The sequence below is a fragment of the Barbus barbus genome (genome assembly GCF_936440315.1).
Source record: "Barbus barbus genome assembly, chromosome: 12".
In the NCBI taxonomy this organism is placed as follows: domain Eukaryota; kingdom Metazoa; phylum Chordata; class Actinopteri; order Cypriniformes; family Cyprinidae; genus Barbus; species Barbus barbus.
In genome coordinates this window covers 23155728-23227816 of record NC_136740.1, presented here as the reverse complement: position 1 = coordinate 23227816, position 72089 = coordinate 23155728, and the positions used below count along the sequence as shown (strand labels likewise).

The 72089-nt window shown below is 37.0% G+C and overlaps 3 protein-coding genes across 9 annotated transcripts; 1 reads left to right on the top strand and 2 right to left on the bottom strand.

Moving 5' to 3' along the window:
* The first annotated feature begins 18933 nt into the window (after positions 1–18933).
* LOC306877900 (protein eva-1 homolog B-like) lies at positions 18934–34959 on the top strand. 3 transcript variants are annotated; one of them, XM_079429930.1, is made up of 5 exons: positions 18934–19051; positions 19615–19891; positions 30948–31053; positions 32715–32807; positions 32913–34959. In XM_079429930.1, exons 4-5 carry the CDS (start codon positions 32741–32743, stop codon positions 33344–33346), a joined length of 501 nt encoding a protein of 166 aa, XP_079286056.1. In that variant the 5' UTR covers positions 18934–19051; positions 19615–19891; positions 30948–31053; positions 32715–32740; the 3' UTR covers positions 33347–34959. The 3 variants fall into 3 exon arrangements, with proteins under 3 accessions (XP_079286056.1, XP_079286057.1, XP_079286055.1); XM_079429931.1 differs by having other exon boundaries at positions 18990–19891; XM_079429929.1 differs by lacking the exons at positions 18934–19051; positions 19615–19891 and having other exon boundaries at positions 29520–31053.
* On the bottom strand, positions 34870–49088 carry LOC306877899 (SH3 domain-containing kinase-binding protein 1-like). Of its 2 annotated transcripts, XM_079429927.1 has the most exons (17): positions 48807–48987; positions 47736–47893; positions 47594–47651; positions 46828–46940; positions 46440–46530; positions 45723–45784; positions 45277–45322; positions 44832–44926; positions 44192–44290; positions 43697–43748; positions 39270–39332; positions 38905–39028; positions 38032–38224; positions 37608–37676; positions 36751–36932; positions 36605–36668; positions 34870–35945 (listed from the first exon to the last, which is right to left on the bottom strand). In XM_079429927.1, exons 1-17 carry the CDS (start codon positions 48808–48810, stop codon positions 35913–35915), a joined length of 1506 nt encoding a protein of 501 aa, XP_079286053.1. In that variant the 5' UTR covers positions 48811–48987; the 3' UTR covers positions 34870–35912. The 2 variants fall into 2 exon arrangements, with proteins under 2 accessions (XP_079286053.1, XP_079286054.1); XM_079429928.1 differs by lacking the exon at positions 37608–37676 and having other exon boundaries at positions 34872–35945; positions 48807–49088.
* A 184-nt stretch (positions 49089–49272) lies between these two features.
* On the bottom strand, positions 49273–69470 carry LOC306878101 (thyroid hormone receptor-associated protein 3-like). Of its 4 annotated transcripts, none has more exons than XM_079430221.1 (11): positions 69076–69432; positions 63505–63666; positions 59222–60055; positions 56801–57514; positions 56472–56641; positions 56122–56233; positions 55869–55953; positions 54961–55148; positions 52762–52924; positions 51278–51415; positions 49273–51156 (listed from the first exon to the last, which is right to left on the bottom strand). In XM_079430221.1, exons 2-11 carry the CDS (start codon positions 63636–63638, stop codon positions 50938–50940), a joined length of 2757 nt encoding a protein of 918 aa, XP_079286347.1. In that variant the 5' UTR covers positions 63639–63666; positions 69076–69432; the 3' UTR covers positions 49273–50937. The 4 variants fall into 4 exon arrangements, with proteins under 4 accessions (XP_079286347.1, XP_079286349.1, XP_079286348.1 ...); XM_079430222.1 differs by having other exon boundaries at positions 49279–51156; positions 51278–51412; positions 69076–69470; XM_079430223.1 differs by lacking the exons at positions 63505–63666; positions 69076–69432 and adding an exon at positions 61325–61443.
* Positions 69471–72089: the final 2619 nt, after the last annotated feature.

Here is a 72089-nt window from a genome sequence, read left to right as displayed (position 1 = left end):
GTATCAAGTGAAACATGATTTGCTGTCTTTTTGCTCTTTCATCTGTTGTGCAGGTTTCCAAGGAAGTCTTTTTGTTTTGGGACAGATTGATGAGCACCAATTAATAGAAGAATGCTGAAACATTAGCTAAAATATAAACAAGCTCAGATATCTATTGATGCATTTGAAGTCAAGTCTTGCTGTGTGGCCATTAACGTCCTGGTAAGCCTAAGAATTTCCAGTCTTCTGCTTTTCCACGTACTTGCTTCCTGTTCTGCCCGGTCTCTCCCAAGAGAAGAGGGGGGCATTGTTTAAGTTTCCTCTGTATCTAAAGCGAGCTTTGGTGTGGGTGGCTGAGTAAGTCTCCCCCGACAAGCTATAATCAGAGAGCTAAACTTCAGAGAACCTCATAATCTTCAATAAGCCCATCTTCATAGGACAGGATAAGAGTTCAGATGTTGGCAAATCAGACGTTGACAAAGCAGTGTGTGTGTGTGTGTGTGTTTTCTCTGAAAGAGTTACTCATCACTGCTTCCAGTACTTGCACTGCTCTGACTTATCAAACAATCCTTACAGTCTTTGAGTAAAACTTCCTGTTTTGAAGCACGATGTGGTGAATATTGTTCTCGTTTTAACGAAGTTGTTGCTATTTGAATATTTGTTGCCTCTCGTGTACTTCGTGAAGTGTGACTCCCACTTTCCTGGAATCCTTTTTGCCCAGGAGAGCGAAAGAGAAAGCGTGTTTGGTAATGTGTATACACACACCAGCCTAGAGAGGAATTGCAGTTTATAAAGCTTTGTGGTAAACTGCTATTTTTACTAAGCTTTTCCTCTCCGGCCTCTCAGTGAAGGATACTGCCACATGCTCATCATGAGCTTATGTGGGAAATGCTAAATAGTGATGGGAGCTGTCTGGGTTTGGCCAAACCACGTAGAGTGACAAACTGCCTCGCAGGGTGCAATTGTTCCTCTCCCAGCCTCACCGCCATGAAACCAGGGTGGAGTACTGATGGCTGCTTTTGTCATAGTGTATGAGCAGAGATGCCAGTGTGACCTGCTTTTTGCCAACCACCGAGGAGGAAAATTTAGAATCCATTCCGGTGGTCTGGCACACAGAACTGATGTCTGGTGAGCCTGGAGAAACAAGTCCCTGCAGAATCATATAAAATACATTGCATATGGGTGGTTGCCAATGGGTTATATGGTTGCTAAGGTGCTTAACATGTTGCTGGGGTGTTTCTATTTAGTTGCTAAGGTGTTTTAAAAGTGAAGAAGTGTTCTGTCTAGTTGCCAAGGAGTTATGTGGTTGCTAAGTTGCTTGCTTAAAATGTTGCTAAGGTGCTCTTTGTGGTTTGTTGGGTTGTTAAAGTTTTTTGAAAGGGACTTAGTGTGTCATTAGGGTGTTCTGAGTGGTTGCCAAGGAGTAATGTGGTCGCTGTGGTGCTATGGGTGGTTGGCAGGGTGAATCTATGTGGTTAAGAAAGATTCTTGGAATGTAGCTTAACATTGTTGTTTTGTGTGGTCACCAGGGTATTGCTAGTGGTTTTTCTGGGTCGTCGCTAAGGTGTTTTTTTTTTTTTTTGCATGTTTTTATTGTGCACCAAACAAAAATTGTAAGTCTGATTATGAAAACAACAGCAATGAGATTTATGGTGTCACATTTCTAGCACAACTATGAGCAACAGTAATGATGCTTATCGAAGCATGTGAAAGGAAATTTGAAATATGTACATAAAGTGTGTGTATTTATATATGGGGGAGTTGGGAAAAGTGAAAGAAAGGAAAAGCACTCCTCTGCTCTTCTGTTGTTGAGTGCAGGCCAAGTTTGTTCCCCAAAGGTTGTATCTATACACTCAATAGCAGCATATTTGTGTAACGTGAGAGTGTGTGGGAGAAGATGGAACTCTTTTCTGGATGAGATATATGAAACACCATAAACCATCTGCTGAAAGGGCTTGGATTGGATTTTACAGTGTAATATTATGGGCTGTAAAAAATAACTCTGAGAAGTTAACAATACATTACAGAAGTGACGGGTGGATGTTAATACCATATTCTGCTCTCTAATTCACTCTTACGTTAAACTATAATCCTTCTCTCATCGCAAAAACAAACAAAGTTCAGTGAAATCTCTGTCTTTGGGGAATCAGGCAATCGTTCTGAAATCCTGTGAAATCAATAGAAATAAAATCCAGTTTCTATGACGAAACGGCAGTAGCCAGAACCCAATCGGATTTCACAAATGTCCCTTGAGCACCTAGAGAGCTTCAAAGTGTGCCGTCATAATCACATTTTCTCTGGGGTCATCCTTTGTCATGAGTCATTGGGAGCATGTTTGGGTGATGATGTTTTGGACCCTGGGACCTTTTTATTTTTTGAAGGTTTTCAGTTGACCCCTTAACTTTTGTGTCTGTGTTCATCTGTAAAATTGAAAAGGGGGGGAAAAAAAAAATGCATAAGGGGAGTGTGATAAGCTTTTAGGCAAAGATGAATGAAGGATAGAAGTAATGCGTCTTATTATATTTAAGGATATGTGCTATCAACTGAAATTGGGTATTCATCTTTACTTGGTATATAAATTCAACAAATGCTCGTCAGTGACACAACAAGCTGTCAAGCATGTCAAGGCATAAATTGAATTTCACAAAATATAATTTCTCATAATTGTTTTCATGTACAAACCAATTTCAAAATTTTACTGTGCTGAACAAATGAACAATTTTCAACATTTTGTAAAATTAATTGAATTGTAATAGTGTTAGCTAAAGTTTTTCACCAGAATAAACGATACAATTTGGGGAAAATGCTTAATTTAATAATTCATGTCAGTTCTTTAGCCAAATGTTTTTTTTTTTTTTTTTTTTTTTTTTTTTTTTTTTTTAAACATGTAGGTTGTGTATAAATTAGTTATTTTATACTGCTATGATTTAATAAAAAAAATAATTTTACATGCCTTGTAGAAAATGTACTTTATGCAACATTTAGCATAGAAAAGCTTAACCTATAGCAATCACGAGCTGTTTATAAATACTGTACATGGTCATATGACAAATTATATGCATTTTGCTAGATTAGCACTGACACATACCCCAGTCTGCCCTAATTATACCTGTTCTTCTGGAATGAATCTTTTTTGCCTTTAAAATAATGTAAAGGGTTGTTGTTGTTGAGGAAATGTAACTGTAAATCAGTTTAATTTAGACTTCTGTTTTTGTTTTGCCAGATTTCTGACTGTGGCAGGCGCTTTTGCCCATAAGATGAAAATTTTGGAGATACCAACTTTGAAGAAAAAGGTATGTTTGTTTTGTACGGTCGGTGTATTTATCACATGCAAACATAATATTCCTATTGAACCATTATGGTTATTGCAATTCTGACTGAAAGTGTGTGCTAATATCCTCTGTAAATGGTGTTTTATTTTCAAAATGCCAGAAGTATGCATTCATTTGTAAAAGATCCCCTAAATTTCCTGTCGTAATGCACGTATTTGAAATATGTGATCGCAGCTGTATATCTGTAGGGTTTTATTGAAGCTTTGCAGACGGTTCAGATTAAGAAGTCTGAAATAACAAGGATGGAGAAATTGTTTCAGAAGTCCATAAAATTAACCCGATGGCATCTTTTTCTGTGTTAATTCCGTTCAGCTACTTGGACTCCGCAGAACCGCATAGCACTTTCAAAATATTTAGTTTGGATTAAAAAGCCAGAGAATGCAAGACAGTGGAAAGTTCAACTATCACAAGTATGAATATGTGATTTATATTAAGCTGGACTGAAAACGCAAACAATTTGTCATTGCACGATGAAGAAATTTGCTGAAGAGAGATCCAATGAGACTTTTGGGAGAAGTAATGGAAACACATGACCTCTCTAAAAGGGAGGCACCAAACTCTTTGCATTAGCCAGAGTCACAAATATTTTACCTTCTCCTCCGTTGGAATGTTTTTGTCACTTGGCGCCGGCACTGGACTTGTATTGCTCAGCCTGGGCTTTGGTGCTGAAAACCTTTGCCGTAAAATGAACTGTAAAGTATGAAAGTAGTGCTTCGGTTATATATTAGCTAGCTTCCCCACATGCCTTCTTCTGCTTCTCTGCATTGCCACCAGCTCAATATACTGCAGCATATGGGTATTTTAGCAGCAAGAGGAGCATTTCAATATCCTGAAACCAGTGGATTCAGATCATATTAGACCTGTAGGACCCATAAATTGTCTACAATAAGACCAGGAACATCCATTAAGTAAACTTTCAGTTCTTATTTTAAATTGACTGTAAAATGTATTATGTAGGACATGGCACTGATGGATAAAAAACGGTGTCATCAATGCATCTAAAGTGGATTGAGGAAGTTTAGTTGTTTGTTTCATCTGAACCAATGCATCTTTTGAACTGATTTCATGCATGTTGCTCAGTTTGTGTATGCTGATGTCTGCTGCGTGGGTTTCCCCTTAGATGTTTACAACTGTTTCTGAGTCAGTAGAGCCCAAACAGGTTGAGGTTTTTTATTTATTTTTTTTTTTTTTCCTCTTTAGCATCAGGTGTGTTTAAGCTTTAACTCATAAATGGTCCACACACCCATCTGGAGGTCTGGATGAACAAATCTCCCAGCACCAGTACTACACTTTGCTTTTTAAGGGTGCATATCATGCTTCTTTTGTTTTTAATCTCTCCAACAGAAAACACTTACTGAAACACTTTGTTTGTAATTCTATTCCCAACCAGACCAATCATTTAGAAATTAGTAATGGGCACATTGCACCCTCATAAGAATTGGAATGCCCATTTATCAAATTCCACACGTCTTCCTGCCTACTTGTGTTTGTTTAGTAAATATTTTAGATGATACGATTATGCTTTCAGCTTCCAAATCAAACGGTAGTACTCCTTTGTACTATTTCTGCAGAGTTCCACATATTTTGTCCACAAAATGCGATTAAAAATCCACAGATTCCATTTGGGCCAACTGATGGGTTTTAAATGTGTAATAGAGCTAGCTTCATGGAAAACATTGTCATGGTGATTGAATGGTTGCTATGTGTAGCATGTGAGATGACCCATCTGCTTCATTCCACAGTGTGTAAAGGGAGAAAAAGCTGCTATCCATCATGGACCTGTGTGATCCCTCTAACCTCTGAACCACAGCTGTGTGTCTGGAATGAGCTGTGAATGAAGACTTGTCTGTCACAACCTTTTCGAGAATTTCAGGTTTGGAATCATAAAAGTAGTATGGAGTTGAAATGTCTTATTAACATCTCTAGTTCATGACCATAAAAAGCAAACACTGGTGACAGAAAAACCAAGGAGGAGCTCATGGTTGATAAATGGTATGTTGAAGGGATTTTTTTTCCCTGTAAGATATTAATGTAAACAGACTGACACAGTAAATGCAAATTACAAGCCAAGAAGATAAGTTAACGTGGCAGCTGAATTCCACCGACCGTATTTTTGCATTCCACTGTCACTGAGTGTTGCTTTACTTTAAACATTACAGCTTCACTATGACCATATACAACTTGTCTTTGAAGCGTGTTTGGAAGGCTTCTGTGAATATCACTTTGTTTGTGATGAAAGGGCCCTTTGGAATATATACACACTCTTAAAAATATATAAAAAAAAATGTAACTGACTCCTTATGTTTGAAAAAGTATCATATGCTCATCAAAGCATCATTTATTTGACCAAAAATACAGTAAAATGAGAAATATTATTACAATTTAAAATGACTACTTTTATATTGTAATATATTTTAAAATGAAATTTATTCTTGTGATGGGAAAGATTTTTTTTATTTTATTATTATTATATTTTATAGCAGCCATTTCTGCAGTCTTCAGTGTCACATGATCCTTCAGAAATCATTCTAATATGCTGATTTGGCTCCTAAGAAAAAAATCTTATTATAGTCGGGGAGCCAAAGTCTCAAAAGCTCAATAAAATGGGTTGAACCTGACATGGTCTGCCATACTTTTTATTTGTGTTTTTTCTGTTAACTTTGACCCTAAGAACCAGTAATTGGAGGGTCTGCTCTGCTGGAAGTATTGCGAAAAAAAATTGTGGCCATTTTAGTGTATGCACCCTTTATTTTTTATTAGAAAAATGTGAAAAATGATTTTTTTTCCTCAAATCCTCAGTGGGTTTGGTAGGCTGTCAATAAATGCATTCCAGGTACACAGAACACATGTTCTGACAACATCCACTGAAAAAATAACTCTTAAAACATATTTCTACATGATTTTGCATTAATTTAATGCAAAAAAATTAGGCGTTTTCTCACTTTTTTCCAATATTTTCATCTTTACTTTTTTACAGATGTTCAAGGATTGAACTTGCGCTTGAAGACAGGGACACGTAAGCAGGCCGCGTGTGTGTGTGTGTGTGTATGCGTCTCCTCAGGTGGTGAGGATGAAGGTCTGTCCCCAGAGCAGTATCTGCAGTGGACCACCCTCCTGATTATCCCACCTCACAGGGACCTGCACCTAGTTAATTAAGTTAAGTTAAATTATTTTGTTCTGTTAAAGTTGTAATAGTTGTCATCTGAGGCAATAAAATAATGAAAGTCATTTTGCTGTATTAGATTTCTTGTGTGACACATTTCCATTGGGAGAACAGGGTTATGTTGAAATTAAAAAGATGCTTAGGCCATGATGCTTAATAATGTATATATTAAAAACCATGTTAAATATCCAGCATGTCTTTTCAGAATTTTGAGAGTAGCCTAAAATTCTATTGAGGTTCTGAGCCTGCTGATCAACTATTAGTGAAATCATCACAGATCCATTGATTTTGGTTGGATTTTTATGATTTTTTCTGTGGAATGAGTATACTGTTTGGTGAAAAGAATGACATATTGACTGATGTCATAACTTGGGGGAATAGTTGATTGCCAGTGAAGTAAAGATGAAAATATTGGAAAAAAGTGAGAAAACGCCTAATTATTTTGCATTAAATTAATGCAAAATCATGTAGAAATGTGTTTTAAGAGTTATTTTTTCAGTGGATGCTGTCAGAACATGTGTTCGGTGTACCTGGAATGCATTTATTGACAGCCTACCAAACCCACTGAGGATTTGAGGAGAGAATTTTTTTTTCACATTTTTCTAATAAAAAATAAAGGGTGCATACACTAAAATGGCCACTTTTTTTTTCGCAATATTTCCGGCAGAGCAGACCCTCCAATTATTGGTTCTTAGGGTCAAAATTAACAAAACACACAAATAAAAAGTATGACAGACCATGTCAGGTTCAACCCATTTTTGAGACTTTGGCTCCCCGACTATTAACATTCAGAATCAGAATGAGCTTTATTGGCCAAGTACGTTTACGCATACGAGGAATTTGTTTTCGTGACAAACTCCACAGTGCAACAGAGAGACCGCAACAGGACAGGACACAGATAATAAAAAATAATACAAATATCCAAATAGGCAATGTACAAAACAGCAAAAACACAATATATAATAGACAATTATGTGTACAGGTCTGATGTGCAAATTTGAAATGGAAAAAATTAAATAAAGTAAGCAAGTGTGGTGAAAATAATTGTACTGATTAATGTTTTTGTGGACATCCATTCAGGATTCTTTGATGAATAGAAAATTCAGAAGAACAGCATTTATTTAAAAAAGATGTCTTATTGTAACGTTTTCTTTTAGTAAAAGTCTTAATGCATCCTTGCTGAATAAAAGTATTAAATTCTTTAAAAAAAAGACATTAAGCAGTGACATTTGATATTAGTTGATATCTGAAGGCTGAAATTGCAATTTCTTAATCTTACAAAGTGATTGTCGCTTCAGAAGACCTACAGAATACCAGTCTTTTTTTTTTTTTTTTTTTTTTTTTTTTTTAATGGATTCATTTCACGTTAACTTTTTTTGACCTTTTTTGAAGCTTGAAAGTTCTGTTGACTTTGATCGTATGAACAAAAACAGTTCTTTAAAATATCTTTTGTATTCTACAAAAGAATGCCATACAAGTTTGGAATGATGTTAAGGTGAGTAAATGATGAGAGAATCTTAATTTTGTAATGAACTATCCCTCTAATCTCTGTTTTCGTTGCTTGAAACATGTTAAAAACGAGCATTTCAGCCTAAAACAAGCTCTGGGAAAGTCAGCTGTGCGTGTTTGTTCTTGCTGAGTAGCTGTTTCGGATGGAGGGGGAACAATTAGTCGTTTAATATTACAGTGTTTAAGATGTCCTCACCTGTGAGAAAGCTATGTGAAAGGAGATACTGGGTTTGACTGATGTATACTTCATAGACCGCTGTACAGGCAAGTGGCAGCCTTTCAAAAGAAACACAAAACGTCTAGGTGTGTTCAGATAATCACAGACTACATATGCAAATCACGGTGGTTAAAATGCATGTGTCATTCAGGAACCTCATTTAAAATGATAGTGTAGCAGCACAAAAAGATTAATCATTGTAAAAGCAACCTGACACACTGTTTGTTAGCCATTGTAGTTTGGTATTGTGACATTTCAGAGTGAGAAAGAATATAGGGTGAGGCTAGGATATGAATCCATTTAGAAATTATAAAAAGGGTCTCTGTATGACAGGAATATGGAGAGGAAGGGTTGAAAAGAAGGTAAAGTAAAGCAGATTACTGCATTTTGATCAAATTAATTTAAATGTAAACATTTTATTTCTTTGGAATTTTGTGCACAAAGGAATCATCCACAATGAGATCTGAAACTACTAGGGGGGGACAGACCGTTTCCATTGCAGCTCATTTGATGGTTTTCTTTTGATGTAGAATAGATAAGGATAATGAAACATGCCTTTGTGAGACAATACCTTCGGTTTTAATTATAGAGAGACTCCCGGGAGAACTTCACCATGAGATACACTAATTAACTGGCAGTGGCTAATGGTTGTAGGTTTGCTGTGTGGTTACAGCAGTCCCAGAGTGCTGTGGTTCGGCTCAGATTGTTTGTTTTAATGACTGGTGAGTCAGTTGTATAGGAACTGGGGGACATGGCATTGGGTTTGACCGTATCATGACGCATGTTCCCGTTGTGTGTAGCATGAAGTTATTGTGTGGATATGTTCGGATGCACATGTTTCTGTATGAACCATAGCTTCCATTTTGTCTTGAAATGAAGATGAATATGAAATATAAAAAGTTGGATATAAAGGCCTTTTCTATATGGAAGCCTTTTCGGCTATAGAATAAAAAAAAGGTAATTGACTATTTATCTATTTATGAGTTTGCATCTTGCAATTCTGACCCTTTTTTTCTGACCAAAGGCAATTGGGATAATTTTTTCTTGCACTTGTTTATATGTCGAAATTCTGACTTTTCAGAATTCGAGTTCTCACAGTTCTGAGACTCGTAATTTCTATATGGAAAAATGTCAGAATTGTGCAATGTAAACTACAGTGGAATATCCCATCAGGGTGTTTTGTGTCAGAGGTTGGGTTTGTTGGGCCCTCGGGCAGTGCGAGCAGCATTAATCTAATGCTAACCTGCAGTAAAACTGCCAGCCTGGCTCCTCTCAACTTGCCCCATCAGCGCACCCCTGTAATATCCCTAAAGAACATCGTTCACACACTGACTGTCCTCTGCCTGCCCTCGATTACCCATAAATCTGCAGCACTGCTTCTCTTTTATAGTGCTGCTCGAGACTAAAAATGCCACATGCTCAGGATTTAGCTTAAAACACCTTCTGTTCTTTCTTTTTGAAGCTTTGTAATTTCCTGCGTTTGCTTAATCGAGCAATGAATCTTTGTCACTTGCCACAAAATAAGTGACTTCCTGATTGCACAGGCTGTATATTTTATGTCTTGCTGCAGGTCAATGTTAATTATAACACAAGCTGTTCAAAGCACTTACAATGTAAGTGAAATTAAACCATTTCTGGAGGTTTTAAAAGCAGAAATGTGAAACTTTTTACATTAATTCTTCTGTTCTTTTAATGTTTACAAATTGGCCCCATTCACTTCCATTGCCATAAAAAAAAAAGTTACAATCAACCTTATGCAAGAATTGCCGTCAGTTAAGCTTAACTTGTAATGAACCAGGAAAACTACTTTAATTTGATGTGGGGTGTATTTTCATGCTCCAAGAATGTCTTATGTCATGAGAAATGAGAATTAATAAAAGAGAATAGAATCTGCCAGGTATATAGTTACATTCTACATCTGCAAGAATGCTCTTTGGGTGACCGGAGTCAAGACAGTAAGTCTATCATCTTGTGTATATACAGCGCAATATAGCACAAAGGAGAGGATTGTGTGCAGTGAGGATGTCTGTGAGGACAGGCATCCTTTGGGAGGACAGAGGATCATAATGCCATTGAAGAACCTTTTTGTTTAAATGGTTCCATAAAGAACCTTTCTCAAAAGGTTCTTTGTGGCGAAAGGAGGTTCTTCAGATTATAAAAAGGTAAGAAAGAGATGATTCTTTAAAGAACCTTTTACTGAATGGTTCTTTGTGGAACCAAAAATGGTTCTTCTATGGCATCACTCTGAAGAACCTTTTTAAGCACCTTTATTTTTAAGAGTGTATTGGCCTTCTCAAGCTAAATATAAATGAAATGCTTTGATTTGCAAGTGACAGCCATTATACTGACCTTCAACCTACTTTTTTTTTTTTTTCCCCCTGAGATTTTCACCCACAGGTAGCACTGTTTCCTGAGAATGTGCCTCATAATACAACCTATTATGCTACAATAAAACTGCAACAAAACTATGAATTGTAATGAGTTTCTGCAGAATGGCTGCCCTGATAAAGCCAGAAGCTGATAAACAGGAACATTAGTCTAGAAGTGCAGCAATTGTTCCTTTGGGGTGACTGTTAACACAGCTGAAAATCACTTCCTTTGGTAGCATTTGGGTTTTTTCTGCAAGAACCAGAAATAACCAGTGATTTCAAAGTGACTTGGACTGGTTTCTTGTTTGCAGACTAACTTGTTTACTCTTTAACCAAATTACAGCCCAGAACGCCACAAGGCGTCCACAAACGGTGTTTCCCTCTGACCTCAGACTTAGTGACTCCCAGCTGTGGCATTTTTGGAAGGTTCATTTTGGGTCCTGTACCTCTCTAACAGTGCCGTATCACAGACAGGTCAACTCTCAGAGAATGAGGATCTGTCTCCAGTCTTGCTCAACAATGAAATCTGCCCTGAGGCCTGCTAGTGGGCGCTATATATAAACATCTTGTTTGTTGTTAGTGGGGTTTCATTAATCTTGTGTATATATGGCCTTCTGGTGAAGATATTTAGGCACATTATGTTCATTTGTCTTTGAGTTTCTCCACATGTTTCAGATTGAGGACCTTTTTATTGGATTTCACCCACTTATTATATGCTGTTTGCATGGCTGAAACTATTCATTTTGCCCTAAGCTTTTAAATGCAAGGTTTGGTTAGACTGGGTCACTAATGCAAAGGCTGTGAGAGATTCAAGAGGAATGCTTGAACATTCCTAAAAAGTAATTTATTAATGACTGATAGTGCTGTTCATTTGCATGTGCTGTTTCTTCAAAGAATCATGCAAATTATGATGTGCAGAAACAAATGACTGTTTCAATTTAAAATATTTTTAGAAAGTAAAAATGTAACCCCTATAAATTCAACCCTCTAGCCTATTTATTTTATTAAATTAATAAAACGGTTTACTTTTGCAACTGGCATCCTAAAGCCAGAAGGTTTAGAATATATTCTAGTATACGGTATATTTAATTGTTTTTCATTTTGTACTTGGATTTCTTTTTGTCACGATGCAAGATAAATCAAACAGTTTTATATTTTTAAGATGGCTTCTCTTTTACTAAAGATCTTTTGAGGCATAGATGTGTCTAAAATATCACGAGAAGTTGTTAGACATAAAGACAGCTTTGTTAGCAGTTCCTCAAGTCACCGGCCTCCGGCTTCTCACAAGATCTTCAGAGAAAGTTGGTCTAGCTGAGGATGGAGTCACATGGCTAGCTGCCGGAGGCTACGTAACTATTAGCCCTCTGTCTCTTGAGACTAGCAAAGTTAATATTGTGTCAACATTTATTACCAGCAGAAGTTACACAATACAGAAGCATGGTTGTCTCCGATGTACCCTTTCGCATCTCATATAACAAAAAAGAAATGTTTTAGCAAGCTAATTCATACAAAGCAAGTATTTCTAAAACTTAGTGTGAGACATTAGGTGTGAATGTGAATATTAATGATTAATTTCAAAAGACTGCAGTCTGTCAGTACACCCTCAACTGCCTTTCCTTCACTGCTGGCATAATTACTGGTTTAGCCTTGTGAGTTTGTGACACCAAAGCCCCATTAAGAGTGGATAATGGCAGCTCCAGCATTCCTACAGCTGGAGCCTCAAGGCTGACTGGAGAACTCCACACAACCTCCCATTGACAATGCATTTGTAGTGTCTGTGTGTTTTGTGAAATGGATCTGTCAGGTCATGTTTTATCTCATTGCCAAAATTTTGCCTTAAAAACATCTTGGAACAGTTTAATTTGCATTTAAGCTGCCTTATCTAGATTACAAATTATGTAATTTGTGTGTATGTTGTTTGTGGTAAAGGATCATTTGTGAGTTGGTGTTACTTATTATTTTATCAGTTCTGTCTTTGGCAATCAACATTTGAAAATGTTAAGCGGCTTAAAAACTAGTTGGTTAGGTTAATATCACTATTAATATTGCTCATTTGAACAAATGAGTCTTCTTTTGACTAAATTTGAAAAAAAAAAAAAAATTCTACTTTTTCTTCATTTGTATACTACAATTGCACTGTCCTTGGAGCGTACCTGACTTACATTTCACTGCTGGTTATACTCTGTATAATTGTGTATGTGACGAATAAAAATCTTGAATAAATTCAAATTCTCTAGTATCAAATAAAAGAAATCCTTCATACTTTTCATAGTATCTCCACAATCAGAAGGAAGGAAATGAAGGAGGGTTGTGAAAGTACGTGAGATCTTTCAGAAGCTGTGGGAGTGGGGGGGGGGGGGGGGGGGGTTGTGAAGGACTTGGCAGCTGGGGTGTTGAACTGTTTATGTAATCCAGCCAGCCATCACCCCCTCCCAGGCTTTTAGTCCTGCTCGCTCTGGTTTAAACCCTTCATCCCCCTCCTTTAACACGAGGAAGAACACAGAGGCCTTGTACTGGTCCAGGCTTGGGGTTCCGGGCCCGGTGCCGACCATGGAGGGACCACGTCAGTGTCCCCCGAGCCATTTCCTGCCCTAACCCTCCCATCTAATACCAAACAGACCTCATTCTGCTTGTGTTCCTCGACAGGATTGAGCCAATGGGTGTGCCAGAACCCTCCATGCTCTTTGCACTTATCAAAAACATCAGAAAAAAAGAGAAGGTCAGCATGGAATGTTAAACGGTCTCCATAGTTTCAGTCTCGCTGTAGCAGCATTGAATCTTTCACCTCATAGTCGTCGACAGAAATGAGTTGGTTCACTTTTGCTATAGACAACATCTGCTTATGAATGGGTCTGGCAGTTTCTCACAGGGACCATGGTGGGAAGAACGTATGTGTTTTTGTTTGTTTCATCCTTATATAAGAGGGTGGAGACTTTACCTGCAGGGAAATATGATTAGTCCTTAGGAATTAATGAGGTTAATTAGTAGGTAAGAAGTTCCTGGAATTCTCAGTCAAAATTCTATATTGTTTGGCTGAAAATGAAATAACATTTTTATATTTTACATTCAGTGGCTCTAAAAATATAATGTGATGTAACCTCCAAGCAAAACGTATTTTTGAATTCAGAAAAGTGTACACTTTTTGAAAACATCTTAATTGTTTTCAAAAAGTTTTAATATATATTTATTTTAATTTTTTTTAAAGTATTTTTATTAATTACATGGAAATTCTAATTATTTTAATGCATTAAATTAAAATATACTCCCAAAAGGTTTGGTCAAGTCATTCTATGAGTCTGTAGATTGTCATTTTCTATTTTTATTTTTTTTATTTTTTTTTTGATTCAACACAGCCATGTTGAACTCTCTCCAGGAATCCTTGGCATTCATCGCAGCACATGGTAATTTTTATGCAACAGAATTGGGCAATTTTCTATCATACACACTTGCATCTGAAATAGCGTACTTATTCTTCGCAGCTGCAATTATTTCAGTCAATTATCAGATTAGCGGTTGGCTGGAAAACTAGTAACTTCTCTACAGGAAACTGCTCTCAATTAAAGACCTACTGTAAAAGGAGACAGTGTAGTGGCAGAGTTCACTGGTGTTTGGGACACCCTCACAGCTAACAAAATTTAGTCTTATATTATTACATCATATACATTATATTGGGTAAAATTGGTTAAATTATTATTTTTTTTAAAGAAAATAATACTTTTAATTACTTTTAAATTGATCAAAAGTGGCAGTAAACACATTTATAATACATAAAACAATGTTTTGAATAATTGCTATCATTTTGAACTTCCTATTCATCAAAGAATCCTGAAAAATATTTTTTTCCACAAAAATATTAAGCAGCACAAGTGTTTTTCAACATTGATAATAATAAGAAATTATTTTAATTACAGAATGGGCATATTGGAATAATTTCAGAAGGATCATGTGACACTAAAGATAGGAGAAATGGCTGCTGAAAAAATTGTTTTGCCATTTATAGGAATAAATTACACAAATGCATTCTAAAATATATTAAAATAGAAATTTTAAATTGTAATAACATTTCATAATATTACTGCTTTTATTTTAGTTTTGATCCAATAAATACTGCCTTGATGAGCGTAAGAAATGTCTTTCAAAAACAAAATCTTACCCCAATCTTTTGAACAGTGGTGTATTTGGATGCTATTTATACATACATGAAGATAAACCGTACATAGATCTAGATATACAGAGAGATCAAAAATCTTATTTTGCAATAAAAATGAGTCTAAAATTACAGATATATAAAAGTTATTTTAAACAATCTTTACCACTTGTGTAGTTTTCCATTCCACATCTCAAGTGGGTTTAACTGAAGTATGACTTTCTTTTCATGCACATTCATCTGCTAACACACCTGGTGAGCTTTATCACCTCATTTCACCTCGGTTATGGTCTCGGCAGACAAGCACAATCTTGCCTGTGATATGCTCCTGTCTCCACCACCCATTAGAGCAGATTTCTCACATGAACACATTTGTGCATCTTCTGACAAATATGCTGTTAAGTGCACATCGCCCCACTCGTTCGCTAAGCTTTGGATGTTCTTGTAATTCACTCCTTTGTGTAATAAAGGAGCACTGGGTTTATGTAGGACGGGTCCAATCTAGACAGCCTTTGCCTCGCACTGGTCTATCTCCGGTTTTACTCCCCCATGCTCCCTACTGGCTTTGAAGAGTTGCTGCACCGGAGTGTAAATCAGCCCATGGGACAGGTGGATATCTGCCAGCTGTGTGATCCAGGCAGGATGTCTTGGGGGACAGAGAGCTCTGGTAAAGACCACTTGATCTTCTCTAAAAGTGGGAGGAGAGATGAAAATGATTGAATTGGATAAACATCATTTATGTTGTCTATTACATCAACAGATATGATGCAAATGTGTCTGGCAGATAACAATAACTATATTTATGAAGTTTTCTGAAGAAAATGGGAGTGGTGCTTATAGACAGTGGTGTAGTGAATGAGTCTGACAGTCTCATGTCTGATTTCAAGACCATGTTTTCTATAACCAGTCAAGACCAGGTTTTTGAGTCTGAGTCGAGTCGAGGCCGAGTCCAAACACTCCTGAAAATATGGTCATTGATGTTTTTGTTTGTGCAAGATGTCTCTAGTCACCAAAGCTGCATTTGAACCAAAACAGGAAAAACTGTAATAATGTGAGATTTTTTTTAAATTGTTTTATTATATTCTAAAATTTTATTTATTCCAGTGATGGTAAATCTAGGATTTTTGTTTTTAGTTATTGTCACTTTAGAAATCATATATGCTGATTTTTGAAACTGTATTTTTTTCAAGAATCTTTGAATAGAAAGTAAAAAAAAAAAAACAGGATTTAAAAAAAAAAAAAAAAAATATATATATATATATATATATATATATATATATATATATATATATATATATATATAAAAACATGCTATCTTGGATGACATTTTCTTATTTAGTAGTTATTTGTTAGTTTGAGGGACATGGTCATTGCTCCCATTGACCATTGCTCGCGGAGTTACGTTTTGATAGGGAACGCTCCGGTTACTCCCGTAACCTCGGTTCCCTGAGATAAGAGAACGAGCGTTGCGTAACTGGCCGTGCTGTAGCTGCATGCGAATCGATGGCTGTCGCTGCAGTCGTTGATTCTGATGAAATGGCGCTCTGGGCTGACTTATATGGCAAGTGCCCCCCCCCCCCGAAGAGAGCCTGAAGCTCCCCCTCCATCTCAGTCTGCGTGGCCCAGCGTGGCCTCAGAGCTGATCTGCGTTCTCACGCGTGCTGTGGAGGAACTAGAACCTCTCGGTTGCCGGCTTAGAAAGCCATCCCAGGCGTGTCGAGCTGGGTTCTAAAAACCATAGAACGAGGTTGCCTGCATTCAGAGGCATGGTGCAGGACAACGAATCTCACATTCTCTGAGCCGAAGTGCGCACACTGCTTGCAAAGGTTGCCGTTGAAATGGTCCCCTTAGCAGACAGCGAGTCAGTCTTTTACAGTCGCTACTTCCTCGTTCCCAAAAAAGACTGTGAGACCGATTCTCTATCTCAGACTTCTGAATCGAGCCCTCATGCGATGGCTGTTCAGAATGTTAACATTTGAAGCAGATCCTCGCGCAAATTCGGCCTGAGGACTGGCTCTTGTCTGTGGATCTGAAAGATGCTTACTTTCACATCCAAATAGAATCGCGTTCGAGGGAATGGCCTATCAGTATACAGTCCTTCCGTTTGGACTGTCCCTGGCCCCCCGCACTTTTACAAAGTGCATAGACGCAGCTCTTTCCCCTCTGAGGCAGATGGGAATCCGCATATTTAACTACCTCGACAACTGGCTGATGCTAGCCAACTCAGAATGGCAATTGATCGCTCACAGGTCGTTGTTGCTCAACCACCTAGAGCGCTTGGGGTTGAAAATCAACCCATCCAAGAGTTTTCTGTTTCCCAGACAACGAGCGCCCTTTCTGGGAACAATAATAGATTCTGTGCAAATACGGGCTTGGGTTAAGCCGGAACACTCCCTGACTATCCAGCGAGAGGTGGCATCTTTCAAGCTGGGCACCTCGCATCCCCCTCAAAGTTTTTCAGAGGATGCTCGGCCTCATGGCCGCTGCTGCCTCAGTCATTCCTCTGGGCCTGCTGCATATGCGGCCCCTCCAATATTGGCTAAAAGCCCAAGTTCTGTCCCGCGCCTGGGCCGCGCTCATGTCAAGGTAACCCACCGCTGCCTCAAAGCTGTGGCCCCTTGGACAACTTCTCGCCTGTTTCAGTCAGGCGTTCAGCTGGGGACGACCTCCAGGAGGAAGCTCAGGCTGGGGTGCTCTGCACGACGGCAATCTGGCGTACGGCTCCTGGACGACCCGCGAGCGACGCCTGCATATCAACTGCCTTGAAATGATGGCTGTTTGTCTGGCCCTGAAGACCTTCCTGCCAGCCTTATAGGGACATCATGTCCTAGTATGGTCGGACAACACAACGATGGTAGCTTACATCACCTTCATGTCTGGCCGCTCGACGGGAGTCTGATCGACTTCCAACAACAGTCACTAATACCATTTTAGAGGCTAGATCTCCCTCCACACGGCGCATCTATGTCCTTAAGTGGTCAGTCTTCAGCGACTGGTGTTCAGCACGTAATCAGGATCCGATTTCATGTGACGTGCTTATTTTTCTACAAGAGCTGCTGGACAAGGGGCACACCCCTTCCACGCGCAAGGTCTATATGGTGAATTACTCTCCCGAGGCTGGCCGGGCTATTGGCAGAAATAAGTTGGTTAAGTTCCTTAGAGGCGCTCTGTGGTTGAATCCTCCACGCCCTAAGACGGTACCAACCTGGGACTTATTTATAGTCCTCTGGGCCCTCCCTTTGAGCCGCTTCAAACAGCTGGCTTAAGGGTCATGATGCTCAAAACCGCTCTACTTTTGGCCCTAGCGTCTGTCAAGCGAGTGGGTGACTTGCAAGCCCTGTCTGTCAGTGCTTCCTGTCTTGAGTTCGGACCCAACGACTGTAAGGTCGATCTTCAGCCACGCAGCGGCTATGTACCGAAGGTGCTCACAATCTCCCTTCTACCCCTCCCCTCAACGGACGTGAGCAGGGGCCTAACTAGCTATGCCCAGTCCGGGCAATGCGAGTGTAATTTGAGCGTTCTAAGTCATTTAGACAGTCAGAGCGGAATCCAAAGCACACAAAGAGCTGTTCTAAGGGGCTGCCAATCACAAAGCAAAGGCTATCTCATTGGATAGTAGAGGCTATCGCCCTAGCATATGCCTTAGCGGGCGTACAGTGCCCTATAGGTGTGAGGGCCCACTCCACAAGAGGAATGGAATCCTCCTGGGACTGGTCCAGTGGAATCTCTATTGGGGAGATTTGTGTGGCTGCCGGCTGGTCGTCGCAGGTCGACCTTTTTATTAGATTCTACAGTTTGGAGGCATGGGTGCTATCTGCTTCAGGTGGGTAAGGCTTATGACAAGCAGACCCCAGATCCCTCTCAGGTCTCTTTATAGCTCGAACTCACGAGGCCCACTCTGAGCGTGCCTAAGCTGAGCTCGCGGAGCAGGCTTAGTTCTGCTTCTGCTTATAGCACGGCGTTACTGGATGCGTTCCCCATAAGCAGTCGTCAAAATGATGATGCAACGGGAGTTACCTTTTGATAGGGAATGCTCCGGTTATTCCCGTAACCTCGGTTCCCTGAGATAAGAGAACGAGCGTTGCGTAACTGGCCATGCTGTAGCTGCATGCGAATCGATGGCTGTCGCTTCAGTCGTTGATTCTGATGAAATGGCGCTCTGGGCCGACTTGTATAGCAAGTCGCCTATGGCGGGCTCAAGCGCCATTGGTTTGTGCAGTACACAATCGTTAACCAATCTGGCTTCAGTAACAGAGTAAACAGGAGTTTCTCCATAAGCAGTCGTCAAAATGACGATGCAACGCTCGTTTCCTTATCTCAGGGAACCGAGGTTACGTGAGTAACCGGAGCATTTTGTGTACTAGTACATAAAAACTAGACATTTAGTAAAACAAAGTAACACACTAAGTTTAGATTTTGCTGAGTCGTGTTAGGTTAAGTGACAGGCATAGCACCAAATAAGTGTTGGAAAATAACTAAAAATAAAATAAAAGTGAGGGTATCTATTTTAGTGTAGTTAGCTATACTTTTTGATAGCTGCTTGAAGTGTAGCTAACCACTTTTTCCAAACAGTAGATTCAGTGTAGTTCTGTATTGTGAACTGCTTTCAATTATGATTAGCATGTAGCTTGGCAAGCTACAGTTTCAGAGTATTTTCCCCAAACTGAGGTAAACACTCCCTGTTCAGTCAGTGAGTCTCTCAAAGGCTCTTTCATTCTCCTGTTCTTCCATGTTTTATTCAGTGTGGAAAATCTTAGTTAATTGGTCTGGAGTTGGCTTTTCATGGCTGTTTCCTTAACAACGGGGGAAAGACCCCTTCTCCCTCCCTTTTTTTTTCTTTCCAAAACCCTGCCCATTTAAGGCTGTACCACTTTTTTTCCCCCTTTTCCTCCCTCTAGCTCTCTCACTCTCTTTCCATGTCTCTCTCTGTTCTGAGGACTGTGACAGCTCTTCCTGCTGCTTGTAGCGAACGGCTGAAAGGGAGTGAACACGCGGCTGCTTGTAATACAAACTCAAGCCGAGTCACATACGCTGCTGAGCAGTCATTGGGCGGGACTGTGAAAACTCTTCTCAGTTTGGGCTGCAACGTATTGATGCCGTCAGTTCTGGACTAAACTGCCCAAGAAGTCTGATGAAGTGTGTGATGCTGTAGAACAGTTTTGAGATTTCTATGAGGTAAGTTTCTGACATTTCAGCATGCCAGATTTAGTGATAGCTATTACTTGATATAACTTTAGTAAACCTGTTGCACTGTATGAACATTAATAAGATAGTCTCTTTTTTTCTGAAAACATGTCTTGAGTTTATTTTTGTATTATCAACATTCTTATTTTGAGCATAAACCTCACATTGTCAGACTGTGTAAAACCAGAAAAAATATTAAAAAAATATTACATCCTAATAACTTAAGCAATTTAGCTTTTTGTAGTGAATAATTTTTTATGCTTTGATATTTTGTATGTATGTGTTATATATATATATATATATATATATATATATATATATACATACATATACGTGTGTGTGTGTGTATATATGTAAACAGTATATGTATATGGGTGTATATTTATGTATTTATTTTTGACTTATACAACTAAAATGCATTTTGTTTAATTTTTTTACATGAATGTGATGCTGAGTGTTGTAAGTATAGCAGTGTTGTAAGTATAGCGCTCTGGCACATGTCACATTTCTATGAATTTGTTGACTCATTCTCATGAATTATGTCCTGTAAGGTTAAGATTTATGACTACACCAATCAGAGATATCATCTGTGCAGATGGAAGTTATTTTAGATAATTTTGCACTGCATGAAGCATGTGCGTGTGTGTGTGTATAAATGCTTTTCTGCATGAGAGTTTGATCCAAGTTATGGACCGAAGCATCCCTAATATAACTGAGTTGTGTTAGGGCCAGAGCTGCAGCTGTAAATTGGTTAATGTTTTATACTTCTAAAAATAAACACCCAGGCTAATAGTGAGCTTATCTGCGGGAAGGTCAATAATAATGTAATGTGATCAGGTGGCAGAGGTGAGGGCTTCATGCATGGCTGTTGTTTCGTCAATTAAACGGGTTTCCTGTACAAGAGCCAAGTGAGTAGTTAAAAGCCCCTGTGTTTGCATGCCACACCTTTTTGCCTTTTTAGTTATTAAAAATAAACCATTTAAATTTACCTTTGACATGAAAATCTATTCAAATTCTCGCACCTCTGAGCAGCTGATTGTTAAAGCCTTTGTTTGTTTTGGCATGCAGTGTTAGTTTTGATTTATATCCCGATGGAGAGATGTGCAAAACTCGCAGCTGCTTTTTGTTTAGAGATGGCTGACTTGTGTTCAAATCCGTTCAACCCTGCTCTGAGCATCTGCTTTCTTCCACAGACGCTCTCTACTGTTGATCAGTGAGTCACCTTATCTTCTTTAGTGCTGGTAGATAATAATGTATAGTCTGTCGATTTAGGGAAGGTCAGAGGTCAGTCTCTAATCTAAATGCATTTGTAAATCCTGCTGCATCCACATTTTTGTGATGAAACGACTACAGCAACCCACATATTCACAAAATAATAGTGCTGACTAAGTAATCATCCTATGGCTTTTTATATTATGTTAATATTATTTACACTGCATAAATCTTTTTTGAAATTTTTTCAAATTTTTGTGCAATGAGCAGCTCGAAAGTAATACAATAGTTTTTTGTGAGACCAAAATGTATCAGACCAAACAAACAAAAATGTATCACTTACCACATTTATTATTATTATTATATTCACTTATGAAATTCCCTTCCACTCTTAAATGAAATATGGCATCATTAGATGTGTTGAGATTTGATGTCAATGACATTTGGTCACAAGTATCAGTGGCATCAAGCGACACTGTGTACTTTTACTCTCTGAATTTGACTCGGAGGTTCTGATAATGACTACATTTTGATATATATGTTTAACTCTGCACCCTCTCATTAGCTCTCAAATGTATCACCTCTCAAATGACTGCTTTGATAAGGCATAGCGAAGCCCTTCCCTGTCTTCAAAGTTTGTTTGATTCAGAGGAATATTTACACTGACACTCCTTTTGCTCTGAAGATTTGCAAAGTTTAATGACTGTCAGTCTGTGCTTTTAAACACCTCCCCAACATTAATTTCAGCTTTTGGCATAAGATACTTTTTCCCAAAAACGATATTTAAAAGTTGAAATAAGTTTACAAAGTGCTTTACAGAAAACATAAGTAAATAAAAAAAAAAAAACATTAATTTCTGAAAAAAGAGAGAGAAAAGTATGTAATAGAACTTAATAATAAAAATAAAAAAAAATAAGAAAAGTATCAGAAACCTGATCAGTGATTGGTTACTCCTAAATTCCTTAGCCAATCACAGCTGTTTTTGATCTGTTTGCTCTCACAAACCTGAGTATTTGTGCCATGTTAATACTTTAATAAAGCTCTGTGGCCAGTATGGGGTTAACAATGCCCACCCATCCATGGGAAAGATGGACCACATGCTTTGTGTCGTACAGTAATCAGAGGATCTGCATAATGGATCCAACATGTTTCTTGGGATCTGCAAAGGCCTCCAGGCTCAGATCGATCTGCAGATGAGCTCATTGTGCTATTTGTGGAGCTTTAGAGCTGGGATCACCTGAGGGTTAGTTGTCCTATCACCCACAAGCTCTCTGTGCTTTTTACACTGAACCCAAACAAGCAGGAACAAAACAGCAGATGCACGTGATTAATTAAATCCAAATAACTCTCGCTCCCATTTTGATAATTCATAATAATCATAATTTTCATCCTTAGGGTTTTAAAACTAAAACAAGTCTTATTTGCTTTTATTTTGGGGTTTTCGTAATGAGTAGAGATCGTGTTGTGTTCTCATCCATTTCCACATTCCCAAATGTGAGTGTTTTGGCCCTGTTGACCCTAGAGGTGGATTGGAGTCAAAGATCAGGGTACATGAAACATGCATTATTAAAAGAAGTGTTTTTCTACTCTGCATTTGCATAGAAAACTATTGAGGCACTTTGGCTCCATTTGAGACACACATCTGGTCCACATTAACACCATAGACCACAGCCTTCAGCCACACAACCCCCACTGACACCCCAGGCTGGCAAATACAGCCTCTGTTATATTGGGATCATTGAATGGTACCAAACACCCAACATAAGAAGAAAGGCTTTTAACTTTTAGCAGCATTATTGAAGTTTTGAATTGCGTCCCAATTCATTTACTGACACTATGCACCGAATGTATGTACAGGACTTTGTTGATGATAGGGAAGTACTTTGAAGTATGTATACAGTTTGTCTGTGTTGTAATGCCACTGCCATGACATAAAATTGCATCTTGTTTAAATATTGGCATTAAGCTGACTTCATTAGCCTACTTAACCTTCATTATTACTTCACTTTTCAGTCCATTTGTTTAAAAACCATCCATTTTTTTCAAATGAAAAGAGAACTTCACAAACTGTATGCTGCTGGACATGTGATTTCAGAGCATGTCTGCACATGAGGGGACCCACTAAAATAATATAATTCATTTAATTGTTTATTTAATTTATTTATATTAGTATATGGCTGGTCATGTAATCTCAACTTGTAAGATCCCATAAGGTGACCTGCGTCATATGAAAATAAATAAATATAATATATATATATATATATATATATATATATATATATATATATATATATATATATATATATATATAATTAAATATTTTGACAGTTTAAAAAAATATTTTTAATATACTTTAAAATGTAACTTGACAGCTGAATTTTCACGTGATCCTTCAGAAATCAACAGTGTTGGGGAAAATTAAGATGTAATTTTTAATGTAAAAGGCACTACAATATTGTGTTACTCCCTAAAAAAGGGAACTCATTTTGTTAGTTACTTTTTATGGAAAGTAGTGCGTTACGTTACTTTTGAGTTACTTTTTAAATCTGGTCAGGGCTTGCTTGCTTGTTTTTAATATAAAAAAGTTAGTAAAAGCCGTTTTCACAAGTCAAGTCAATATTATTTGTATAGCGCTTTTAACAATGCAAATTGTGTCAAAGCAGCTTTACAACGGCTTGATATAAAGCTGGGTGGCTTTATATCAGCTATACAGTATTTAGACGGGGAAATAGTTTGTCGAAATAGTGTCATTCTCCTTTGGCCAGGCAAAATCAGCAGTTTAAATCTAGGCTAAAGAATAATCAGATTGTGCAAAGGACTCATCTGTTTCCTGTGGTCTTGTCCCGATGGCCGTCTTGGAGACAGGGTCTTCACTGGGGATCAGTCTCTGGGGCTCATAGGTGTCCTGGCTGTAGAGGTCATCTCTAGGTGCTGATCCACCATCTGATCTGGATACAGTCTGGATCCGGGTGGCTACGGTGACCTCGGAATAAGAAAGAAACAGACTAATATTAGCGTAGATGCTAATTCTTCTAACAATGTAACAAGTACATCAGGTGTTTTGGGAAGTGTTCCCATTTCCGGTTGACCTAATTAATGCAGCCTTCCTTTAACGGGTTTGAATTATAGAAATGCGATAGTGTATTATGTGTAAGCCAGGTTAAAGAGATGGGTCTTTAATCTAGATTTAAACTGACAGAGTGTGTCTGCTTCCCGAACAGTGTTGGGTAGATTGTTCCAGAGTTTGGGCGCTAATAAGGAAAACGATCTCCTGCCCGCAGTTGATTTTGATATTCTAGGTATTATCAAATGGCCAGAGTTTTGAGATCGCAGCAGACGTGAAGGACTATAATGCGATAAGAGCTCACTCAAATACTGAGGTGCCAAACTATTCAGGGCTTTATAGGTAATTAGCAAGATCTTAAAATGTATACAATGTTTAATAGGGAGCTAGTGCAGTGTTGACAGAACCGGGCTAATATTGTCATACTTCCTGGTTCTAATAAGAACTCTAGCTGCTGCATTTTGAACCAGCTGGAGTTTGTTTATTAAACGTGCAGAGCAACCACCCAATAAAGCATTACATTAATCTAGCCTCGAGCTCATGAATGCTTGAATTAATGTTTCTGCATTTGACATTGAGAGTATAGGTTGTAATTTAGATATATTTTTAAGATGGAAAAATGCAGTTTTACAAATGCTAGAAACATGTTTTTCGAAGGAAAGATTGCTGTCAAAAAGTACGCCTAGGTTCCTAACTGATGACAAATAATTTACAGAGCAGCCATCAAGTATTAGACAGTGATCTAGGTTATTACATGCAAAAGTTTCTGGTCCAATAATTAACACCTCTGTTTTTTCAGAATTTAGCAGTAAGAAATTGCTAGTCATCCAGTTTTTGATATCAACTATACATTCCATTTAGTTTTGCAAATTGGTAAATTTCATCAGGTCATCAGCATAACAGTGAAGGCTAACACCATGTTTCCTAATGATATCTCCCAAGGGTAACAAGCAAAGCGTGAAAAGTAAGGGGTCAAGTACTGAGCCTTGAGGTACTCCACTGCACTTGTGACTGGTATGATACCTCTTCATTTACTGCCACAAATTGATGGCGGTCAGATAAGTACGATTTGAACCATGCCAGTGCACTTCCTCTAATGCCAACATAATTTTCTAGTCTATTTAAAAGAATGTTGTGGTCGATAGTGTCAAACGCGTGCTAAGATCCAGTAGCACTAATAGAGAGATACAACCATGATCAGATGATAAAAGCAGGTCGTTTGTAACTCTAATGAGAGCAGTCTCAGTACTATGATATGGTCTAAAACCTGACTGGAAATCCTCACATATATCATTTTTCTCTAAGAAGGAACAAAGTTGTGGTGATACTACCTTTTCTAATATCTTTGACAGAAAAGGGAGATTCGAGATTGGTCTTTAATTAATTCTTTGGGGTCAAGTTGTGGTTTTTTTAATGAGAGGCTTAATAACAGCCATTTTGAAAGTTTTTGGGACATATCCTAATGACAATGAGTTAATAATATTCAGAAGAGGATCTATTACTTCTGGAGCACATCTTTTAGGAGCTTAGATGGAACAGGGTCTAAAATACATGTTGTTGGTTTAGATGATTTAACAAGTTTATACAATTCTTCATTTCCAATAGAAGAGAATGAGTGGAATTGTTCCTCAGGGGATCTATAGTGCACTATCTGATGCGATACTGTGGCTGACAGCTGCATGGTTACAATGGTAATGTCTGCACCTGCTGATGTTATATTTTTTGTTAATTTAGCCACTGTATTAAATAAATACTTGGGGTTGTTTGTTTTCTTCTAAAAGAGACAGCAGTTTTTCTTCTAAGCAGATCTAGCAGTTTTTAATGCTTTTCTGTAGGATAGGGTACTTTACTGCCAAGCAATACTAAATACCTCTAATTTATGCAGCTGCGCTCGATTTTCCGGGCTGCTCTCTTTAGGGCCCGAGTGTGCTCATTATACCACGGTGTTGAACTCTTTTCCTTAATCTTCCTTAAGTGTAAAGGAGCAACCATATCTAAAGTGCTAGAAAAGTCAATCGTTTGTTACATCAAGTTGTTCTGAGCTACTGGATATGCTGAGGAATTGAGATAAGTCAGGAAGATTATTTATAAAGTAGTCTTTTGTGGTAGAAGTGATGGTTCTACCATATTTGTAACAAGGAGTTGGCTTTACAGCTTTAGCTAAATGGAATATACACGAAACTAGATAATGATCTGAGATCATCGCTCTGCAGCAATATTTCAACGCCACTGACATCAATTCCATATGACCGTATTAAATCTAGAGTATGATTTCGACAATGAGTAGGTCCTGAAACATGTTGTTTAACACCAATGGAGTTTAGAATGTGACGCACAACAAAAGTGATGTAAATTCACTTCTGTACAGTAGATGAAGCTCAAACAAATTGCATGAAGAATATTACACAGGAGAAGAAAGTTCAACACTTCAGCAACAACAAAAATTAAACCCAAATGTGTTATTTTTGCTTAGCATTGTTGAATTGGATCATTGAATGTCAGTAGCAAAGACATTGGTTAATAAAATGGGGTTAAATACATAGAATATTATACAAACCTTTTACCAAATCTTTTGAGTTTACATTTATTCATTTTGAGGAGTACCGAATCTGTTTTTGTGCAGGTGAGATGAGTAAATACATGTTCATATTTAGTCTTTATATTTACAGTAAGCATCATGTTCACACAGCATGCACACAATGCCTCTGAACTTGTTCTCGATTTCTCTCAACTTGGCAACATGAGAGCTGTCAGTCAAGACATGGGAAACAAAGTTACTTATTTGAAAAAGTTACTTAAGTTACTAGTTACTTATAATACTACTAGTTACTTATTAACTTGTAATGTGTTACCCTAAAACTGTCATTCAATATGCTGATTTGGCGCTCAAGAATAGTTTTCTTATTATCGATGTTGAAACAGTTATGCTGCTTAATATTTTTGTGGAAATACTTTTTTCAGGATTCTTTGAATAGAAAGTTCAAAAGAACATAATTTATTTGATGTATAGATCTTTTGTAACATTATAAATATCACTACTTTAACTTTTGATCAATGCATCCTTGTTAAATAGAAATAATTTCTTACATGAATAAATCTTACTGACACCCAAACATTTGAGCAGTAGTATAAATTTAGGCTATTTATATGAGTATCTTAAGTGTGCATAATGTTTAAAATATATTTATTAGAAAAATAACATTCCTTAATGGTGAAAAGACCTTTAAAGAGTGAGGTTTCTGCAGAGATTTGTGCATTTGAGGAAATTTTGTGTGGTGTTTGTTTAGTATCGTCTTTCTCGGCTGGCATGCGTCTTTAGGGTCAACTCCACGTTTGGTGCAGGGGTCAAGAATCTGATGGCAACCACATTTCTGACTTGGCTCCAAATGAAATATCCCCCCCAGTAAGAGCTACTGGCAGGAAACACAGTCCAAATGAGTTACACGGCTTAATCTGCTAGATTCTCTGTCAAGAGAAACAAAAAAGAAAGACACTTTACACTGTTTTGGAAATGTCACGGTGAGGTCCAGGCCTGTAAAGGAGCTCAAGATAATTCACATGGCAAATGATTTTACAATGCAACCCTCCTGAGAAGTTTTACAGGCAACCCAGCCAGTAGAAATGTGTCCAAGTTCACTAGTTGGACAGTTACCCTCACCTCTGAGGTTTTGAAACTTACATCGAGCTTCTAACTTTCTTTGCTGAGACAATTCTGGACATGGTTGGTTTTCAGGTAAATCTGCCTGATGGGAGAAAATGAGACCCGAGGGGCTTGGTGTTGGCTGAGAGACTGCACAGTCAGCACTTTAACAGCGCTTTTGGACGGTTTTTAATGGAAAAACTCAAGATTATGAGGATGTTAGGATTGTAGCGTTCCGCCAAACGCAAAAGTGATGATAAATGCAAAAGTTGTGATAAAAGCAATGTTTCAAATGTGCTTTCAGGGACACATTCTACCCCCCTCACTCCTTTTTCCAACATAGCTGTTTATGGGATAAGAGGAAAAAAAATTCTTCATTTTTGAAGTGAACTTTTCATCTTAAAAGGACATTTTAGGAGAACAGACACTAGTCTAGTCATGATAAAGTTGTTTTCTACTGAGGCTGACAGAATTAAATGGTCATTAAGAGTAGTTTGTATATTGAGATTACCTCCTCCAGCCTGTCCACGGTTTGGGAATAGTTTAGTGAGACAAAGAAACCCTATTATATTTAGATTGAAAGTTCTGTATCAGTCACCGAGCCCTTTGCCAAGAAGACCACAAGTGGTTCAACCACTGTGCCAGGAAATTCCAGTGGCTCAAAGAACATTTCTTGTATCAAAAATATCCATTTGCTTGTTTTGGCTGGTGGTGTCATATGAACAAGAAGCCTGCGCTGGCTGCTCGGGTTATGTTTTTCTTTTGATATTGGTGAATTCAATTATAGCCTTTAAAGTCGTGGAGTAAATTCCGTTTATGCTTTGTGATGATATTTTTGAGTGCTTTACAATGAGGGAGTCGTTCGGTCAGGTTGTTTTTGACCAATGCGTCCCTCGGTGGTCAAGCCTGAAGCTTCTGGTTAACAATTAGCAGAAAAAGGAATCGCTCCAGAGGTCTTTGGCCTGTCACTTTGTCCCCCACAAATCATCCACTTGTGCTCTTTATTTGGACAGACAGCTTAATGAGAAAAACAGAGAAACAAATCAAGGGGTGCTCTCTTTAGGTATTTGCACTAGGTCTCCATTTTTCCTGTCAGATGGAGACTGATCCAGGGGAAGGAAATGCTATTGTGGTGTTCTTATTGTGGAAAAGACAAGAATTATCACCAGATATAACAGTCTCTGGATTTCCTCTGCCTTGAAACAGACAACGTTTAATTTAGAATGAGTATTTCTGGCCTTTTCCCAGGCTTTGCGATCTAGGCAGTGCTTGCTTTGGTATTCACTTGTTTTTTCTTTATTAAATCAACTGTTCAGTGGAGTGCAAAAAAATGGTTTCCAAGTCTTAATGCATGACAGCTTTATCTGGAATTCAAGTGCATTTTTTCCTCTCTCAAAATTGTATATGGAGGATCTCTGTGCTTTTCCAAAATGTACAGCAAGTTCCAACCTGAGCAATGGGCGATTTATAATTTTACATGAATGAGAATTAATACAAGCAGAGTAAAGTCTATTCAATCTTGTGTTTCTTGGTGTCAGTCATTTTGCCAAAGCAACATTAAACTTTCAAAAAATATTTTTTATTATGTTGTAAAACTGTTTGGAATTTGTAGTGGACAAAAAAACATGGTGTTAAATATGGTGTCTAGCCTGACAAATGTCAGAAAAAGTAATAGCTGCTGAAATTTCAGCTTTTCCACCACAGGAATAAATTACACTTTAAAATATATTAAAATGGAAAACAGTAATTTTAAATTGTAATATTTCACTTCTAAAGTGGTGTACTTTAATATTTTATAGTAATGTATATATTAATATAAAGTTTTTTTTTTTTTCCAAGTTAAAATATTATTTAGTAAGACTCTAGGAACCTGACCACATGGAGTTGCACCAACAAGAGATATTTTTAAGGGTCACATTTAAACTTTGACCATGTGCCTATAGTTCGCTCAAACCAATAAATTATGTTTTCAGAGCCTTATTAATGTCCCCAGACATCAGAACATACATTGGTATTTTATTTCCCCTTTGCTTTGTCAAGTTTAAATGCAACATCTGCTTTGGAGCAGAACATGAGGCCAGGGAAAGAAAACCGCTGATGTTGGAGTGACAGGATTGCACGAGGGCAGGAGGCCTGCAAATAATTTCCTCCTCAGGGGAAAAACAAAACAACACAGCAGGTTAATAGGTGTTTAGATGGACTTTAAACATGTCTCCATCTGCCATTAGATTCCACTTAGACATGACTGTGCTGTGAGTGTAGGGTGAATATTTTTCTGGAGATTATTACTTTACTAAGTTAATATTTCTACATTTTCTGGTGTTTTGTGTATTGTTGTGTAATTAAATTATTATAATTTTTATTAGTGCATGTGTGTCATGGACTTTCTGGATCAGCCACTTCAGTAATTCAGACAGGAACCCTACAGGAGCATGCATTTTGATCCAGCTTCCAAGTGAAATGTTCATACAGTCTCTCTTCTGGGTCATTTCTGGGTTTGCCATGTGGGTCAAAATTTGTTATGATCACTGGCTGTGGTTTCTATACACGTTACGAATTTCCAAGAGTCAGCTAGATCCAAATCGGCACTGCAAAGCAAAGGGGCTTTACTAAACCAACTCTGAAAGAAACCTCCTGTTTCTGCCATTTTTTTTCACACCATCTGCCTATGAAATATTTCAGAGCTCGGGCCAAATGTCTGGTAGCATAGCTTCATAACTTGCACAAACTGAATAATTTAGGCTAGTACTGTGTAACATGAAGAAAGCTGACAAAAATGAACACAGAAGTTAATATTGAAACATTTATTCATTATGCTTCTGTTCAGCCGGTTCATGCTGTGATTTATTTTTCTAATTCAGTTCACTCCTGCTAAGTTTGAGTGACTCATTTATCATGTAGTGGATTCCTATCTGGGATATGATTTATTGCATTTTCATAGATGAAATGGGAATCTGTTTTAGGCTATTAGATCTCAAGCTGACTTCCTGTGTGCACAGCGCAATCTGGCGCCTTGCATTTGTTTGCACTGCAGATGCCTCAGTGATTTTAGATGTGATGTGGTCTGACAAGGGTGTGCATCTCTCTCTCTCTCTGTGTGTATGTGTGTGTTTGCTTTTGTCATTGTGCAGACGAAGACCAAAGATATTCTGAGAACACAAGGCCATAGCCAGAGTGAGACGCTTGATCCATCTCAAAAAACAGCGCACCATGAGGAGGAACTGATTGCTTTATATGGTAAATCTCAATGCATTTATTTTTAGGCTACTTCTGTTTTTAGTTTTTGTTTCATTTGGGGGGGGGGGGGTTAAATTTTAGAAAATTACTTTTTTTTTATAATTTCATAATGATCACATTTTAATTTGTTTTACAACTGACTTTAACATTTGAATATTAAAAGAGGTACTTCAAAGATGGTGCTTGAATGCCTCTGGTTACTATATTTTTTCATTGTACGTAAAAGATTAGTGTTAACATTGAAACTAACATCTTTTGCGTTCCAATTAAGTCATACAGGTCTGTTTTTGGGTAAATTGTGCCTTTAAAAGTTCATTTTTGTAGGGCCAAATTGTAAATGCTGCGATAATTATTACATTATTATTATTATTATTAATTATTACGTAGTCGTTTAAGCCCATTTAAATGACTGAGTTTGCATACTTAAACAGTATGTGTACAGCAATGATCTCACAGACGGAGAACAATAGTGAGCGAGAAAAACCAATGCCAGCAGGAAGTTCTGTGTGACCGTAGTGGATGGGATAAAAAAAGAGGAGTGGGGGACACAGGAAGTGTGGTAAGATCCGGCAGGCGCACATGACCCCAGTTCTCCTCTATTTCTGTGGTGCCTGCAATGCGTTGTGGATTGAGATGAGAACCAGGAGCAGAACTGTCATAGGGAGGATATGTTTGTTTGGGGTTATTAATATAACCTCTGGAAATATGAATCTTACTTGGGAGTTCACAGATAGGAGGGAAAAGAGTCAGAGAGGAAATACACTACAGATGCAAACAAAACAGGAAAGGAAAAGGCTGGAGATGTATTTGAATGGACGTCATTAGGGAAGAGTATTGTATCATGTCCTTTATTCAGATACAAAAGAATCTGACTACTGGCTACACAGAATTAGGTGGAGTTTTGTAAGGGAAATGGGCCCCACTAGCTCTTGGCAATACTGACCTTTCAACCTCACAACAGGAGCTCGCAGGGAAGGGTTGTGAACTTCAGGATGTTTTTACTGAACTGTTATATATAGTGTCTATATATAGTGCCAGAGAATTGTAGTAGCTCTGTGATTGGTTAAAATGCTCAGTTTGACTAGTCTGTCGCTTTTACTTTTGGAACACAGAAGCCTTTGGCTTAGTTTTTGTTTGGCCTGAAATTCTTGCATTTATTAATTTATTAGAATTTTTGATTTTTAGATTAATTCAATTCTGAATGTATTCTATATTTGAAAACTTACTCAGTTTTATAATATAACTATTTAAAGCTAATTTCAGGGATTGATTAATCTGCAGTTATGAACGTGACATTGCGTAGCTTTTCAGTGAACTAATCTGCCCTAATCTAAACATACAGCTAATTTCACCTCAAAATTTTGCATCAAAAATGAGTCTATAACAAAATTTCACATCTTGTTAATTGCCTCTTTTTTTTTGTGATGATCTAGCTTCATAAAGCAAAATAAATTAATCAATTAATAAAAACAATAAAATAATAAAATAAAATATTGATTACAAAAATATGAATTTTGCAGTGTTTTTAGGACAGTCAGAAACCACCCAGAACACATTAGCAATGCACTAAAAACCACTTAGCAGTCACTCTTAACCATGTGCTGAAAACAAGCACCAATCACCTTTATCAACAATATTTTATTTATTTTTTTATCCTGTAGGTTATAAAACACAGGACAAAGCCAGGATGAATGTAAAAAGGAAGGAGATGGACTTATTGAGCAACACTATTGCTGCTTATGCTCACATTAAAGGTCAGTGCTTTTTCCATGTTTAATATACAACTCAGGTTAAATAACAGTAAACTCGTATGAATATGTTCCAGTGACTAAACCAGACTCGTTTCCCTATCTATCCAGCCAATCCAGAGAGTTTTGGCCTTTACTTTGTCATCGGCGTCTGTTTTGGCCTGGTGCTCACTCTCTGCCTCCTGGTCATCCGGATTTCCTGCAAGCCTCGGACCACTACGGCACCCCCCACGCCGGAGAAAAAACAGCTGAAAGACTATAGTGAGGAGGAGGAGGAAGATGAGGAGAGTGATGATGAGGAGGAGGAAGATGCAGGAGGCCTGGACTCCTCCATCCGGCACAGCACCACAGAGATCCCCATGAGCAACAATCTCATCACGCCAGAAGGGACACTGAGCAGGAACGTGTTCACCTCAGCCGAGGAGCTGGAGCGGGCACAGCGATTGGAGGAAAGGGAGAGGATCATCAGGGAAATCTGGAGAAACGGACAGCCGGACATCCTGGGAGCAGGGACAGGCACTATAGGAAGAGTGCACTACTACTAACACTCCTGGACATTTCACTGGCTGAGTGCAGTACTTTGAAAGACTGTTAATGGACAGCATTTGCATTTCTTTTTTTTATATTGATGTTATTGTAATCCTACAGACCACGGGTACAGCTGTTCTGTATGCAACATTTGGACCGGGCAAGTTGATATCAGTCCCTAAGTCATGGTGCTTATTGAAAAGTCATTTTCTTAGACTTTGACAACTGAATTGATGTTTAAAAACTATTTGTATATTGTAGGTGATTATTAGAAGTTCACTGAAAGCAAATGCTCTTTTGCACCATGCTATTTGTGTATAGATTTTTTTACTTGATATTTTTGTACTATATTACTTGATTTTTTATTTTTTTATCCTCTGTCAAATCATGCAGTAACTCATAGATTATAAAGCTACATGGCAATATACACTGCTGTTCAAAAGTTTGGGATTAGTTGTTTTTTTTAAGAATTTAAAGAAATTAATACTTTTATTCAGCAAGGATGTGCTAAATTAATAAAAAGTGTTATGAATATGCTGTTCTTTTTAACTTTTATTTATCAAAGAATCCTCAAAGTATCAAGTTCCAATAAAATAAATATTAAGCAGCACATCTATTTAAAACATTGATAATAAATCAGAATGATTTCTGAAGGATCATGTGACACTGAAGACTGATGGATGATGAAAATTCAGCTTTGCATCACAAGAATAAATTATATTTTAAAGTATAATAAAATAGAAAACTTTTAAATTGTAATGTTTCACAATATTTGTTTTTTTTTCTATTTTTTGATCAAATAAATACAGCCTTGATGAGCAAAAGATACTTCTTTAAAAAACATTAAAAATCTTGCTAATCCCAAACTTTTCAATGGAAATGAACAGAATGGAATTTAAAATTCGATGCAAATGAGATAATTATTTTCATGATTTATAATAATAAATATAAATGCATAAATTCAATTGTTTTAATGCTACAATGTGAAACAGGCATCATAATATTAAGATAATGAAACAAGATAGCTTTATTTTTTGTGAATGAAATATATCAATGACGTACAAATACAGAACTTTATGATGAAATGACTCAAAACACAATTCGATTGCTTCCAGATCATTTGTGATGAATTATAACACAGAAAACGCTGTTTAAAAGCTCTTTGCTTTGTCAAACTGAATCTGAAAGTCCATTTTCCCTTTGTGAAGATGTGATGTGAGACCGGTGCGGATTTAGTTTCCCTTTAGACTGAAAACAACATCTGGAAAGCATGTGGAACACATTAGCTCCTCATAGTCTGACTAATCATTGGAAATGGACAGTATTTAATGACATATAGACTAATTCCAAATAACAGAAATGTTTGTAAGGTTTGTAGGTTGAATTACAGGGATGACTGTACCATCAATCAAAACAAATTCTTGACTTTTTCAGGCTCATCTGGGATTCCATGTGGGTTCTATACATATTAGGTGTCCTATGAGCAGTTCTCAAGTTTACATAGTTTCTAAGTTATTTCAATAGAAAATTCTACCATTCTGTCTCATGCAAACACCTTTTATTGGTACGCTTTGGACTAATTGTTTGGGTTTCAGCATTTTCAGTGAAAGTAAAGCTCAATATTTCAATCAAACACACACATCTTGCCATTATATGTTGATATCATTCCATATTCCAAGGCCAGAAGGAAATTTTAACTAGAAATAAAACGATAAAAAGATCAGACTAATCAGGTGTGCAAATATGTAATTTGTTACTGAAATATTCTGATGGCTCTGAGGGTTTTATCATAGACGATTGGCAAATCAACCCTTGATTGTTTTAAACCATCTGCTGATTGGTATAACCATGTTACTCGGGACTCATGTTAGCAGGACCCATGTTGAGCAGGATGTTTTTTGGCTTTATTTAGGAATGCACAATATATATTGGTACCATATCAGTTATTAGTTGATATTAGACTTTTTAAAAATGTATCAATATGGGTGATACTGGATTTTTCATTGCGCATGCTCATTTTAAAACCCACTTTTTCTTAAACTCTAAATTAATCTTAACATAACATTGCAAATCTCAAAGTAAGTTTCGTATCATACATTTTAACAAAGACAAAACATTTATGCACTAAAAAAGATGCCAACTCATGTTTATCAGAACATCTCTGGGTAAATCAGGCTTGGAGCAAAAGCAAGTGGAACTATTTATTGATTATTTGTTACAGAATACAACCACAAAACAGACATATATTAATAATAGAAAGTGTGTATGGCCTTACATTATCCCTGAATTTCCATGAAAATAAAGGATATTGGATATCTGATATTTACACATTTCAAAACGCATGTCTTAAGAAATGAACGCCGAGGACTCCCACAACCAAATGAGCTGATAAGCAGTACATGAGAAAACCATAAGTTTTTTTTGTAGTTCTGCTCTCTTATTTAAGCTCTGGCTTCTGGTCCACTCAACCAGGAATTCATCAATCAATCAGTCACGTGCTGGATTTCCATTCCCCAACATCTTTACGTCCATGTCCCAGAGAAGGATCACTGGGGGTAGTGAAATACTCCCGGTGTTCAATGTTCACTGTTTTTTCCTCAGAGCCTCCACCTCATCCTATAAATATAAACAAATGATTTAATAAGTTGTTCTTGGCATTAAGTGAAGACTAGCATTAAAGTGAGACTATATTTGAATTCTACAGTGTAAAATCAAGCTAGTTGACATTATTCTGAGGTAAATAAATTCTATCAGTTAAGAAATTATATTGTTTAGATATTTTGCTATTTTTATCCTTTATGACAACTGTTATGCGATTCAGTTGTTTTGAGTTCAAACAAGTTGTAGTTTTAACTCATTGCTGCTCTCTTGAGGATGAAGACGGTAATTATCAGATTTTTTTTTTTCTATGTGCCATTGGCAACTAGATTTAATTTGGAATACAGGATTTAACTGTATTTAACTGAATGAGAAACTGTGATGCAAAAAAAAAAAAAAAAAAAAAAATCACTGCAATCTACTTCTATTTTTGTATTTTTCCTCTTCTTTCTTTGTTGCTCAAGCAATTGAAATAAAGTTTGCCCTAATTCTATTACACTACTTCGAGTCTTTTGAGTTAGTAAAGCCATAAATATGTGATTTGTGAATTCCAAGTGAATTTTTAATATAGTATTTATGTGAATTCTACAAGTTTTAGATGTATATCATAGCACAGTGAGACTTTATTATCTGCACGTAATAATCTACACAGAATAGACTCAAATCTCACCACTTACCTGTAATCTCATTCGTTTTTCCGTCTCATCCTTCAGTTCATCTTTAAGCTCCTTTATGTCTCTCCTGGTCATTAAAGAGGGATATTGGAATAAGAGAAATGTGTGATATGATCATTCAGGTGTGGTAGTTAGGAGCTCATACTCACTCGTGCTGTGCTTTGAGGAGATCCAGTGACATGCGGATATCTTTAAGCTCTGTCAGCACAGAGGCCAGTGAAGCACTCTCCTCCTGAGCCACAGCTTTGCTTTCAGTCGGTGTCTTGGGTGGTGACGTGGTTTTAGCTACCTGGTCTGTCTTGGTGGAAGGTGATGACTGAGGTTCTGTACCCTGAGGAAAAAATACCAGCAGCTGAGCAACTGAGGGATGAAGAGGGATATAACTTGATAAAAAAAAAGTGTCAAATAGGACTTCTACATTGTTACAAAAGATTTAAAAGAAAATGCTGTTCATTTGAATGTTCTATTCATCGAATCCTGAAATAAATGTATCATGGTTTCTACAAACATATTAAGCAGCACTAGTGATTTCAACATTGATAATAAGAAATGTTTCTTGAGCACAAAATACAATAAAATAAAAAAAGTTATTTTAAATTGTAATAATATTTCTCTGTATTTTTCATCAATCAAATGCAGCTGTGGTGAGCATAAAAGACTTCTTTTAAAAACATAAAAATCTTACCGACTTCAAACTTTTGATAGTATATACCAGACATGTAAGGAGATGTTTTATAGACAAATATAATTCCATAATGTAATATCAATACGTTTCCAACCTTTGGTAACACTTTAAAACAACTTTCATTAATAAGTCCTTAAAACATGATATAATGCTTAACAGAGCAATAGTTCATGTATTTTCAAACATCAATATATATGATAATATTGTGTATGAATCATGTTTTAAATATTTGAAGGCACATGAGCTGATCTGATCTGTGAAGCATTACATAATGTAATAATAATAATATGAATGAAAGTTATTATAAAGAGCTATCCAAACCTCTGGAATATTTTGTGGTAATCCATCTTTCTCTTCTGAAGTTTCACTGTGATCAATTTCAGCTGGAACCTTTATGAAAAACAGATGTCATTTGCATTATTTATAAAGACATTAGAATGTATTAACTGTTACTAAAGTCATTTAAACACTAACTCGACTACATCTTTATAATTGTTATATATAATCATGATTAATTATTTTAATTGATTGACAGCCCTAATTTTTAATTTCTTAATTTTTATCATCATTCTTCATGCACCACCCTTGGCATGATTTGGCTTGAGTGGCACACCTCAAGTGTGATTAAGTGTTAATACTTGACACATTTTGAAGCAATTAATCTCTTAAACTGAAATCAACTTCAAATCAACCAATCCTCCAATCGACTCAAATCTTGGCACTTGTGTGAGTGTGTTAGGCTCACTTGTGTGGCAGAGCTGAGGGCTGTTGGTGGTTTTCTCTGTGGAGGTTTGGCTCTGTTGGCTGTGGGATGGCTCAGTTTCTCTGAGGACACATCTACACCGTCAAACTGGTCAGGGGTCTTCTCTTTAACCTCTTTCTGTACTGGTGAAGCTGGGGGCTGTTGTTTAGGCGAGACAGGTTGTGGCTCTTCATTTCTAAGAGGGGGAAATATGCATCATGCATATTACACACATACAATACATTAAAATACATTTCAGAAACTTCTGAGTACTTAAAACACACAAATACAAAGCAAGCAGGAGCCACAGATTTTCAACGTAGTTTCAATTTAATAGCATCGTTCTCTGCACTGAAATCAAAATAAACATCAGCATCTGTAACGTGGTGTCTAATGTGTTTTAGAGTGCCGTGAGCTTTTTTCAAACAATGCACCTCTCTGATTTGTTGTGGAAAATGTTATATTAATTGTTAATTGACTGTAATGTCTAAGTTTGTACATGCATTTCAGTCAGAATGACAGTTCTTTCTGTAAACTCTGCCAAAAGACGCACTCTCACTCAGAAAAACAGGAAACAGGCAGTTTGGTTTGTTTAGTCCCTCAGCAACTCATAAAATTTCCATTGCTCTCTACAAGACTGAGCATTCACAGGCCCTTTAGAATAACACATAATGCTAAATGATCATCTAATGAGGTGGAATTCAGTCTCTTTAGCACAATAAATCTATCCGATGAAAGGAAATTCATGATTTCATTTATCTGGTGAAATAGTGAAAATTTTCTGTTTCAGATTCCTTCTATTTTTGGCATTACTTGTGATGAAAAGCATCACAGAAGGTTGTATGCGCAAAGATGATTTGCTGAGGCATCACTTACTTTGGTACTAGTTTTATGGGCTTCTCCTTCACTGGTGGTGGTGGAACGGGTGGTTTGTGCAGACCGGGCAACTTAATTTTACCAGGTGGGTCACTTCGAAAGTCTTTAGTGTCCGGTTTGTCACCTGAGCAAAGAGGAGAGAGTGCAAAGACGAGATAAATATTATCATAACTGATCAATTTCCTCAGACAGCAGTGCTTTTACATGAGCTCAGATATTTACTAAAGTAATAAATGTTGTACATGTGTAATTTAAATAAACATTTAATAAAAAAATTTAGATGTGCGTTTACTATATATTTCAATTATCAAGACAGGATCTTATACTTTAGCAAGAACATTTACAGGTTTGTTCAGAATGATTACTTTTAGTCTCCGTCTTTGTGTTCGTGTCAGAGCTGTTCTGGTCCATCACTGGCATCCGGTTCACTGAGATATAAGAAGATATAAAATTTTGCAGTCAGTATTATGATTTTTCATCTGACAGTGGTGGCTCTATCCATTTGTTTTGTTTTTCTCCATACGTTCTACTAACAACTCTTTAAAAATGTAACTTACAAAAAAATCTTCACCCTTATCAATTTTGCTTCTTTTTTTGGACTGTTATCTCTTGTCTAAAGAAGACCAGAGGCCAGCCTGCACCCTTGAAGCAATTTTAAAAATAAACATCACTTTGAAGCATTCTCACAACTATAAGGATTACATGCTGGAGGTCTCTGTGGCATGGGAACAGGCTGTTTCCTGTGGCTACACAAAAAATATCATGGGTTCCCTTAATAAGCCCAAATCGTTTCAAGTATTAACAGTCATTAAACTGTCTTGCAAAACAAAAAAGACCAGATCTCTGTTCTCATTCAGAATTACTCTTGTGGAGTCAAAATCAAACAAGACATTAAAGTCACTATCTAAGATAAAGTCAAAGCCATAAATATCACATGTAATTATTTTGAGTAAACATCCTCTCTCATACAGAACATTGCTTCATCTACCATCAGGACTACTTTGATTAGATCTTTTCTTATGAAACCAAATTTTCAAAAAAAAGGTTCAAAACCACATTCTGTGACTTTTCGGTAACACTTTAAAATACTGTTCCATCATTAATGAATAACTACACAAGAACACATGAGTAACACATTATTAGCACTCTAGTAACTAACAAGAAACTCTGATTAATGAATTAGTAAGTAATAGTGCTTAGTCGAAAGTGGTAGTTCACTATTAGCTAATCAGTAATTATTAATTTTTCATACCTCCCTAAGAACTACTGTATACAGGTTCGTAATTAATATGAATAATACATAATGTATAATTAATTCTAAAGTAAAGGTTGTGGTAATCCACTAGTAATTACTGAAGTCATTGTAAACCTTTAAGGTTTTTGTAAGGTTTTGGTTAGTAATTCATTTTGCTAGATTTGGTAACACTTTGGTAACACTTAAATCATTACTAGTGGGTTACTGTGATCTTCACTTTAGAATACTGATCCAAATAATTAGTAGTTTCTTCAGAAGGATGTAGTAACACTTGAGTCATTACTAGTGGGTTACCATGATCTTCATTTTAGAATTAATTATACATTGTGCATAATTCACATTAATTATGAACCTGTATACAGTAGTTCTTAGTATTTCTCCAGGATATATAAAAGAATTGTAGTTATTGATTAGCTAATAGTGAACTACCAGTTTCAACTGAGCGCTATTACTACTAAATCACTAATCATAGTTTCTTGTTTGGTAATAGTAGTTACTACAATGTTAATAGTGCATTAGTGACTTGTTCCTGTGTAGTTATTCATTAACAAAGGATCAGTATTCTAAAGTGTTACCGACTTTTCTAATTGCATGCAGTCAAGCGACAAGCGACATCCACTGCAAACACATCTAGCATTGTGATATATATATATATATATATATATATATTGTGAATATATCACAATGCTTGTAGAGCAAAGAATGTAGAGAACATGAAAATCCAAGAACTGAAAATACTGAAGAATAAAAAGTCTATACATACCCTGTGAGTTTTTTCAGTATTCCAGCAATACAACCCTATATTAATATGAAGACGTTTATATATAGAGAGCACAGGGGTGCTCCACTTTGCCCTTGCCTTTCTCTAGAGTCTGCTCACATGACATCTCTTCATGGCCTACGACTTCCTGTCACAGCCCCACACAGCTGCATCAGTGTTTCTTAGAGCAGTTTGTGGTAATGAGTGTGATGTGTGTCAGATTTAAAACTTAAGTAATGAACAGAGATTCTTGCACTACATTTCCAGGCTTTTAACACCACTTTAATACTGTTACAGATTACATTCTGCAGCAAACAAAATATGATCAGACTGAAGGGAAAAAGAGTCTCATGCTCGAGTGCAAAACAAAACATGATATGAGCAAAAAGCCTACTTCCTGTCCTAGAAATGACAGTTGTCAATAACAGGTGCAGAAACTGTATTTTACAGCTTGTAGTTTCCATCAGTGTATTTCACACACACACACACACACACACACATTATATACAGTGCCCTTCATAAGTATTGGAACAGTAAAGACAAAATTGCTCTGTTGGCTGTGGAGTCAAGACATTTGCAAATATGAATGTGAGACAAATATGAGACAAAACTACAGAATGTCACATTTTATTATTAGCCATTACAACACATGTATGTTTTACCAAATAAAAGGAACAGCACTTTTAGAGTTCATCCCACTCATTGATGTGAGCATAAGTATTGGGACAGTTGAACATAAGGCAGATATAAAAGATTAAACGCTATTATTTAGTTGCAGATCCCTTGCGCACAATCACAGCAGTGAGTCTGTGACCCATAGACATCACCAGACTCTTGGTCTCATCCTTTGAAATACTTTTCCCAGCCTTTAATGCAGCCAATTCCAATTGTTGCTTGTTTTGGGGAGTTTCTGTCTTTACTCTCCTCTTCAGCTGCTGAAATTCATGTTAAATCGGATTTAAATCAGGAGATTGACTTGGGCAATCGAAGACTTTCCATTTCTTTGCCCTTATAAATTCCTTGACTGAACTGGCAGGGGTTTTTGGGTCATTGTCCTGATGCAATATGAAGCACTTCCCAATGCATCTGGTGGCATTTTCTTGAATATTGGTAGGCAAGATGGTTTTGTACCCTTCTAAATTCATTCTGCTACTGTCATCATACATTAAGTCATCAGTAAAGTTGAGAGGACCTGTTCCAGAGGCAGCCATGCATGCCCATGCCATGACACCCCCTCCACCATGCTTTACAGATGAGGCTGTATGCTTGGGATCATTGCAGTTCCCTTTTTTTCTCCACATTTTTGCTTTCCCATCACTTAGATAAAGGTTCATCTTTGTCTCATCGGTCCATAAACACAGTTCCAAAACTCTTCTGACTAACCTTTGTGCTTTTTTACAAACTCTAATCTTGCCTTTCTATTTTTGGTGCTGGTCAGAGGTTTGCATCTTGCTGTGTAGCATCTGTAATTCTGTGTCAAAGTCTCCTGAGGACAGTAAATTGTCAGAGCATCACCCCAGCTTTCTGGAAGTTGTTGGTGATTTTACAGACATGTCTTTTAGGGTTCATTTTCACAGCTTTTATGATTTGTCTGTCATCAACTACTGTTGTCTTCTCAGCCGATCAGGTCTTAGTTGGTTGCTGGTGTCGCTGGTGGTTTCCGAACTCTTGATTTCTCCACGCCCTTTGTTTTTGCTGGAGCTCTAACTGACTTCCTCTTTTCTTTTAGCATCCAAATTGCTTGCTTTTCTCTCAAAGTCAGCTCCCTCGTCTTCATCCTGGTTTGTGTGTGTCATCATCGAATGCAAGATTCAGAATGCAGAAGTAATGGATACAACTGATACGACACATTCCCTGCTTTTAATATCTGAAGAATTAATGCAACAGGACACAGCTGATCACTTAGAAAGATCTCTGAGGCAACTGTTCCAATACTTATGCTCACATCAGATAGAGGGATGAAACTCTAAAAGTGCTGAACTTCTTAGCTGGTAAAACATCTATGTGTTGAATCACCCAATAATAAAATGTGACTCTGTAGTTTTGTCTCATATTCATCTTTTAATCATATTTGTAAATGTCTTGACTCTACAGCCAACAGAACAATTTTGCCTTTACTATTCCAATACTTTTGGAGGGCACTGTAAGTAAAAAATGACACAAACGTCCTCTAAGTAAAAAAAAAAAAATCATTCTTAGCAGTGTCTAATGCATAATAAAGGTTGTGTCTGATTTCAAGAAGTCAAGAGTCATTATTTTATATGATGAATTCCAGCTTAACTGATATTGTGTTTACTAACTGGTAAGTATATATTCATGTCTTTTGATGAACTATATACTTATTTGAAGAGGACATCGGAGTTCTTATAAAGACACAAAGCAGTGCACAAAAATTCTAATTTTATATTACAAGATCTAGTTTTTCAAGGTTAGCATAATTGTGCTAGTGTATAACTTGCTAAAAATGGAATACTAAAATAAAGATGCATAAATATACTACTTTCACAAAACAGAAAGTGATTAATTTAGCGCAATTTTTTGTTGTTGTTGTTTTAAGTAATGGCTATGGGTCGCACCATGCAAGAATTAAACCTACAAACTTTAGTTTAGAATTGACAGTAAAAAGTACTTTAAAGACGCCGTGCCACTACAGGTTTTTCATCTTATCAAACCAGCTAACACACCCCCTGAAATCTTTTAATGCTGTTTCTAGCAACATTTCCAGCTACGTTTGATATAATCTAAAGAAACAGAGTTGACAGGTGCTGATGTCTTACCTGCATTTTTCTGAGAGCCTTGTCTCACCGGTGGCTGCCCTGCATTTTCAGTCTGCGTCAGAAACGAGAAATTGTCAACAAAATATAGATTAGTCCTTCTGAGAAAGATAAAGCTCACACTCTTTCCATGTAGGAGGAATCCAGTCACCATTTTTAGTGTTCCTCTCTTCTAATGGAAACCTCTGAGTCAATCTCTTTTAATAATTCCAAAGTAACAGGAAGAAAATACAGTCATGTACAGACCACAGTTAGCCTTCTTGTGTCATCACAGACAAGATCAAGTTATTAAAAACAGATTTATAACCTCCAGTCTGTTCCATCTTAAAACAAATTAAACTATTTGTAAACTAGGGTTAATGTCCTCTGCCTAAAATCGGTTTTCTAAGCCAGCGCATTACTATCAGCCCAGAACATTGTTGACAAAAGGGAGACTCCCATTCTCTAACAGTGCACAAATGGGCCAATCATGAGAACATTTCTCTGTCCCACACTCACATGAAGAGTATCCGCTGGGATCACCATGACGAAGTTATCAGGAAAAAAGCCCCTGCGTCCGTTCAGTTCTCCCTCCCACCAGCCCTCGTCCTCAGTGGACTTTAGGAAAAAGAAAAAGAAAATAAATACACAAAGCTGAATCACTGCCCAGAAAAAGACACAAACTTGTATATGGGGTATAAAAAAACAAATGAGGAGGTAATTAGTTATTAATATACACATGAGATATGCCCTTTTCGTTTCATATAAATTACCATTCAAAAAATCTGAGGTCAGTAAGATTTTTTTTTAAAGAAATTAATACTTTCAGAAAGGATGCATTATTAAGTAAATGATGATACAATTGTCATTTTTGGGTGAGCTATTGCTTTAAGTAGTCATTTAAGTAAACGTAATCAGCAAGATAATGTAAAGTCATGCTGTCATTTTCACAAAACATACCTCTTTAGAATGATTCAAGATTGTTTTGTGTTGCATTTGAATCACCTGATCATCATTTATTATTTTGCTGCAATGACCAGCTGACTGTACATTATCCTTTACATACAAATCTATTGAGTAACTTTGTTTTTCATTAGAAAATGTACTGTGTGCTATACAGTACAAATAGAAAGCAGTCAGTTGGTCACAAATGACACACCTTATTGATGACTGCTATGACGTCTCCCTTCTTCAGGTTTAACTCGTCTTCGGCAGCAGCTGTGTAGTCAAACATGACCTGACAACATTCTTTCACTGCGGAGAAATTAAATTTGTATTTACTGAAGTTGTAATTAACTTATTAGCAAATTGGGCTTTTCCTTAACGGATTTGCCCGGTAGGCTTGGTGGGTGAATCTGAAAGCACATGTTGCTGCTCTTCTGGTATGAAGGGCTTAAGGAAGTCCTTTAAGAATAGATCCTTTCATTCACTGATAACGGCATATGCATTGTCTTAAGACTGTGTGTTCTCTGTCACTGTCTAACATGGGAATAGTGTTCGGCCCTCTTTAAGTTGAAGTGTACAACCTCAAGAACCAGCTAAACAGCATTTAATTACTTAACCAATGTTATCTGTACGGTATGGCATGTTTTTAGACTTCTCACCACTTGATGTTTTTCTCCTTAAACTTGGTCTCTGTTGAACTTTTCCCTGTATGAAAAAATAAATAAACAATATGAAGTGAAGTGACATACTGCCAAGTATGGTGACCCATACTCGGAATTCGTGCTCTGCATTTAACCCATCCAACGTGCACACACACAGCAGTGAACACACACACAGCAGTGAACACACACCCGGAGCAGTGGGCAGCCATTTATGCTGCGGCGCCCGGGGAGCAGTTGGGGGTTCGGTGCCTTGCTCAAGGGCACCTCAGTCGTGGTATTGAGGGTGGAGAGAGCGCTGTACATTCACTCCCCCCACCTACAATCCCTGCCGGCCCGAGACTCGAACCCGCAACCTTTGGATTATGAGTCCGACTCTCTAACCATTAGGCCACAACTCCGCCCCATATATTACAATATATAACTTAATATAATATAATTCTCACCTCTTTATTGAAGACAGATTCAGAGAGTTTTGGCCTGGATTTGATTTCAGTTGTCTTGCCATCTGCAGAACATTAAGAGGGTCCAGTAAGACAGTAACAAACATACAGCGCCCTCCATAATGTTTGGAAGAAAAACACATTTTTATTTTTTTCTTCATTTACTTTATTCTCTATATATTTACTTTATTTATTAAATAATGTTTTACTACAGTTGGGTTTCACCAGGGAAAATACCACACTTTTAATACATAGTCCAGGCATTTCATGACACTATACTGTTTAGAACCAATGGCTTCACAGATGTTTGAGATTACTCCACCATTTAAATTGTCAGTTTTTAGTCTTTGTTCTAGGCTACTGATAAAATGTGGGCTGTTATTTGCGTTTGTTAACATAAGGACCAGAGTTTTGCCAGTAAAACCGAAGAAGCGATTGTGAAGCTGAGAAACAAGAATAAAACAATAAAAGCAATATCAGACAACTAACCAAAACAATCAGACATGTGTGACAGAAACACTTCTCAGGAAGCATGTGTGGATTTGTCTACAAAAGACTTCATGAGACTACAAAAATACCACAAACATAGGATGCTCAAGTTACAACAATCTTTGTCACAACAATTATTGAGGGCACTGTATTCATTGTGGAGAAAATCCAATAAGATTATGCATGTTATGCAAAATAAATGCAAGTTTCAGTTTTAGTGTACAACTTCACCTTTTGAAGGGACAAAAATTTCCTTGACAAAATTTGACGGAAAGGCTCCTATTTTGTTATTTTTCTTTCCCATCCACCACCCATCTTCAATCTGCCAGACAAAAAGAAAGTATGGCAGAATAAATATAAAATTTCATTAGGACACAAACATTTCTGATGGGTGTTTTTATCCAATATACTGTGTGTAACGGGTATGTCATATAGAGAGAGAGAGAGAGAGAGAGAGAGAGAGAGAGAGAGTTTTTGGGATTAACAATTCCTTTAACTTTAACAAGGAAGGATGATGAAAGATTATCACTTCTGCTCACAGAAAGCACAAGTAACAGCTATACGAAATCACACAAGACTCTTATGAATGAAGTTTCTAGGAATGTATAGAACTTCTCACCTCTCTGAGAATCTCGAAGGTCTCCCCAACAACCAGCTCCAGCTCGTCCTCGTTCGTGGGGGTGTAGGGAAAAGCCACCTCACATTTTCTCGTCTGTTCCTTTGGTTTCTTCGCTGGAGCAATGAAGTAAGTGGAAAACATATGTAACATGTCAACACGTTAAAGTGTGAGAACAAACTGAACTAGACTGCAAAAGCACTTCCAGCTTTCACTTTTCCAAGTACTTCAGTTTTATGACAAGCTCTATTTTATGGCGGATATAGCCTATGGATTTTGGTGGGTATAATTTGAGACCGGATGTGAATGCACAAACCTTTCATTAGCCTACTTATTTTAGTCTACCAAGTCGGTATGCTTTGGACAGCTTCAGACGCTTACGCCTGTGGTTTGATGTAAAAGTTTAAGAATCTGTCGCTGAAAAACAACAACATATTTCTCCACCACAAAATCTGAATATTTGAAGGAAAACATATCTGTTATTGTTGGGGACTTCGATTCAGCCAAGATTTCTGCAAGTTTACGCCAGGAGATGTTTTTGAGTATATGATGAACGAGTCATTGACGATGAATGAATCATTGGCTCAACCGATTAATTTGACTCTCGAAAAATACGAGTGCCAATCTGCATGATTTTTATCAATCTATTTGATCTTTTGCTACACTAACCATAGTTTAGTCATGGTATTTTTAGTAAAACTGTGTCAATACGCCAAAAAACATGGTTACTACACTTTTATTTCTTATTTAACTTATAATGTAAACTTACTTTTCCTCATGCTTCTTGGCTCTCTGTTGCTGTCCCCTATTAAGTAAACAGGCACTTCCTGTGAGGAGAGAATAGCCAATTTGAAAATGACCGTTTATGACAACTAGGAAAACTATGGAAAGGGTGCTCAAGAGGTGCAGACCTTGACAAAGTTGCAAGGGAACATGCCTCTCTTTCCTCTCAGCTCTCCTTCCAGCCATCCTTCCTCTTTACCCTTTGAGACGTTCTTCACCACATCCCCCACATGCACTGTCAACTCATCTGACATCGTCGCCTCAAAGTCCAGAAGCACAAGCACCTCTAAAATGGACAGAAGAGAGATTAAGACATTGGTGGTTAGTAAACTGGAGTGTTTTATGAAATATGTAATATTTTGTCTTGTAAATTATGTTTTCAGCTACTTATAAGTATCTAAAATACATTTTAACATAGCCATTTTACAGATTTTTCTCTAAAAATGCAAATTTCATTTGGGCCAGCTATGATGTTAGTCTGTTGCACTTTCTCAATCAGCCTTATCTTTTATGAAATACTTACCCTACAGACAAATGCATCTAATTATGTGAAAGACATGAAAAAACATGCCAAAGAGATTGAAGTGGTAGAATTTATGTGAATTTAAGTGCAATACGGTGAGCTGGACAGCCATGAGCAATGTGTTTCAACAGGCTTACAGAGTTGAACCTGAGAGATTTGAACTCAAGAATGCATAGCAGTACAAAGTGCAGTTTGCATGATTTACAGTGGAATTTGGTCTGAGTTCCGATAAGAAACTTTATCAGTCTAAATATTAAGCCTTAATTACAGGCAGTTTATGATCAGGTAAGCTAAAAAAAAGCAACATTATAATGACGTTGGTGTCATAAACTGTCATCTCGATTTTCTTTACCAAATACATCACACTGAGTAAATAAATAAATACATTCAGCTATGGATAATTGTTAGTAATAATATTAAACGGATTCAAATATGATACAAAAGCAACTCGGTGTAACCTGTCTGTCACTTACTAGTCATTTATTGGTTACTTATCATTATACTACAACTGGCTACTGTATATAGGCTATACATAATCACTATATATGTTTCTTCTAAAATACATGGATCTTTCCATAGATGTTGGAATGGCAATAAAAATACATCTATACATAACCCAAGTACCACAGCTTACCAAATCATAACAACCTTTTTGAAACGAAGTTTAAAAACTCACCCATGGCCCCTTGAAATCCGTTTTTAGAGCACCTGCAAGTCTGACAATGAAGATTCTGTTCAGTTCTCAAAGTGTCATGGACTCCCTGCTTGATTTAGTGGTATTACACAATCCAAAGACAGCGAAAGCTTAGTTGGACCTCCTTCTTTCTAGTCAAACGTTAGCATTGTTGAAAGAAAGAAAAAAACTCAGCTAGTCAAGACACGTTATATCCTGAGAAGGAGACGTAGAGAGTGTATAACAGGTGAGACAGGTTTGTGTTGGTATGAGCCTTCTGGTGTCACGTGTCACAGCAAAAATGAGTACACACACTACTGTGTGTGTACTCACTTGAAAGGAATTCAAGGAAAATCCTGATGTTTAAATAACCTTGAGTGTAATCTTAGTTAAATATGAGTGTGTTGATAATAGTTCTTTCATTCTTTGCCATGCTTAACTTTTATTGAACAGATAGCAGAGATATGATTGTACTGAGACTGTAATGCTTTTATTTAGAGCATGTCGGGTCAATTTACACAGAAATAATAAAGCATTTTTAAGAGACCATTAAAATAGGGTTAGTTCACAATATGATCATTTACCAGTAAATAGGGTGTCAATGTTCTTGGTCTCCAAAAAAATAAAAAATAAATAAAAAATCGTTTCTACTTGACACAAAAATCAGTCAGATGTAAAATTGCTGCATTTTTATTTCTTTCTGATTTTGAGTATATAAATGCAAGTCAAAATGTATATATCAGACAGTGCAAATCAGAACCTTAAAATTCAATTTTGAGTAAAATTGTTCACTTTCCCCCTAGGATATTCTTCATAGTTAAACTCTTCAAAAACAAAAACAAAGGTGCTTAGATAATAGAAAAGGCATACAATTTGAAGACAAGACACGCATTAGAAAAACCATAATAAAACAGGATAATAGTCAAAAACTTGCACCCCAATAAATCAAAAATTGAACAGTCTTTAAAACATCTGTAAGTGCATGTACATTTAACTTTATCTGTAGGCTGTTTGTCCAGTTTCAAAGGTGACATCTTTGACTAGCAGTTGGATGAATGTAAATCTTTTTCCCCTACATGTCATTGACTGGGACATGAATGTCTACCTGCTTTAGTTTGGTCCCATAGCGAGACTGGGTCATTCAAGTTATTAAGTCATGATCTTTATTTCTATAGGTAGACACACTAGGGTCTCAAAGAGTTTCAATTAATTCCACAAAACATTAATATGTACATCTATTTTTTTTTCAACAGCAGCAATGAGTACATAACCAGCCATAGTTCTATACTTGTATTCTACACTTCAGGCACTATGGTGTATCGATGGTACCTAACCATTGAACTAGTGGTCAAGTAAAATGGGCTTTTTGATGCCTGATATCAACATCTATAAAGCAGTGTGGCCAATAAACTACATATGTGTCGTATTATGTTGAACTGTACTGTATTTTACACAACAATCAAAATTCACACACAAATAAAAAATAAAATTGCTTACTATCCATAGACAAAGCTATCAGTAAAATTGGAAACTAAAAAAGTGGGGAGATAAACACTTCCTTTTTAATCAAGTAATAATAATCACAAAAATGGACAAATATCGGCTGATCAATTGGCCTGCCTTATCCAATCAGTCTTTCACTACTTACATATGAACTTTTTGTTCTGCGTTTGTTTTGTTTGCATGTTTTAATAGTCTTGTGCAAAAAAAGGAGACTGGATTCACAATGGAGGCACTCGATTTCAAGATGGAGTGCTAATTCTTCTAGAGATTTAAGGATAGAAAATAAATTTGAAGTTGCGTTTAACTGTATCTGTCATGATTAGATGAATGTGCTCCTCTAGATAACTTTGTTTAAACTCCATTATATGTATTTTTCTATGAACGTTTGAGAGTTTGCATGTACAAAAAAAAGACACACAGAAAGAACAAAATACGACCAAGCTGACAAAAAGCATCCTCACGAAAATAGGAAATGAAAGCAATACAATAAAAAAGCCTCTTTCCTATCAAAAAGTTTTAGATGCATATGGATGTGAATATTATATCCATTTGTGAAAGTGTGAAGGCTGACAAGTCTTATCCCAGGATTTAAAGCATGATGAGGGATCTTAACATCGTTACTGCTCTGTTCTCACTGGTCCTGTTCTGCATCTTCTCCTTGCTGTTCACCCTCATCATCATCAGTGGCCAGGAATTTATCATGGGCCCATTTAGGGCTTGTATTATTGGTGGTGTTGGTAGTTGTGGCCCTCCGGAGGATGAAACGTCCCTTTGTGCGAAGAGCATTACCGCGACCACGTCCTCTTGTGTCCATATTCTTCTTCTCAGCTTCACCATCTCTTTCACTGTGCTGCAAAGACAAAAATACAGACTTACTAAGAATCTTCTTGATGCAATTCTATAACATATATAGTTATGGGTGGGACTGTTTTTTCATAAATAGAAAGATAAAGCAGAAGATCAAAACTTACTAAGAAGTATTTCTTGCTCTTGGGAGTGTATTCTTGATCCCAGTCGTCATTCTTTGCTGACATGTTCATTTGTGAATCACCATTACTGCTTCCATGGAAATTTCCTCGGTTCCAACTTCTACCGCGTATTCTAAGCTGCTTAAAAACAGCAAATGGCAACCTTAAGTACCACAGCAATAAACAAACATCTTAGTTATTCCATCCTAGGGGTGGGCGATATGGGAAAAATATCATATCACGATTTTTTATAGAAATATCACGATTCACGATTTTTATCCCGATTCTTTGTTAGTTTTACTATTTTGGTTTTACAAGTTGTCTGAGCATTACAGCCAAACTAGAAAGACAAAGATGCATGGCAGATATTTAGGCCAAAGTGGGTGAAGATAAAAAATCTTTGTCATTATTTTATTTTTCTTATTAAAAAATAAGAACAAAGATACACATTACAAATACACATAATATACAAATAAAACAAACAGTGCTTTATTTCCAGGTACAATAGGTGTATTTAGCAGAGCATTCAATGAAATTGAATGAACAAATATAAAAATAAAACACTAGATAGACTGATTCCTAAAGCAACTGTATTAAAGTTTTTCAGTCAAGAATAGTGAGGGATTTTTCTCTGTGTTTTGTTGTTTTGTTAACGTTAAATGAATAGTTCCCCCACAAATTAATATTCTGTCATCTGTCTGTCAATTCTGTCATAATGTTGTATTTTTATATCATCATTTACTCAAAAGTTGTTTTAAACCGGAATGAGTTTCTTTCTTCTGCTGAACATAAATGCCATTTTGAAGAAGGTGGAAAACCAAACAGTTGCTGGTCCTCAGTGACTTCCATAGGATTTTTCTTTCCTACTATCAAAGTCAATGTAGACCAGCAACTGTTTGGTTTTCCACTGAGTAAATAATGACAGAAATTAAATTTTAGGGTGAACTATCCCTTTAATGACAGTCGACAGCACGTTTAGTGTCCTGTCCCTTTAAGAGCTGCACGCATCTAATATACAGGCACGCATCCGTTTCTCTCTTAACTATTTACTTTCATTTTAGAGATAACCAACTCAGTCTGTATGTAAACCTTGTGTGTTTTGACAGTATTAGCGCAAAATATAACTTAGTTGAGTAATCAGGCGCTGTTAGACAGGCGTTTTAGTGCGCGTGCTTCAGGTGTATGCGGTCAGAACAAGCGCACGTCAGACCAGCGCGCGAATTAAACATTTAACCAGCAAGGCTTGTATGCAAATAATGTACTTTTGCGATCGCGAATAAGTGCAGTGTCCTGTCTGAGTAACTCTACTGCTGTATGTCGTGTTGTACAGTACATAGAGACGGCGGCGCCAGAACTGTATTTGACAATGTGCGCGGTAGCGCGATACTACGATATTTCTTCAAAAGCAGATCGTGGAGACATTTTTATCGTCCACGATCAAAAATCGTCATATCGCACACCCCTATTCCATCCCATCCAAAACTTACAAAGCCTCCTCGTGCCCGTCCTCTTTCTGCAGGCTCTCCATACTCTCTAAGCCCCTGTTGGATTTTGGAGAAACCTTCTGCCTTCATCTCAGCGGAAGGAACAAAGGAAGATGATGAAGATGAAGAAGATGACTGAGAATGCTCACGTTTCTTCTTGTTTTTCCTTAGGAATGAAGTAACATTCAATTCAGACATTGTTCAAGAATGAAAACAGGTCTTAAAAACTAAAAAATCAACTGGACCAAAGCTAACAACTTTTATTGTTCTTCAACATGTGCAAGATGACTTTATCAGGTCATTTACTTCTCCACCAACTACAACCTGAATTCCGGAAATGTTGGGACGTATGCCTTTATCAGGTCATTTGCTTCTCCAACAACTACAACCCCAATTCCGGAAATGTTTCGACATTTTTTAAATTTGAATAAAATAAAAACTAAAAGACTTTCAAATCACATGAGCCAAGTAAAGGGCTGAAAAAGCAAGACATTTTGAAAACATTCAGTTCATCAAATATTTCAGAGAAACTGGAGAAATCTCTGTGCGTTAGGGACAAGGCCGAAGACCTTTGTTGGATGCCCGTGGTCTTTGGGCCCTCAGACGACACTACATCACTCATCGGCATGATTCTGTCATTGACATTACTAGATGGGCCCAGGAATACTTCCAGAAACCACTGTCGGTAAACACAATCCGCCGTGCCATCTGCAGATGCCAACTAAAGCTCTATCATGCAAAAAGGAAGCCATATGTGAACATGGTCCAGAAGCGCCGTTGTGTCCTGTGGGCCAAGGCTCATTTGAAATGGACTGTTTCAAAGTGGAAAAGTGTTCTATGGTCGACGAGTCCAAATTTTACATTCTTGTTGGAAATCACGGACGCTGTGTCCTCCGGGCTAAAGAGGAGGGAGACCTTCCAGCTTGTTATCAGCATCCAGTTCAAAAGCCAGCATCTCTGATGGTATGGGGGTGCATAAGTACATATGGTATGGACAGCTTGCATGTTTTGGAAGGCACTATGAATGCTGAAAGGTATATAAAGGTTTTAGAGCAACATATGCTCCCCTCCAGACGACGTGTATTTTAGCAGGACAATGCAAAACCACAAACTGCAGCTATTACAACAGCATGGCTTCGTAGTAGAAGAGTCCGGGTGCCCGCAGTCCAGATCTTTCACCTATAGAGAACATTTGGCGTATCATTAAAAGAAAAAAACGTCAAAGATGATCACAAACTCTTCACCAGCTGGAAACCTATATCACGCAAGAATGGGACCAAATTCCAACACCAAAACTCCAGAAACTCATAACCTCGATGCCCAGATGTCTTCAAACTGTTTTGAAAAGAAGAGGATATGATACACCATGGTAAACATGCCCCCGTCCCAACTATTTTGAGGCCTGTAGCAGGCATCAAATTTGAAATGAGCTAATTTTGTGCATAAAATTGTAAAAATTTCTCAGTTTAAACATTTGTTATGTTATCTATGTTCTATTGTGAATAAAATATTGGCTCAGGTGATGTGAAAGTCTTTTAGTTTTCATTTTATTCAAATTTAAAAAAACGTCCCAACATTTCCAGAATTCAGGTTGTATAAAGTAATCTTTGCCTGAAGGAAATCAGGACATTTTTTGACAGCCTTTATCCAACATATTCCATATATCCAGCTGACCAGAAAGGCAAAAAGGTGCGTTCACACTGACAGTGATTTAACAGCTGAAGGTGACCAAGTTGCTGTCCTATTGAGCACAAGTAGGCATTCAAACTTGACGAAATCAGGAGGTTAAAATCATGTGAGCTCCACTCCCATTGGAAGTCGCTGCATTGTATTTTTTTTCGCTCATTTGCATAAGGTTAAACTCTGCTCAACATTCACGCTGCCAACGATTTCTGTCACTCATGTAGCCTCACATCACCAACTCTCATTGAAATTGTCTGACTTCTTGTTGCTGCAGACTGCTGTGAGTGTGAACGCATCTTCAGGCCCTTTTATAAAAGGATTTTAAGTCCTCTTGAGAGGCTCAAGAAGGACTTCTTACGTTTTTTTTCATTTGAGAGGTCACAACTAACCGAAACAAACGAAAATGGTGAGCAGCTTCAACCGTTTAAATCTCTCTTAATTCTGTTTTCTATAACTGAACAACTCAGAGCAAAACCTCTGAATTCATGATCACTCTGACATGCCTATACAGCAGCTTACTTCTGTTTCTTGTGGTTCTTTGAGTTTTTCTCAGTGGATATTTCCTTGTTTGAATCTGGAGATTCCCTCGATACTCTTCCTCCATACTCCTCCTCTCTGTGCTCTCTCTCCCCACTCAAGTATTTCTTTCTGCGCTCAATATCCAGCCGAAGGTCCACTGAATCACCTTTAGATTTTTTACCATCAACCTGTGGTGAGGAGAAAGAGATATTTTGGCCAGATGAGGGTTAGCGGCATTCCAGTAGCTTCATGTAGCATTGCATGGGGCGGGACCAAAACGGCAACAGCTGAATTATAACAACCATGCAAATGGATGAGAGGAAGAGAGCTTTATATAATTTTAAGTGCCATTTTGGCTTCTCAAAGTCTTTCAACAGGCTAATTAGACAGTATTTCTCAGAAATGGCAACAGGTAACAATTTGGATTTCCTATTACTTGCTCACCAAAATAGACAATAAACAAAACAAAATAGTACAAGAGGCAACATTACAGGACCACAGGAGATATACTTTCATTGGTGCTCATGAAAGTATGTTGCTTTTACTTGGCCTAAACACCTCACTTGTTCTTTGCAGGCTTTGAAGAGGAATACTTACTATGACTTTTGTTTAGAGTCCTTTGAATGGATTTGACATGGGAACAACTGGTCACTTCCATTTCTGACCCCTGATTTCTTGCCTCTTAGGAAGGCTTGTACCCATAGTAAAAGGTTACCATCAAACGTTGAGGGGGCATTTATAACACAACAACCTGAATGCATCTCTTTTTGCATCTCACATTTGGATTTTTATGCCTCTCTCATCAGAAACATAGTTTAGAGAGAGAAGGAAGCCTAAGAATGCTCTGGACGGATCACTCGAGCAGCATTCTTTTCCAAAATACGTCATATTTCAAAATGTTCGGTCACCTTGAAGCTGTTTTCCATGGAGCTTTTCATCTCATCAAACAGAAGCGAGTGCCTCTTAAAAGCACTGGGAGAAACATCAATTCTCCTGTGAAAAAAAGAGGTGGAGAGAGGAATATGTTGATGAATGAATCACCTGAATGAATGAATGAATGTCAATCCTCCTTTCTTAGAGCCTTAGAATTGGTCAAAACAAATAAATTACTAATACGTGCGTGAGAAAGCAGCCTGGGAAGTTGTCCCTGAATTTTTGTACCTGTGTATCTCTGGACTCTTTCTCTGCTTCATGAATTCTTTCTCAGCAGCTCTTCTCTGGTACATGGCAAATCGGTCATTTAGGGTCAATCCAGAGGAAGGAAAATATTGAGCTGTGGGCGGATAAAAAATAATTGGTATTTTTCCATTAAATTAGGAATTATTAATATTTACACATTTAAAAAAATTATTAATGAATAAAGTATTTCATCAAGTAATAAAACCTGGATAATATACAAAACACAAAAAAGCTAAAAATTATTTATTAAATTAATACATTTAATTTTTAGAATACAGTGTACCCCCTCAGAACCTTGACTGCAGAAGACATCAGTCATCAGTTTCAGTCACCTTTAATGTGATGGACAATTGAAACTATGTGTTGGGCAAACAGCTCAGATGGGCTTTTGGGTGACTGCTGAGCCTGAAGATGCTGAAGGGCAGATTGAATCTCCCAATCCTTCTTATCAAGATGCAGTAAATCCAGAAGATTCCTTCTTTCATTGCTCAAAACAGACGTCCTGTTAAATACAACAATGGTTAGGAAAGGCAAAATGAAATAGAATTCAAATCTGATAGTCAGAAGCAGTCATATGCACAACAGTACAAAGTTTTGTGAAGATGCAAGTAGAAGCAAAAGGTCGATGCTGAGATCTTGGAGGGAAACGAAAATCGTTTACCTTGCAAGGTCATCACTTAGAGAATCCATCCTCACATTGAATTCACTTCCTCTTTTCACTGAAGCTCTTGGTGGGGATTCCTCGTTCATAACCACAAACATCTCTTGCTCACGGTTCTCAGAGCTCCTCCTGGGCAGCAGTGTGGGTTTAGAAGAGGAACTTGGTGTGGTTTTCTCCTTTCGTTTTACATTAGAGAGCTTTTCAGGTGAGGGATCCTTAAACATGCCACTGAGCTGGTCTCTCTTAGAGAGAGCAGCTAGTAAATTTGCTGCTCTTTCCTGTTTATGGCAGAGCAGGAGAGCTTCCAGCTCATCATCCCACGCCATGTTCTGCATCCTCTTGATACGATTCTCGAACATTTCACGAGCAGACAGCGTGACTTTGCTTTTGCTTTTGGAGGGATCGTTTTCCATATCCCTCACCCTATCAGACATCTCCATTTCTTCATCATCGTCCTCACCATCCTCGCACAGAAGTGTCGGGCCATTTCGTGAACCCCTTTTAGTGGAGCTTATGGATAACTTTTTACCCTCAGATTTGGATTTCTCCCTCTCTCCTGCATTGTCTTGATCTACAATGTGAGACAACTCAATGCCCTTTTCAAATATTTCTCCGTTTTCTTTATCACATACTATATCTCCATTACTTTTCCCTTTATGTGTGTTGCCGTCCCATGTAGAGGCCTGTTTTTTAAGATTTTGCTCCTCCAGAAATCTAGTCAATGAGAGAAAGAGTTTCAGTTTCAGTTTATTATTATTTACAATAACGTGCTCAAACGCATCTGTTGTCAGTTTGATGTGACCAAGGACTTCGGCACCATGTCAAATTCACAGAACTATTCTTAAACTGTAATGGATTTGTTAAATTTACCGTGCACAAATGAATGGCTTCCACTGTGAAACAGGTAAACAAGTGTGTGTGAGGCTGGAAAAATTTCACTTCATCCATTTGCAAAGTGCAAATATAAACCTTTTAGACCTTTTTAGAACATCTAAATAACAGACTGTGAGCTGACATTTGTAAGCAAGGAATATCAAGCTCTTCATATGTGTTAGTTCTTTCCTCCAACAGCTCTGTTGATGCATCTGAAGGGCAGATCACAACCCAACTGTGCAATCTTACTTTTTGTCTGGTGCACACACAGGATTTATTGTGTTATTTCCACTCTTACAATGACTAAAATAAAGGTAAAAAAAAAAGAAAATAAAATAAAAAGCAAATTTCAAAGGCATATAATCCATCAAAATGATGAACATCTGTCATTTAATTCGCTTGAAAGGCCTAAAACACAGTATGTACAGGACAAATAAATCTAGGGCTGGGTAGAAATGATGGGCTTTGTTTGAACAATTGACTCTTCACTAACAAATGACAACTATGAAGCAGTCTCATGAATCAGTCCTATTTAGTGAATCAAAAATATACAATGCATCCAGTGTAGCCCTGCAATTAATGAATCTTATGGGATGATTTGTTTTATGAATGGCTCAAAAAGATGAGTTACTGATTTGAATCAGTCTGAAATTGCCCTTTATGATACACAGCATTGGCAGACAGAGATTAAATGGAATCGAATCAGGAAGCCTGCAATAATACCCAGCCCTAGGATAAACAATGAAATAATATACACTATTGGTAAAAAGTTTGGAATTACTTAGATTTTTTTATGTTTTTAAAATAAGTTGCTCACCAAATTTGCATTTATTTAATTAAAAATACAGTAAAAACTGTATTTAATATTTTGAAAAATTATTGTAATTTAAACTAACTATTTTCTAATTTAAAAGATTTTAAAATGTAATTTATGCCCTTGGTGGCAAAACTAAATTTTCAGCAGCCATTACTCCAGCATCACATGATTTTCAATTAATAATCGCTCTTAATATTATCAGTGTTGAAAACTGCTTTGATATTTATTTATTTAGTTAGTTATTTTTATATTTGTATATGATATATTATTATTTTATATTTTTATATTATATTTCCTTTTTCTGGATTCTTTGATGAATAAATTTATTTAAAACAGGAATCTTTTGTAACATTATGTCTTATTATGTCATTTGTAATAATATTGTCACTTTTGATCAATTTGTGTGTCATTGACAATAATAAGAAATGTTTCCTGAGCACCAAATCAGCATATTAGTATTAGAATGATTTCTGAATTATCATGTGGCACTGAAGACTGGAGTAATGGCTGAAAATTCAACTGTCATCACAGAAGTAAAATACATTTTGAAATATTTTAAAATAGAAAACAATTACATTAAATTAAATTATATTTCATAATATACCTGCATTTCTGATCAAATAAATGCAGCCTTGGTGAGCTTTAGAGACTTCTATTATTCCAAACTTTTAGGATGTATACAAATTGACAAATAAGCAACACAGTTTTTCATTAAAAGAAAGCAAACTTACTTCAAAAACGCAGCGGAGATAGCAATCGTATCATCTGTCTGTTGGTCAATATTTGTAAAGAGCCCAAACCCATTGAAAACTGATGCAAGGCTTTTCTTTATGGGGCTGGTGTTTGAAGGTGCAGTCTCAACACTCTGCCAGGTGGTGGCACCTTTTTTAGGAGCATTATGAGCAGGAGTTGTCTCGTTGGTTGCAGAGTCCATCAGTTGGTCATTAGTGACAGTGGAGCAAACCTGCGGACTTGACTTTTTAGGACTAGTGTCATGGTTCCTCAAAACCTGACAGTTCTCCACAGTCCTGTCTCCATCAGAGTTCCCTTTGGCCACTGGAGAGCCTCTCCCCTGCTCTGCCAGAGCCCCATCTCCTCCTCCTTTGGTATCTTCAGGCACAGAGATGTCCTCTCTTACATCTTTGCAACTGCGTTTGACAGACCCAGAGTTGGAGGAGGAAGAATGGTGCGACTGTGGCGATCTCCCTGAGGACGACCTGTCAGAGCGGCGAGAATGGCTGCGGGACTGAGAACTTTTTGACTGGTTCTTGGGCGAACGTGAGCGGCCCCTCTTGGGGCTGTTGGGGTAGTACTGCTGCTGTTGCTGCTGATGGTGCTGCCGGAAGTTCTGCCAGTTTTTGGCTCGGTAGTTATTATATCCACCCCTTCCACCGCGCTGAAAGCGGCCCCGGAAAAAGCCCTGACCTCTGCCCCGGAAGTAATATGGCCTCCGGAAGCCTCTGTGGTTGCCTCGAAACTCACGTTGGTTCTGGTATTCCCGTGTGTGGTTCCGCTCCCGGTTGTGGGATGGAGAATGGGATCTTGACCGAGAGCGAGACCTAGAGCTTGAAGACAACAAAAAGAAGAACTGAGTCAACAAAACTTTTTAGGGCATAGAAAATGACACAAAGAGACATTACATATGATATTGAAAAAAAAAAAAAAAAAAATTTTCCTTACAAATATCGGACCCAAAGAGGACAAAAAACACTATAAAAGCTACATAAAAGTATCTTACATTTTCTTCTAAAGCCTCATATCTTGATACCTCTGCGTGACAACAACAGACCAAAGATCTTCATTACTAATCTTCACCTCCATTGCAGATCTCAAATCAAATGTAATTTGGTTATAATGTCAAGAAATTTGGTTATGAGACACTTCAGAACAAATTATGTTTGTTTGTTTTATTGATGTCCAACTAAAAGCTTTAGGTAATATTTCAGATTAACAGTAAATAATGACTTTGGGCCACTTCCTCACACAAATAAACCATTTTCTCTCTTGCTCCTCCTCTTTTTATCCTTTTTGGAGCTAGAGAGCTCAGTAGTTGTACGAAAAAAAGATTAGAATGCATAATAATTATAATAAATGATTGTTATTAAATAAATAATAATAAATGGTTGACTAATTCTATAATAACTGATAACATTCATTTCTAAAGCAAAAAGGACAATGAATATAGCAATAAAACTGTACAGATATACAATAAATATTTAATACATTCTATAACTGCGAATTCAGCTCTTTTAACAATTTAAGATCAATAATTAACGTAACACTATTTTTCAGAATTATTTCAGGTAGTATATACACTTACTGCTATGACCAATTACAATTAGCTCTGGGTGCAAGGTCAACTTTAGCCACACGGTGGCCCTGTTGTCCTGTTTATGAACACATCTAAAGTAAATAGTTCTGGTCTCTCTGTAAAGCATGTCTTAACATATCACAAACACTGATAATCAACTAAACAACTTGCACATATAAGTACTTCATACTATGCATTGCACTCTGATCTATAGAATATTCAATATGATAAATTCATGGAATATAATCTCCGTGGAAAATGAACAGACCCTGAACCATTTCAACATTTTGCACACATCAACTGTGTTAGAGAATAAAATTATAGATCACATGCAATTATGTCTAGCGTTGTATTAAAACCTGTCATTCCAGTACAGTGGAATTTTTTGTCATTTGGAACGTGAAACGGTGTTGCAAATGATTATCCAACTGAAGCACCCAGCAACCAATTTGCAATCCAAAAAACAATTACAAACATAATGACATCAACAATAATTTACAGTTTCGGCTGGTTTTGTACTCACCTGATGCGTTTTTTCATTGGAATACAGTGTAAGAAGGTAGTGCACAGAGCAACATGATACTCTCACAGTGAGCAAGAGGGACTTTGCATCTCCTCTAGTGAGCACGGATGGAAAGAGTCAGTCACATGGGTCATATGAGAAAGATTTCTTCTCTCTTTCTACGAAGCAAAGAGGAGGTTCTCAGCCTGCAGTTACAACGCTTTACACAGAGAGCAGACTTTAACTGAAGGTAACAATTACAAAAGCTCCCTTATTTGAAAAGCTATTTATCCACTCGTTAACTTAAATTAAATTGATTTAAGTAATTATTTAGTCTCTCTCATGTAATTTCAAACCTATATCATTTTCTGTCTTCTGGGAAGCACAAAAGCAGACATTTTAGTTGTACTGGTTGCACGTTTCCCTGTTATTACAATGAATGGAAACCGCATCATTTAATCTTCTAAAAGGGTACAAAAGCAACAAAAAAGTCATCCGTATGACTCATGAACTGAACGGCATGTCTTCTAATGTCCTATGACAGCTTTATGTGAGAAACGGACCAAATTTAAGTTATTATTGACTGAAAACCTTGATATTGTAGCTCACATCTCACAAGATAATACAGAGTGACAGAATGTGGTCTGTTTGTCACACAAAGCTATCATAAGACTTCAGAAGACCTGAAATCTCATCTGCGCAAAAAATAAATAAATACAGATTTGGAACGACCTAAGTAAATGGAAAAACTTTGGACAAACTGTCTCTTTTATTTAGTACTTTGCTTTCTCAGAAACAGGGTATTTATGATTTAGAAATGACTGCATTTTTTTATCCACTTATGACCTTATGACATGAAGCTATGCTTCATTCTTATGACATGCATGCATCAATCTTTTTCCAGCTGCGGCATCTCTCTGAAACTGTGGCCTGCAATGAGAGGCCCAGGCTCTCAAGATTTCCCTTGCAAATAAGGGACATCAGATTTTGTCCTCTACTGATTCCATTTGCATGAAAAATCAACATTGTACATCTCTCCGACTGGCCTGAAAGAATACTGTCAACCACACAGGAAAAAGGATCCATGCTTATGGGAAAAAAATCATGCATCCTCAAAAATATTTAAAACAAAAAACCAGAGTACCACAAATATGTAGTTTTTGTCTAATAGAAAGCAGCAGTTTTTTGGCAGGGGCAATTTACATTTGGCCACCTAACGGGCTCCACTGTGTTGTAAGTACAAAACCAGCAGTCCTATGAGAATGTGCAGGGAAGTACAATTTTAGCACGGGAAATAAGAAAGTGTGGTGAGCCTTTCCAACACCGCAGCCCTTCCCAAATATCAGACTTTATGCAATGCTGACGAACACATGGAGCGTACAATCACAGTGACTGAGCAGCCCCTTTTCAACAAGTGAAGAAGCCAGAGTATAAAAGCACAGGGTGCTTTTATTTATGTATGGAGGTGTACCTTACATAAATTTGGCTTGACAGCTGTGGCTAGATGGCTGAGACTGGCACTGGAATATTGATTTTAATTTAAGGGGAATGAAGGGGAAGCAGAGCACGAGTCACATGGTGTGTATTTACAATGAAGTTCCATTGTGTGTTTACGAACAAAGTGAGAAGTTAACAGTTTGCCAACCCACTCAATCCTTAAGCACATCTGTCAAGACACAGTAAGCCTTATTGTGTTTAGATTAGTACTTTGTAGTATGGTCAGAATGAGTAGCTAATGTTCATTGTTCACCAAGCACAAGATTATAAGTAGAGCCAGATGGAATCTTTCTTCTTGTATTTTCTGGGTTTATTTACACAGAATTGTGAGCTAATTCCATGTGGGCCTGATTGGAAGGCAGCAAAAAAAGTACTCAGGAAAATGGAAATGATTACTGATAATTTAATTACTTTTTTCCTCTTAGAAATTATATTACAACACATCCCTTCTTTCCTATTCATTCTGTTACGTATTCAAATCCATTCAACACGTCACTGAAAGTGATGACTGAAACTTGAAAGTACAAAATCTGACTCAAAACTGAAATTAATAATCGAAACCAACTCCGTCAAACATCTGCACACACCTGCTTTGTACACTGCAGTAATGGTAACCATCTAATTTTTAATTTATAAAATATTTTGTATGCCATGATGTTTGCAAAGCCAGTAGTTTCTATTTAATTAGCATACCAGACACTTACCAATATCTGCGTTTCCTGGATCTAGATCTAGAGCTGCTGTGTGATCTGGAACGGGAGTGGGAATCAGAATGGGATCTTGATCTGGAGGCCGATCGAGAGCGAGACCTGGACTCTGATTTCTGTGTCTTTGACATTGTCGCTTGTGGCCTCTCACATATGTGCCTGTAACAAAACGAAAACCATTCAGACCAGCAAATTACAAAAAAAGCTGTAATCATAAAAAAATTACATTTTTTTAAAGTTTTATGAGCTGTAAGCATGTTTGTTCTAGATTTTTAAAATTCTATTATATTTTCAGCAACAAAAAAAAAAAGCCAGGAAAATAGAGTTTATAGTGTTACAAGGGCTTGCTTTACTTTAAAAATTGTATGTAAATCACCACTCATCCATCTACATTGAGATGTTTTTTCTCCGGGACATTAAGATGGCTTGGCTGGGCAGCACTAAAATTTCCATATCTTTAAATCACGGTTTGTCAGGCTACAACCTGGAAAAATAAGCACTAAAGGTTTGTTTAAAGGCAGGAATTAATTATGGAATAAGGAGCAAATGTCAGTCTACAAGGCTGTTCAAGTTTATGTGAGGGATCATCAACAGTCATTATTCTTAATAATAATTTACAGTTTATTTTGCAATAATGGTTGGGTAAATGTACATTATACCGCTCATTACACAACTAAATATTGATTTGAGTTGACTTTGTTTTTATTTTCTTATCTATATATTATCTTAAAATTTCCAAAAAATGATCATTATAGCAATCAGCCAACAATGCAACAATATTAGAGTAATATTACTACAGTATTCATCTGAGGTGATTTTCACCACAGTCAGTAACTGATATGTAAGATGGCATCATTTACGCTGTACGCAACAAAATGTGTGAGTCTGCAGTGTGATGCGAGAGACGTGAAAGTAGCGCCGGTTTCAGTTACCGATGAGAAACGTTGCAATGCAAGACAGTGCAACAGTCGGGTTTCAGAAGTAAAAATTGCATTTATTTTCTCCAAAGAGGAATTTTTATTTTTAATGATAACTTTTAAGCCTTTGTGACAGACCTACTGTGAGCTATAAGGTTGTTAATCAATGGTATATGCTTTTGCTGACTTTTTTCAAAGAATTCCAGGTAAAAACTACATTATCTATGATTCTGCAAAGAAATCTCCTTTAGCATCTGCCCATGAAGCAATGGGAATGACAATACAGTCTCCATACACTCTCAAACTAATTTATATGTATATTAGTATATGCATATTTTTTTCTATATAAAAAATCAACCTCTTGAAATCAGCAGTTTTATATTGATTTGTCATCTTTTATTTGATTACGTAATTTTTTCCCTCATTAAAGCCATTAAGTGGACAATCTTGTAATCTATTGTCTTTGTGATTCACCTAGCTGATAGCCGGTTGTTTGATTCATGGCTTAGAAATCTTAAACAATGACAAAATTCCATATGGAAAAATGAATGGGAAAAACATTTCCAAAACCAAGGCCACTGAAAAAGTGGAAGGCACCATTGAACTCTATTAGGAAGTATAAAAGTGCTGAATGTCACGACTGAGCATTTGAAAATTGGCAATTTTAGAGCACTGTGTAATTTCTGTACCAAGGGGAATGGCAAAAAAGAGTGACCAGGAAATACACTTAAAAACGTCTAATTTAAGAAAGGGTAAACGACTTTACTTATAATCTTTCCTGTACATTAAAATGTGATAGGAGAAAGTATTTCAGCACTGAAAAAAAGCACATTTCAGCTTCAATTAATCTGACTTTCTTTAAGCCGTAAAGATTTAAATACACACAGCATGTGTTGAGTCTACTGACAAGGACAAATGTGAGGAAAAGCTACAGGTTTGGCAGGACAGATGTAAAGTGACGCCACATTAGCATGGAGGCAAGAGTGATTTACTGGCTCTTTAATGTTATCCCCAATGTATTTAAAGAGGTGTTGAAAGGTGATTCTGTCCATTGTCCATCATCTTTACCCTCCACAAATGCCCTCAACTGTTTCGCTGGCCTCACTCTTGGGTTTTTACCATAGGGAACACTGGTGATCAAAGAGAGACAGCACTGTGGCTCAAAATAAACTTGCACCAGAGATAAAGAGAGAACTTTTGAGTTCACTGCGATGGCTGCGAATTTTATAAGCTGTACCTCGACTGCTTGTCATCATACCTGTTATAAGATAGCACTATTAATTAAAGTTACTAAACATAGATTCAAATCCAGTCTGAATTTATTTGCTATCTTTGCACTCATTACTAAGTGCGACACCTTCAAGCTATTTGTTTACTTTATCTGGACAGAAAGCGACTGGTGACGCAGCGCAAACAATTAGCTGTCACTTATCTGATCCATTAGGACTGCTGACATAAGGATCTCAAATAGATGCACAGAAATAGACTCTTAAGGCCATTCACACCAAGAAATATAACTATATTATCATCCACACCAACAGATGATAACGTTCTGATTATTCTAAGTGCATGATGCACTTACAATGTCTGCTGCTTTCAATGCTCAAGCGCTTAAAAGCCGACCGGATTCTGATTGGCTGTCAATATTTTTATCATTGTAAAAAAGCTGGAAAAAAATGCTTTGAAAGTGACTCCAACTATATAGTTTTTTGTGTGTCGTTATTGTAATAATTTTGGTGTGGACTATTGTCTTCTTTTAACTTTCCTAACTTCGCTATAGTTGCCATTTTTGGTGTGAATGGCCCTTTTTGTGTTCCATGACATCCTAGATTTTCTCTTGGCTTTGCTTGTGAAAACCAAGCCTCAAGATTTACTGCCATTTTTTGGTAATCCTACATATGACGTGCAATTCACCTCGGCACTCCAGAAAAGTTATTTCGGAGGTTTTCATTTTTAAAATTCATCAGAAGTAGCTTTGCACACAGGAAATTGCAGACTGAACACTTAAGCTACAATTCATTGTGGTATTTTTATGTATAGCATGCTAGTCTGAGTAGATCTGTGCTGCTGTTTTAGTAAACATCGACCGAAATTCACCCAAAGCCTCTTTTTTTATTCCTTTTGACTGCTTGTTGGTTTTGGCCAGCAGTCCATAATTTCCTGCAGCCTCCAGACATCCAGACGTTTGTCTTACTGTGCAAAGTTTCTAAGCTACTTTACTTCTGCTGTATATTGAAGAACTATAGGAACATACTTGGAAGTTTAACCATCAAATGAATGTGTTCAACAACAACCCAGCAGCAACAGTTTCTCATTCTCAGCACCTGTCTTTAGAGATTAGCAAAGTTAGTTTCAGATGCTTAAAATAGAGATAACAGGAAAACAACACGCCACCAGATACTTTCATCTGTATACAGTATAGCTTCCCTTTTGCAAATAGGGTCTAATTGACTCACAAGGGTGGAGGAGTCTGATCATGACACTTTTATGATAATGAAGGCATCATTGCATAGGTTAAGAAAATGTGTTGGATTTATTTCAAAGCATAGTATCATATATTATTAAAGAGCAGCTGTCTTGTAATCCTTCTTTAGCTAATCCTTAATTTTCCTGAGGGGATCAATAAAGCATCTATGTGCCTATTTGTCCATATGGGAATGGAGTGTGGTCCGTAGCCTAATCAAAAGGATTTGATAGCTAAAAATGTCTGTGTCAAACATCTCCAGTGGTCATACCCTTGTGCTATCATTACAAAATCACACATGCACACGCATCTAGATGGCTCCCAACAGTGACAGCTGCACTCGGACCTTCTCACCTGTTCGATTAAGGGTGGACAGTTGATGTAAACAATGGTGCGACATGACACGACCGCAATATGCTCCCAACACTCAATCAGCTGCTCTATCATTAAGACCACAGATGCAACACCAGCAGCACCAAAATCCCATTTGTTATCTGCATTAGTCAATGCAGCAAAAGAGACACTTATCAACAGCCAAAGCAACTGCTACATTCTTCCAAAGACTCCACAGATGTGAGAAAACCTCTTTGAAGTGAACCAAACATAAGCCTTTTTGAGCCTACAGCTTCTGAGGAAAACATTTGATTGATTGTGGAGTTTTGAATCAATCTCTTCAGCAACTCTATTAATAAATGAATTATGGGTATGTTGCATGACATTGCATGAACTTGAGAACCTCTATACTTTTTGCTTGCAATGAGCTGCAGCTTCTCAAGACTCAAAGAGACTCACATCCTGTCATCATTTCTCACCATCAGCACGTCTGCGTGATTTTCTATCCTCTTTAGGTCACAAAAGTAGATCTTCTGATTTCCATATATAGTAAGCAAATTGTAACTATAGGCTGTCAAGCTTCAAAATTTACAGCAAGTCATACAATTTGAGGACTCTATTTTGAGTGGCTTTGGTTTGTGAAAAGTCATCTCAACATGAACTTTTACTGAACAGAAAAGAGTAGCGTGAAAGTTTTTATTTAGTGTTTCACTGAAGAAAGAAAATAATAAAGGTTGGAAAGATAAGTGGGTATATACAGACATAAGACCCAAAATCTTGCTTACAAAGGAAACTTTTTAAAAGTTTTTTTATTAATACTGAGCCTGGTCCAATGCTGGGCCCTCTTTCATTTTGTGATGACTTGTGTCTCATCTTGCTGTCATCGCTGCATCTGTTAGCCTCTGCTGATTTCACAAGGGAATTCATCAGTTGAAGGTCTCCTCTATTTTAGTCTTATATGAGAATGACATATAATATATAGCCTAATGGAGAACTGGGTGTAATAATAACTAAGAGCTTCCTGTAGTCCGTTTGACAAACCTGATTATTTAAAAAATGGGCTGACCAAACTTTCCAAATTAATATAGTGATCTACTGAAAAGGCAAGAGATTGAGATGTTATTGTTCCAAGAACACGCTTCACAAAGCCAAACGTAAGTGAATAGTCTCACATAATGTACAAACCCAAACTGTGGTTGAATAGATTTTAGATTATTCAAATGTGTAACATATGGTATGTCACTAGGATGTAAGATCTGACTGACAAAGTGTTATGTCACAGCATCACACATTCAAACTCATCCATCATTAATTAAGACTTTAAAAGAAATATTCTTGTACATTATCAAACATTCCCCCTTTAATAAATCCACAAATAAAATATAGTACTCATGAACTGTATTTTATAATTCTATAATAAAACACTCAAAAAATAGGTAGGACTACATTTGACTAATTAAATTCATGCTCAGGGAATGCTCAACCAAGGGAATAAAAACTGACAAATTAATGCTGCTGATTGTAAATTGGTGTTTTTATTCCCTTGGAATTATAAATATATAGCCCGATGCCAAAAAATATCAAACTGATTTTGAAAACCTTATGAATGGTTAATGAACCAGTGACATGAATAATGGAAAATTATTTTTTACTAGCTATTGTCACAGCAGTAGATCTGTAATTTGGCATCATCGATAATCACTGTCAAAAACATGTGAATTAAACCAAATGACACAAAGCTGAAGTAGCTCGTTCCCAGAGTATATTTTTAGTTTGTTTTCATCCTCTTTTATTCCATTTAGCTCAATTATTTTATATTAAAGTTTATAAATAAAATAAAAAAAAACCACTTACCTATAATTCTTTGTAGTCCAGGATGAAAAGATTCACCTACTGTCAAATGTTACAAGTGACTGAAATAGTTTTCTTTCGTTTAGAAAGAAAAAAAAATCATTCATTATACTTAAAGAAGCTATTTAAATCATTATGTCGGTGAAAACGGCAATATCCAGTTGGATTAACCTGAAGTATCCACATTCAAAACGTAGTTATTTTAATTCCAAATGGCAAACGTGTCGTATTAAGTCTTAACCGAACTGTATAGTCACCCGTGAATACGGAGAACTATTGAAGTCAAATGATGTAAAGCAGCTATATGTGCTCACTGCGGCAGACTAGGGGTGTGACACGAGACTGAGAGACAGCGTGGATACTACAGGCTGCGCGGGTCAAGTTTCTCTCCTGCATTCCCCTGTCAATCAAATGTGCACTTAAAGCTAGCCACGCCCCTAGATGAGTTAAAGGAACAGGCACGCGTTTTCAGATTTTTGTACATAGCGAGATATTTTGTCAGCACCATAAAAAATACTCACAGCAGCAGAATTCACACTTAAAGCATATTTTACTGTTAGGCTATGTATGTTGTACAAACAAAATAAGGAAGTCTCTTCAAGTTATATTACAGGTAGGGTGCAATTTGTTAAAGAAACAGAGGGGGTATTTGGAAAGAGGTGTGTCATCATTTAAATTTTAATGTAGAAATTTAGACAGTGTAATTTATGTAAAATAAACAGTACAAAAATACAGTAAATAATGGTTTAAACTGAATTAAAATACCAGTCCCTTGCCCATAATATTGCTTTCTCAAGTGATAAAGTCATCTTGTCTGTGTCAGAAGAGAAATATGCAAAGATCAAGCACCGTTTATACACAAAAACAGTTCTAAGCAAATATGTTGGTGGATTTTGATATGCGAGGACAACAGATGATGGACTTTTTCAATGGAGGAAGAATTATTATGGATTATGGTATTTTGAACAAAAGGCAATGATTTAAAATGATAATTCCTTAACAATGGAATTGTTTCTTACAAACATGCTGCTTTCCAGTTCACAAGACATTAACTGATTGACTGGAGTTTTGTAGAGTACTTTTGATGTTTTCATCAGCTGTTAGACCTCTCTTTCTGACGGCACCCATTCACTGCAGGGGATCCACTGGTCAGCAAATGATTTAATGCTAAATTTCTCCAAATCTGTTGCAATGAAGAAACAAACTCATCTACGTCTTGAATGACCTGAGGGTGCATATTTTTGGGGTGAGCTATTCCTTTAAGAAATCATGACGAATTTGTCTTCCAAGTAGGCCTACAAATTGATGTCATGACTGAACAGCTAAAAAAAACAATGAATGACAGTCCCAGCCATGAAGGACTGTGCCAGGTCCCCCTACTCATAGCTTTACTTTTGCAAGGCAAATATTTAGCCATGTGTTTGGGTGAGTAAATCAAGCCATGATGTGTGGTCCTTAGATTTTGACAGATGCTGATATTCAATCAAAAAAAGAAAACTACAGAAAACTCTGCTATTTATTTTTTCATGATGAAAGGTTAACTGGTGATATGACTATATTTCATTGTATTGATTATATTATGCATGGATGCATAAATTGTGAGATATTTGTTGATAGAAACATTATGATAATTTGTGCAATGGTTATTCTGTTGTTTGAAATAGATGACCAAATGTAATTTATTTTAGCCAAAAATGAAACATGAGGGATTAGAAGGAATACATATTGTTAGAATCAATTGCATCTGTCTTACCCTGAACATATATAAAGAATTAACTGTAGTAATAAATTCAAGATAGCAAATTTGTTCCTGCAAATACTGCTTATGTCAAATGGATAGTCTGCCAAATCTGACATACATCAGCCAGACCAAAGTTAAAACCGTATGTGCAATAGCTTACAAACAAATGATAACGGTATGTTAATAAATGTTTAAATATTTAAATATGGGTTAAATTCACCAGTTTTCACTAGTGTTTTAGAGGTTGAATTAAAACAGTTTACAATGTTTTTTAATTGGCAATATTAACAGGACTTGTGCTCAGTCCAGTTTTCTCCTCAATTTTAACTTCTCTAACCTCCCACGTTTCAAGGGTGTGTGCTGGGTGTGAATTGGACATATGAAGCACATCAGCTCTGTTTATTTAAGTTGGAACAAAAGAAGACTCTCTCACTGACACCTACTTTGTAAATATAAACAGATAACCACACAGACTCTCACATTAGGCAAATGATTGTCATTAGGCAAACAGATAGTGTTTGATAATGTAATGGGTGTCCATGTGGTTTTGACAGTTGTGGTGACGGCCCAAAAAATATATTGAATATATGGGCACACACAAAATGAACAAATGGAGACTTCATCAATTTCACAGTTTTTTTCTGAATCTTTGAGCCAAAAGACTTGAACCAATATTACAAAACCTGAATGGGTTATTTAAACAGCCTGTGACTCAGAGGTCAAAACCACTTAATTTCACTTCCTTTTCATCACTCAGAATGTAGTTCAGCTGTCTGACACACATGATAACTATTAAATCTATGACCAGCAGAGACCAGCTATGACCATTTTATAACACCTCAATGGACAACGCATGGGAGGAAGAGAGCTTTAGTGCCAGCTTTGTTTTCCCAGAATATTTTGATTTGTTACAGTCTTCTTTTTGCCAGTGTTTTCATGATTGTGGCTTTTATAGCATTTCTGACCATCTGTTAACTCTTACATCAGGTTAGTGTGATAGCCAACACAGAACTACACAAGGTCCCATTGTTTTTTGTTGTGTGTCTTCCATTCGCAACACAGGCACACATGACCGGGTACGTGTCTGTGAAACCATCAGCTTCAGTGTTTACTCATCTAATTTTACATCAAGAACTTGCTTGAGAGAAACAGTAAAGTCATGATATCAATGCAAAAAATAAAAGACAATCTGGAACAGTTTTTCATCATGCATCTGACATGCGTCAGGTGACTTTTGTCTTTCTTTGGATTAGACTTCTTTTAAAGAGATTTTTGG

Coding starts and splice junctions, on each gene's coding strand:
- LOC306877899 (XM_079429927.1), bottom strand. Junction 46,941..47,593: donor GCCAAGAAGCATGAGGAAAA/GTAAGTTTACAT, acceptor TCATTGCTCCAG/CGAAGAAACCAAAGGAACAG. Junction 44,291..44,831: donor TCATAGCAGTCATCAATAAG/GTGTGTCATTTG, acceptor TTTTTCCTAAAG/TCCACTGAGGACGAGGGCTG.
- LOC306878101 (XM_079430221.1), bottom strand. CDS start 63,638: ATGTCAAAGACACAGAAATCAGAGTCCAGGTCTCGCTCTCGATCGGCC. Junction 60,056..63,504: donor TCCAGGAAACGCAGATATTG/GTAAGTGTCTGG, acceptor GTTGTCTTCAAG/CTCTAGGTCTCGCTCTCGGT. Junction 57,515..59,221: donor ATCTCCGCTGCGTTTTTGAA/GTAAGTTTGCTT, acceptor CTCATTGACTAG/ATTTCTGGAGGAGCAAAATC.
- LOC306877900 (XM_079429929.1), top strand. CDS start 30,918: ATGTGTGTGTTTGCTTTTGTCATTGTGCAGACGAAGACCAAAGATATT. Junction 31,054..32,714: donor GGAACTGATTGCTTTATATG/GTAAATCTCAAT, acceptor TTTATCCTGTAG/GTTATAAAACACAGGACAAA. Junction 32,808..32,912: donor TGCTTATGCTCACATTAAAG/GTCAGTGCTTTT, acceptor CTATCTATCCAG/CCAATCCAGAGAGTTTTGGC.